Source organism: Lissotriton helveticus, chromosome 1_1 (genome assembly GCF_964261635.1).
Source record: "Lissotriton helveticus chromosome 1_1, aLisHel1.1, whole genome shotgun sequence".
Classification (NCBI taxonomy): Eukaryota; Metazoa; Chordata; class Amphibia; order Caudata; family Salamandridae; genus Lissotriton; species Lissotriton helveticus.
This window is the reverse complement of record NC_136057.1, coordinates 1,599,268,901-1,599,340,989: the sequence shown is the minus strand read 5'-3', so window position 1 is coordinate 1,599,340,989 and position 72,089 is coordinate 1,599,268,901.

The window sequence follows — 72,089 nt, the reverse complement described above, 5'->3', positions numbered from 1 at the left end:
CATCATCCACCACTGGAAGTTAGTTGGAATCTTTACATGTTTTGGAAAATCAAGTAGTTTAGCACAGTTGTTTGCAAAAAGGTTTGTGTTAGCAGGTACCACTATGTTTGCTCTTTTTAAGTTTTTTTTTTATTTTGTTTGTTTATTAATGATGGCCTGGAGTTTATATTAGGTAGGCTAAAGACAGGATCATGTGAGATTAAGTAAAAACTGACATTTTTGGGTAGTGGAGGCCTGGGGTTAGTAAGCTTTCTCACGTTCCTAGTGTTTTTGTGATCCAGATTTGACTTGATACTGTGGTGTACTTAACTTTTTGGGACCTAGTCTCTTGCAGACCTCGGATTTTTTTTAATGCATTTTTCACATTATCACCCTTTGTGTGCTAGAGATATTTTTTCTTATCTTACAGGTTTTCAAGTTATTTTGCACGGGTAATTGTTGCCTTGTGCTGTTTGTGGGCATTTTTAAAGTAGATTTAATCCTGTCTCACTGTTTGGTCCGCTGTTGAATTTATTGTTGCTACTTTGCTTGTGGTATACTGTACCCACAGATAGACCCAGTGACTATATCTATCTATATATATATATATATATATATATATATATATATATATATATATATATATATATATATATATATATATATATATATATATATATATATATATATATATATATATATATATATATATATATATATATATATATATATTATTTCTTTATAAACACAACACCTATGCACTTTCTACGTTGATCATGTAAAAAGAAAGAAGGTCCACGGCTCAGTTTCTTTGCAGCATGTTTATTATTAAAAAAAGTAGCAAAATTAGCCCGATGTATTTCGGAGCTCACGGCTCCTTGGTCACGGGTTAGTTTACGTTTGCTTTCCCAATTCATAAATATACTATGTGATTATTGATTCCACAAATAAAAATAGGACTTTCATATGTCATCAATACACATCAATTGCAGTGGCCATTTTGAAACATATCAGTATTCATTGTGGACCTACGGCACATTGTTGTATTGCATTCATGTACAGATTACGTGAATTGTCATACAAAGCTCTCCGCATTTGTTCCATTTCGTTATGAGTATCAGTTGTAAATTTGGGTAGCGATTGCTATCAAACAACACTGTTAAGTGTACCGCATTATGTTAATGATCCTGGTGTAAACTGACTGAGGTGGCTAATACTACACTGGGGCTGATTTCCCAATCTCACGATGTGATATATAATTCAGCCCAAGTGGGCCTACCGTCCCCAAACCTGATTCTTCAATACTCCTGTTTTAGATACAATTCAAAGTCAATTTCTCTAAAAACTAGCAAACATAACTAACAAAAGATCACAAAAAGAACAGGGAGCGAGGTTTTAAATACATAGAAAAACCAATACCATTCCTTAGCTACAGATTAATCAAGCGGTGATTTACACATTATCTACAGTTATTCGAGATCAACCTAGTTGGACTGCCAGTTCTTCATCCCTGTTCAATCCCCTTGGGTTCACAGTCCGGTATCTGATAATCAGTTTGGGCTCAAACCTTCTTAACTCCTGAATTCTGTTACCCCCTCTTTCTCAGATTGGGATTCTATCTAATACACAACATTTTAAAACGCCAATGTTTTTATCATGTTGTTGTTTGAAATGCCTTGCGATGGGATATTACTTATCTTTTTTGGTGATAGCTCTCATGTGCTCCAGTACTCTTTTTTCACTTTATGAATCGTACTACCTATGTAATACATCTCACACAGGGAGCACAACGCATACATTCAGAAATTCGAATTACAGGTAAAATGTTTAGTGATTATGAAAGGCCGATCGTCTTTTGACAGTTGCACTGTCTTACGGTTCATACTACATTCACAGGCTTTGCACGTGCCACATGTGAAAACGCCTTGTCTGTTAAGAATCTTGCCTACTCAATTAATGTATTTTTAATAAATCAATCTAATCTGCATTTAACCCCCAAATTCGAGAACTCCCTTTGCCTGCACCTTTCAGAGCACATTACGTTTTTTTCCAAATGAAAAATGTTTCACATCTTTAGTCCATTTCATAATTCTTGGAGGCTCTGTAGAGTTCCATTATTATAGGATTATCGATCTTGACACTAAGGAACTAATATAACTTGCATTACCCACGAATATATTGTGACCAGCAATGACACTCGGTGGTCTTACAAATCGAGTCATTTCTTGTAATTTTGAAAATACCTAGTACAAGCACAACCAAATCAATAAACATTCCCAAAAAGCATTGCCGTTTCCAATCTCACTTTGCCCTATTTCATCTGAAACATGTTGTTCACTTCTGTGACATTTTATTTATTCTTCCTGGGTGTAATATAGATGGTAAACACAATATTATATTGAATGAGCCTTACATATAGGCTTAAAGTGATTTTGTGTGTGTCTTCATCTATAATGTCACAAGTGTCTGAATACACTGGATTCCCGAGTACTTAGGACCAGCAACCTTACTTTTCATATTGTTTGGTTTTAGTGAAAATTAATTTGTATACCACCTGACATAGCCCTTGCTAGGGGCTCCTCGGAATTCCTAGAAGAAAGGGCCACATCAGGAGCATTAATTCCTATCACGCAATCAGGGTTAAGTTGTGGGAATGGCTCTGAATACAAATTTGGTTATTCTTTCCTTCTTGATCGAAGCCTCAACAAAGATAAATGCTTCACCACTCTGCACAGCAATTATTGATTATACAACTGCATTTGATCGAGTCGACAAAGTTGGGCTTTTGCAGAAGCTTCATAATTGGGGGATCTCAGTCATCCTTTAAGAGCCGTCATGAGCTTATATAAAGACCTGGGATAAAGTTAAAGTTACATCCAACAGAGTAACATCAAAAAGATCTTGACAAATCAAGGGCTAAAGCAGGGGTGCATTTTGGCACCCTTGCTGTTCATCCAATATTTAGCAGATGTAGATAGTGCCCTAGCCAAAGTAAGACTAAACCGGGAAATTGGGCAACCCAAAAGACCCTTGGAGGCTTGGGTAAGATAAATTCCATGTCAGGAAACAATGCCTGCAATGATTTTTTTTCATTATAGAGAGTTCCAAGTAGTCTTTCCAAAAAATTAATTAGTAAAAGCCCTTCTAATTGGCTTACACATGGATTTCAAAATTAGTTATTCAACTTTAAGACGAGTGTATCGTCGCACTAATGCACAGAAAACAAACAATGTAATACCGTGTGTATACTTTTCGAAATCCAAATGTCAGTTCAGTTTCAGTTTTTAACGTCTTTATTTCGAATTGTTATTCATAAAAGACACACATACAATACAAACAGTACGAATAAATTAACAGAATCATAAAGTATCAGAGCAATACTAACAGTCAAATAAGAAATGACAATAATTAATTAGATAAAAATTCCCAATTAAACATACGTTTATAGACGTCAAAAAGGAAAATAACTAAAGATAAAAAAAATATAAAAAACTTACAAATATACATTTGTATATGAAAGAAAACTGGACATCAGTTCTGATCAGACCATAGTATAATGCAAATGCATGCTATTCAAAATTATTCAAGACGATAAGTTCTGAACTGACTTGATCCTGATTAGCCAAGCCCATCCAAGAAATTTAGCCATTCCAATGGATAGCCATTCAGCAGTATTTGTTCTCAGAATGTACAAAGCTTCGCTACTCACTCGGGTATTAAGTCTGGAGCATACAGGTTTCAACCATTTACATCGTGGTTCACTATAAGCAGTACATACAAATAAAAAGTGACCTAATGTTTCTCTGCATTCAGTACAACAGGGGCAAAGGGATGATTCTGTCTTCTGCCAACCATTAGTAAAAACCCTCAGTGGAAGTGTGCCTACACGGAACTGATGGTATAATTTTCTATCTAATGTTTTAGGAATAACATCCCAGTAGGTCTCTATATGAGGGACTATTTTGTGAAGCAGAAACTGACCTGTCAAGTTCTGTTTCTCCGTAAGAGCAACATGTTCTACTTTTACCGTTGCCCAGAAAAGTAGTTTGAAGTCTTTTTTTGTAGGGAAAGTATTAGAACCCGGCTCAGACCAGAGCAAAGGAAGACCCATTTTGATCAAGGTGATCTTAATTTGCTTGAACCACGGTATGTCACCTGCCCCCTGCTGCATTCTCACATCCTGTAATTCTCGGGCAAACATGGCAAGTTCTGGGGTAGACCATATGCGCCTCCACAGTGCCACCATCCTGTAGAGGGCTTGATGTTTAATAGAATGCAAGCCCATATCCATTAATAATGGTAGGACTGGTGTAGAAGGGGGGAGGCTGACAAGGTTTCGAAGGAATTTGCTCTGTATCCTATCTAGGACAGACAGATCCACACAGCCCCAAATATCGGCCCCATATAAAATGGCTGAACTAATTTTGGCACTATAGATTTTAAGAGCCGGTAAAACTCTTTTAGTAAGAGAACATCGCTGCTCCTTTACTAAACAACCGGACAAGCGAGCAAATTTCAAACTGAGCGCAGCCACTTGTTCTTTCCATCTTAATCTATAGTCTATTGAAACACCAAGGTATGTCATTGCTTCAACCTGCTCCAAGCTAGACCCATTCATGGTAACATGACCCCTCTTCGGTTTATTTTTTGTCAGGACCATGAACTTAGTTTTATTGATGTTAATTTCCAGATCATTCTCATTACAGAAGTCCACAAATTTATTTATAGCAACCTGCAGGCCCTTCTGTGTTTTGGCCAGTATAAGTGTATCGTCTGCAAATATTAAAAGAGGAAATTTAGTCCCACCCAATGAAGGGGCATCAGTCGGAATGTCTGTGAGGAATTTCACCACTTGGTTAATAAAGAGTATAAACAGGGTAGGAGCCAGGACGCAGCCCTGCCTCACTCCACGAGTCACGGGGAAGGTGTCTGTGACCTGACCCTGCCGCCCCCATCTAACTCTGGCAAAATTTCCCTCATGCATCCTAATGGTGAGATCAAGGAGTGCAGCAGGCACACCCATCCTACTCAAGGCTGCCCACATCTTCGCTCTGGGGACCAAATCAAATGCTGATTTGAGGTCCACAAATGCAGCATATATCGTGCCACCTCTCAGGAATACAGTTTTCCAAAAGATCATGACAAATCTTAATATCTGATCAACTGTGCTTGTATATTCCCTAAAACCCGCCTGCATAGGAGACAGAATGTCAACTTCGGACATCCATGAGTGGATTTTTCCTAACAACATTCGAGCTATAACCTTTTGAAGGGCATCAATAAGACTGATGGGTCTATAATTCCCTGCATCAGTTCTATCCCCTTTTTTATACACGGGCAGAATCTCTGCCCCTTTCCACGAAATGGGAATTTCAGTCCCTCTGGCTATTGCATTCGCCAAGACTGTTATATACGGGACCCAATGCAATTGATCATACTTAAAAAGGTCCGCAGGGATGCAGTCCATGCCTGGGGCTTTACCATTCTGCACTTGATTTAGGGCGGTGATCGCTTCTAATTTAGTAAAGACAATGTGATCATGAAATGGCACAGCAAACTGTACACTGGCATCTTCCCTATTGTTATGGGAGATCCGTTCCGCGACACTAAACTGTGCCTCAAAATGCTTGACCCATTGCTCAACTGGAACATAATTAACAGGAACATGCATATCACCCGTCCCACCCCATTTTACAACCTCCCAGAATTTTTGTTGGTTGGATGAGGTGCTTGCCTGATATAAGTCCAACCAACGCTGGTCATCCCATTTGGTTTTTGCCTCTTTAAGTACTTTCTTGTAGTTTACCCTAGCCAACCTTATGTCCCTGGCTATTTTAGATTTAATAGCAGATAACAAAGAGCTATGGGCAGCACGACAAGATTTGTCGTACCACTTTGACTTAGTTTGCACTTTTATCCTTCCTTTGACTGGTTCGATAAAAAAAGATTTAATTTTATTAAAAAGAGACTCGTGAATCATCCCAATTTGATCAGGTGAGATTCCTTCATCAAATAAGGGTACTATCAGGTTTGTAGCAGCTGTGACCTCATCGGCAACTATGTTGATAATAGAGGGGTTGTCTAGTAACCTGGCCCATCTTACCCTTCTGCAATCATTCGTAAGACCAGCATCTGCTGTGACGATGCTGGTTGCAGGATCCAAAAACAAACCCTCCTGCAATAATAATTTTATGGCCAGGGGGTTATGATCACTTTCAGATCTGGTGACCACCACCATATCCTCCAATAATTTCCAGTATTCTAATCTTAACAAGAAATAGTCAATGCGACTCGAATGCAGGGAATTGTCAAATGTAACCATTCCCATTGTGTCTGATTTGGTCCTACCATTTGCTGCACGCAAATTCCATTCAAGGCAAAGACCTAACCACTGCATAGCAGCCTCAGTGACTTTTTTAACTGGTGGAATAGATAAATGAGGAATATTCCATAACTGATCGATCTCCCCATAACCCCCATCAACAAGGTTGGGAAAAGGTTCGAAAGAACAATTAAAATCTCCTGCCACCATAACACATTTATCTCTACTAATACTATTCAATGTAGATTCTAATTCAGCTACCACTCTCGCGGGCTTCCCTCCTGGTTGCCCTCTTGCATAAATATTAATCAGGAAAAAAACCTGTTTGTTTTTGCCACATAGTTTCAGGGCCAGAATATCAATGCTTGAGGTGGGGAGGTCTGTTATTGCGAAAGCTAGAGATTGTTTTATCCAGATAACCAGGCCGCCCGAGGGACGTCCCTTCAATCCTTTGCAGGCTAGTTTATGATAGTTAAGATAGCCAACTCGATAGATGGGCTCTGTTGACCAACTTTCCTGCAAAACAATTATATCGTATAGGTCTATAAAGGAACCCCAATCAGCCTCTGACATTTTCCCCCTCAATCCCGCTATATTCCATGACAAAACTGTCAGAATGTGAGGTGATTTCTCTCCCATAAAAACCGTTGAACTCTTAGTTTCTACTGTATTCAAAGGTCTGGGTGTACAATTAGGATGTATATCCCTATCTGTCTCCCTCTGTACTACATCAATGGACCCTGGAGCAATCTCTTTTCCAGGGGTTTTCAAATTATTTAGGGGGTGGTTTACTACATCTTCAGGTACCCCAATATCTAAAAATTCGACATCTTGTCAATCTACACCTTCCAACCCTGACAATGGTGCAAACCGATTTGCAAGGCGAGGATAAAACATTGGGTAGATCGGAGTTTCGGGTTGAGATCTGCCTCTAAACCTATCCCTTCTTGTGTGGTGGAATGAAGATTGGGGTCTAGTTGCGTATAAAGCAGGGTAAAAATAATGCAGTGATAATGTTTGCACATCTCCAACTCTTCCAAATCTTGCTTCCCTACTAATAAATTCAGTTACCCATGGCTCTCTAAAGCTAATAACCACACAATCACCCTCAAGGTCTTTTTTCTCAAAGCCTACCCAGTCCACCCTCCTTACATTAAGGATTTCGGGTTTTAGATCAGGGGGAAGCGGACGATTTTTATTAAGCCAAAATATGACCTTATTGTAAAGATCCTTGTGTGTTTCTCTCGTGCCACTACTGAGGGGAGCCACACCAGTTAAAATAATAGTATAAGGCACTGATTCTGGGGGGAGATTCACACAATGCTTCCTTGGGATAGATTTGGGATGGTAACTTAAAGCCTTGTTCTGTGTGGAAGTTGGGTTTTTCTGATTCTGCGGATTTTTAGCAGGCTTGAGCCCGGTTGAATTCTCCATGGTGGTTACTTTCTTGGGAACAGGTACTGTTATATGTTGTGCAGGTTTGGGAATGGATAATCCCGCTTTAGAGGTATTTTTGCTATTATTACCGTGATTATTATTGACCCCTATGTTATTAACCATAGTGGTAGGCAACTTAGTGGGAAGGGCAGGGGGGTTCAATCCTTTTGGCACTAAGCTAGCAAGAATTTTATTCGATGATGCTATATTATCTTTCACCAACTTATCTAAGGCATCCATTTTAACGTTTAATAATCTAGTCCTTTCGAAAAGTGGTAAAAGAAGCGATTTAAGTAGTAGCTCAGTCCTGGCCAGGAAAATTTCTTCTGAAATACTAATAGTAGGATTACATTCCCCAGGATGGACAATCAAATTAGTATTAGGTGGCTGCGAGGGGGACAAAGTAAAATTTCCCGCACCCTCGGTTTGAACCTCTGTATCAGGTGAATCTACCCTTTTACGCTTCCCACGGTTATGGAAAGATGTATGTTGTGAACTAGAAGGGGAGTCCATATGTTCAGTACTGACATTAAAATTTGGCGAATCTGAAAGGCCAGATTTCTCACTAACCAGGTCTAGATCAATAGTCCCACCATTCGATAGGTTGCCCTGTGCAGTATTAAATACACTTTCTTGGTTTGTCCCCGCTACCTCCACAGAATGATTCTCGGGAGCAGTTAACAATAATGACTCCACATTAGTATCGTTACTGTTTGTAGTCAACAATGTAAGTGGGACAGGAGAGACAACCGCACTAATTTTACCAAGAGAGGAACGCTTGCCAGTAATAATATCAAGCGAGAGGCGTTTTTCAACTAAGGCTATCTCCTTTTCCAAAATGGCAGTTGAACGTGTAAAAAATTGATCAATAGTCCCAGTAAAAGTGCCATTTGAGGTGGAAACCTGAACATGTCTTTCTTTACCCGACCTTAGGGGCATATTTCAAAGAGAGTGCAAGAATCTAAAATGTCACGGGTCTCAGTAAACAATCAATAAATATACATGATATATACTTCCAAATATAAAATTCCAAATATTAAGACCAAATAAAAACCACAATTAGGAAGGAATAAATGTTAGAAAGGTGGCCCTGCCCGGCCTCCTGCGGCCCCGGACGGCCACAGACGGTCCCGCCCTTGTCCCGGGCTTCTCCCGCGCGCTCTCCCGCGCTGCGGGAGTAGTATTGGATTAATGTAGAAAGAGGTGGAAGGGGTGGGAGGGGTCGGGGAGAGCGGCCCAGGTGTTGGTCCTCCGGGCTGGCAGGCGCTCCTGGGAGTTGAAGTCCCTCCGTGAGCGCACGCCGCTCGCAGCCCCGTCAGTAATCTCCCCCAGCTGACCCTCCAATCTCCAAGCTGCTGCGGTTCACACAGCGCGATGCGGGACCCGCGGAGCGGGTTCCGCGAGCAGTGGGTCGACAGGCAAGACAAGTAGGTCCCAAGCAGAGTGCTCTTTAATCAGCAAAGCGTCCCACTCGCTCACAGGGAAGTGCTGTTTAAAAACGGTCGGTGGAAGGGTGGGAGGGGTCGGGGAGAGCGGCCCAGGTGTTGGTCCTCCGGGCTGGCAGGCGCTCCTGGGAGTTGAAGTCCCTCCGTGAGCGCACGCCGCTCGCAGCCCCGTCAGTAATCTCCCCCAGCTGACCCTCCAATCTCCAAGCTGCTGCGGTTCACACAGCGCGATGCGGGACCCGCGGAGCGGGTTCCGCGAGCAGTGGGTCGACAGGCAAGACAAGTAGGTCCCAAGCAGAGTGCTCTTTAATCAGCAAAGCGTCCCACTCGCTCACAGGGAAGTGCTGTTTAAAAACGGTCGGTGGAAGGGTGGGAGGGGTCGGGGAGAGCGGCCCAGGTGTTGGTCCTCCGGGCTGGCAGGCGCTCCTGGGAGTTGAAGTCCCTCTGTGAGCGCACGCCGCTCGCAGCCCCGTCAGTAATCTCCCCCAGCTGACCCTCCAATCTCCAAGCTGCTGCGGTTCACACAGCGCGATGCGGGACCCGCGGAGCGGGTTCCGCGAGCAGTGGGTCGACAGGCAAGACAAGTAGGTCCCAAGCAGAGTGCTCTTTAATCAGCAAAGCGTCCCACTCGCTCACAGGGAAGTGCTGTTTAAAAACGGTCGGTGGAAGGGTGGGAGGGGTCGGGGAGAGCGGCCCAGGTGTTGGTCCTCCGGGCTGGCAGGCGCTCCTGGGAGTTGAAGTCCCTCCGTGAGCGCACGCCGCTCGCAGCCCCGTCAGTAATCTCCCCCAGCTGACCCTCCAATCTCCAAGCTGCTGCGGTTCACACAGCGCGATGCGGGACCCGCGGAGCGGGTTTCGCGAGCAGTGGGTCGACAGGCAAGACAAGTAGGTCCCAAGCAGAGTGCTCTTTAATCAGCAAAGCTTCAAAAGGGTACAAATGATAATTCACATACAGACAAAAGTGACAGAGATTCCACACTGTAGTTGTTAAGTATCATAGGCACTTTTGCCATAACCCATTTCGAACATTAGAATTAATCATTGATTATATAATGAATAATTCCTGAAACAATAGTAACAATGAAAAATGGGTTAAGTTGTCGACGTTTCGGTCTTTGTTGTGAGGACATCTATATTTCAGAACAGATTTTTCTTATGCGGACATGAAGACCCTCAAAGACTCAGAACATTGTGTGTTCGAGTACATGCAGTTCTTTTTTTTATGTTTGAAAAGCTTTATTTGAATAATAATGATAATAAATGACATCAGGAAGGAGAATACAAAGTATACAGTCGAAAGAAGAATCATAACATTCCTAATGACAAGCTAGAGAACTAAAAGCATTTTATAATAAGCATGCAATTCTATGCAAACACGAAGAAAGAATCATGTGCAGAGAATCGGGTATAACGTGGTGGCACCCTTCTTTTCGTAAGTGCACACTGCGAAACTGTGACATTCATTTAAAGCACGTCCAGAAACAAATAATGTTGCACCAGAGCAGAACGGGAAAGTAAGAATAGTCAGGCGGATCCTTACAACTCCTGACAAATGCATGGGGTTCCCCTGTCGGGCTGTGGATCCAGCAGCAGCACCTGAGATTGTGACTAGAGGTGTGGACTAGCAGTGCGAGAGGAGGCGCAGATGCAATTTTCCAACTGCCTGCTCCTGTTGTGGACGATTGAGCTCAATCACTCCAACCTCCCAGGACGGAGGAGATTGCAAAGAACCTGTGCGGGGCTTTGGGGCCATCTAACCCACTGACTGAACTGCTGCTGATGAGTGCATGGGTGAGCATGCAGCACCATCATAGCTTAGGGGGACCAGAATTTAAAAGCCAAAAACCGGGACTTTTCATAAAAATAGAAGAAGGACTACAATTTTACTTCAAGCGATGAGAGCGCGCCTCAGCAGCGAATTACAGAACAGGCAATAAGAACATACATAGAATACACTTTTTAAGCCCAGTAGCTTGCCTGTTAATTAAATTGCTTTCTTGAAACAACTGCTAAGTAACCCTGCTTTGTAAAACATAAAAAACACCTCCCACCGTTTTCAGTCGACCCTCTCTAAAAACGGGCACATGAGCTAAATTTCTTGAAATTTGCCGGGACAGCTGGTTAAAAACAGGGACCGTCCTGGCAAAACGGGGACGCCTGGTCACCCTATAGCTGGAGGAGGCCGCTGGGACTTCGGTGCAGTGTCTGAAGCAGTGCCCCCGTCCCCGGTGAGCAGTGGCGGGCCCTTGCTTACTTCCTCTCTACTGAGCCTGCAACCGCTTGACTGGGCTGTGCTTTCTGATGGAAATGCACTTTTCTTACAACTGTGCGGCCCGAGGTTACCACAATACCATACCTGCTGGCTGTTGCTCTGAGGCCTGCGGGTGCACACTGCATAGCGGGGGTTCCTCTGCCCTCCCACTGACAACACAGGCACTGCTACCCATTGCTTCCCACTCTTCATGATTAATGCCCTGCCCTGCTGTGCAGGATCCCAAGTGTTTCCGGATCACTGATCACGTTGGATGCACTTGATCACAGTAAACCCTTATACAGAACTGAACTACTTGCACACGCTGGAGGAGGCATGTGGTGGTTGCTTCATGAGGGGTGGACTTGGGGCCATATATCCTGCTTATAGGTACACACATTCATTGCGCTCACCCTTGTCTCCTTGTCGTTTCTTGCCCTGAGTGTCCACTGTGCTTTCAGCTTCCCCAGGGCCTATCATGGGGCCACTGTGTGAGACTCTGATTCAGGCCCTCTCTGGCTCAGTTACTGGATTTGCAACACACGTAGTTGCTCAGGTTGGTGACCGTGGGGCCCTCTGTGTACTCCTGCATGTAGTATTCTGTGGTGCCTGTAGTGTTCTTGTGTGGCTCCCCCTTGAAATCGTCAGGATAGGCAAGACAAATGAATCCCAGACCAAAGTAGAGTTTGACTCACACAATACCCCTAAGTCCCGCAAGGGGGGAAGAGGCCTGTTTAGGATGTTTATTATGAATGGTTGTTAGGCACTGGCAATTCTTGCAATTATTTTATGATACATTTTTACATTTTTGGTTGTGTTTCAATGTGGTACACATATCTTCGATGGCAGATGACATGAGAAGGGCAGCGACTGGCCTGGTGTGCTAGACACTGCTTCGATTTCTTACATGGAATGTCAGGGGTCTAAACGACTGCATAAACATTAGGAGAGTAGTTGCTTATCTTCGGAGGCAAAGAATAAATGTTGCTATATTACAAGAAACTCACTTGCCACCGGGTACCGGTGCGCTGACGCAGTGCAGAATGCAGGGTACTTGCTGCGCAGTGGGTTTTACCACTCATTTCCTTGGTGTCCTGATCTTAGCATGCAGGGGGTCAGGAGTCCGACTTCAAGATACATGTATAGATGCAGGTGGTAGATTTGCGATAGCAAAATGTTACAAGGATGATCTGGCGGTACTGTTGGTCGGGGTCTATGGGCTGCATTATGAAAACCCGCCAGTCTACCACTCGTTGCATGTGAGCTTTCTTCAGTGGGGTGGTTTACCACTACTCTGGGGACGTGATTTTAATTGTGTACTAAACCCCTCTTGAGATTGCTCCAAGGGCACCCCAGGGAACCCTTGGCAGCTGCCCGTGGCCTCGTAGATATAGCTGCTTAAAAAGGCCTAATAGATCCCCACTGCATACATCCACTATTAATGGTGCATGATGTGCATAGGCGCATAGACTATTGGCTCATGTCGAGGGGACTGGTGTATCGGGTCCATGTCTCGAGCCCCTGCCAAGAACAAATTCTGATCACTCACTGATGTTGCTAGAACTCATGCTGGGTCTTCAGAAACTGACCACTTTTTACTGGCACTTTCCACCATATTTGCTGCTAGACGTCATTTTTATTGAAGAGCTGATACAGGCAATGGAGGAGTTCTCTGCATCAATACAGGGTCAATTGACCAATTTGCCACACTTTGGGAGATGTTTAAGGTCTACATGCGAGAGGTCACGATGTCTATACATGCTGGGGTGCTTAGTTCACTGCAAGACAGGTTGGCCCGACTTGAGAGGGAGATCACAGACTTGGAGCTGCAGCATCAAGAGTCTACAGACAACCATATCTTTAGCAATATTAGAACTTGGTTGAATGAATTCCAGGAGATTGCTCAAAGCGAGATGCATCATCTGGGAAAATATGCCACTGCACGTGTATCCGATGAGGGGGAATACACAGACGCCATTCTTGCGGCATTGTTACGCCCCCAGCGAGAGGTTGATGTTATACTTGAGGTGCAAGATGAACAGACTCCAGTACTTCATGACACTAAACATGTCTCCAACCGTTTCCGTTGGTATTATGCATGTCTCTATAGGTCACAAATCCTGTTTGATGATGCAGGAGTGAATGATTATTTTGCGCATATAGTCATGACCTGGCATAGGGAATATTTAATGGCAACTTTACACCCTGAAGATATACTTGTTACACTTATGGATATGTCGCTGGTAAAGCACCAGGTATGGATGGGCTCACAGTGGCCTTTTATAAGGACTATCAGGTACTGCTTATTCCCTATTTGGTTGCGTTAAATGAGGAAAAGGGCAAAACTGGAACTATGCTCCCCTCGATGTGCCAAACCCTGATAGTAACTCTCCTAAAGCCGGGCAAGCTGCCTGATTGCTGCTCATCCTATAGGCCACTATCAATGTTAGATGTCGATACCAACCTCTACGTGAAAGTCTTGGCCAACTGTTTGGCACCGTTACTTTCAGGGGTGATGGGACCGGAGCAGGCAGGCTTCATCCCAGGACAGAATTTGTCCTTTAACCTCAAGACGCTGTTCGGAACCATCCAAAATATCGATCCAGAGACGCGTGCAGGAGCTGTGTTCCTCGATGCACAAAAAGCATTCGACTCCATCTATTATGAATCGGTAAATCTAATTTACCTACATCGGGCCCTTATTCCTGTTTCAAAATATTCAGATATTGCAGCCAAAAGAGGTATTTGATCATCTCCTTTTGTATCCCCTTCTGCTTACCCGTATTTGAACTAATAACATTTCTTTGGTTGTAAAAGGTTTTGATAATATTTTCTGCTCTGCCGCCTGTAATTGTGTTACGTTGGCTCCCCTTAGTCATCCTCTAATTTCTATCTGGTTTGGGGGCCACAGTTTTCTGATATAGTTGTTAACAAAAGGATAGAAAGATTTAAGCTATGTTTTTGGGGTCGGTTTAAAGGTACCCGTTTCCAAGTTTCTGATATGAGTCGTTTGATCAGTAATGTGCTTGGTTTCAATTTTCCAGGCTAGTTTTGTTTTGCTTTGTTATCTTGCTCAAAAATTCGTTGGTACCTAGTTTACTTGCCTAATGTCTCCTTTTGAGTCAATATTTCTTGTAATTTTGCTTTAGTGAGGTTTCATTTAGCTACATTTTATGGTGTTGAATGGTTGGTAGCTAGATGATAAGCTGCTTCCATTGCTGTTCTAATCGTTTCATATTCTCACATTCTTTTTTCTTAGTGAGAATATTCTCTGAAATTACCATTCCTCGTATATAAGCGTTTAAACTTTCCCAAGTAGTGACCGTGGCAGTCGTCCTATTCTTTTTTCAAATAACTCCTTTAATAAACCTTAGATGATTTCTTGTGTCTCTGGGGTCACAATTATAGAATAAATAAATACATCTTTATATTTATAATAAATAAATAATTGTCCAATAAATACTTTGTATGCTTTAGGCTTTGGTGGCCTCTAAACTACTGTTGTAGAAGCATAGCTGTAGTATTTCCATAAAAATGAGTAGAGATGATAAGATTCTTCAGTAAAACAATAAACATTGTTACAATTACAAGTCTAGAGAAAACAAAAGGGGAAATCATGATAACTGAACAGTGGTTGAAGAACTAACCTCCCCTTGGTAGGAATATAATTTATATAAAATTATAAAGGAAGATCTCCGAGCGAATTCTAGGGGACCCCTCACCTTAAAAGAACCTAGAAGTACTGGTTACATCATAAGTTCTGCAAAGCTCTGGTTCATAGAAGGGAATCTTCCGTCTGTTATGAGAAAAATGGTGCGCATTAGTATATTGCAACCATTTCTCAATCATGCCAAAAAGTGTAGCATGTTATGGCTAAGCAATACGGACTGACCACCAGCACTCCATAACAAAGTGGCTTGTTTTTCGACCTTGTACGCAGCGCTCAGACAGTAGAAGTATGAGCTCATGTGGGCTCAAACGCTTCTTACAAACAAGCTAGGAGGTAACGTGTGCAAATATAATAGACTCAAAGCTAAAATGGTTGCACAGCTCAGGCTAACTTAGCGAAGAGACTAGCATGAGCCTAGGGAACCATATAACACTACTAGTGTCTACTCTAGTAGTACCAGATTTGTACTAGTGAAGTCTGTTGGACATGTATGTTTTAACTTTTGTTTCAATCTTGCTAGTGAAAAAGAATAAATAGGTGGATGTTTATGTGGCATCTAAAAAATGTGTAATGTTTTTTCTAGACGTACTACCAACCACCAGTGCTGGGGCCATCGGCGATGGCGACACAGCTATTATGGAGGGGGCAGGAGATGCGGCAGCTGCAGGAGCTGCAGGGGGGTGAGACAGCAGCAGTGGCGGGCAGTGGTAAGTTATCCTTACTTATTGACATTACACTTGCTACAAGGGTGTACACTGTACTGTTGAGACTTAGTACGTAAAAAGTTGTTGTGAACAACGGTTGAAGAAGACACCATTTACTTAGCATTAGCAATCGCATTAGTGGTGGGAGTTGAGTAAACAATGGCCTCTTCTATCTGAACTCAACTCAGCTGAGAAAGTTTTATGGAGAAGACTAAAAGTCAGATCAGATGAGATGACCTTGATGGATGTATTGAACGAAAAGGGAAAGAAGAGTGGAAGGAGGAAGGACAGCCGAGATGTAATATTATTTACGACTGGCAGAAAAGGATACATGGGATACATGGGATTCATGCATAGGTGGCTGATCGGAATCAGATGCATGGGTGGTTAAAGGATGGGTGGAAGGTGAAAGAAAAGATGCCTGCCTGGATGGGGGAAACCGTATGGGTGGATAATAAGAATCCTAAGTGGTGTTTGGGTCAAGCTCAAAGCCAAGGCAAGCGCGGAAGGAAGGACACATGGGTGGTGGTTAATAAAAAAAGAATAAATATTTGTTGTTGGTGAAGCAAACTAAGGTTTGTTGAGAGATTAAGATGAATGATAGACGTTCACTTTGAATGGATGGATGCCTGGATGCCTAGTATTCATCATAGATAGCTTAGGTGGAGGAGACTGTCACTGACTGAAGAGTCTTAGTTTGAAGAGAATGGAAAAGAAACCGTGCCAGAGTAGTAAAGCTGAGGAGAATATAAGTTTTATTTTCACTCAGAATACTCCCTTGACCGACCCACAGAAGTTTGCAAGCACCGCATATATATTGTGAATGTATGTAGTTATCAAGCGCCTTCCTCCGACTCTGAGGACCACTCCCTACCTATGTTAACTTATTTTCAACTGTATCAGTCAGCCTACCATGGGTGGCCTATCGGCTGGTTACACAATCAATCAAAACAAAGAACCTCATGTCGTCTCATATATAAGCAATGAGCATTGGAACAGATTTCATCTGCCTTTTGTAGTAGTCTGGGCAGGGTGAAAGTGAAATTGAGCAGTTGCCCTTGATGTAATAGAGTATGACCAGTACCACCCGTAATAGAAAAATACCAGCTTTCCCACCTGCAGACAGCACTAAATAAAACTAACGTCAGTCTGCATCATGACTCGAGTATTTTTGTCTTGGGCGCAAGCTGACTGAGCTGGCATGCCGGCTACAACAAGGTTACATCATTTTGCTAAACAAGAGAGAAGAAGAAGACTGGTATACTGTGTACTCGAGTCCATAGTGCTGAAACTCCCACAAATGTTAGAGGCCAAGGAAGTGGAAGGATAGATACATACCACAAATGTTATGTCCTGTGCTTGCTAGTGCTACTGTGCCACTATGTGTTGAATTAATTTTGTGTTACTGTTTTGCTAAGAGTATTGGTTTCAATAGTCTTTTTTTCTTTCTTAATATAGCTCCTCCTTCCAAAGCAAAACTAACTAGGAAGAAGTTGGCAGCCATGGCCCGGCGCCGGATGCTGGAGGCCATCTGTACTGAGTATTGGCGGCTGGTGGTTTTGGCGGAGGAGGAGGCGACAGCAGCTGCAGCCTCCTCCAATGCCCCAGGCCCCCACCGGGACCCTACAGTGGTACGGCACCGCGGTCAGGCGGTCGTCCGCCGTCGTTCAACATCCAGCATTGCTGCCCCCCTTGTGGATGCAACTGCAGGGCATATGTGCGCCGCATGCTCCTGTGGAATGCACGTCTAGAGGAGCAGGTAGAGGAGCTACAGAGGAGGATCAAGGTCCTGAAGAAGGACAACATCAGAAGACCCTGCCGACAACATTAAGAGTTTAAGACCCTGTTGGATTGCCCCTTTTTTAATCCTTTTTTTGGTGGGTGGGAATTGGACATTGGGGTATATGGACATTTTGGAAATTGGTTAGACTTTCTCGTTTTGGACATTGGTTGGGGTTAGGGAGAGTGCTGGCTCGGTGTTGTGGGATTTATTTTAACCCAGGGCGTAGTTCGCATTGTAGCGCTACGTGTAGCTATACGAATTACACTTTGCACTACGCGAGCTACGCGAACTGATTAGTGCACTGTGCAAAATGCTGTTCGCATTGATTGCACACAGCCGGATGCTTGTCCGCACTGTGAAATCAGTGCAAACCGCATCTTGCACAGTGCAAGGGGTAATTTTCTGCCGCTCGAGTAGATTTCTACTCGAGCGGCAGCTTTGTCAACGAGAACTGGCAGTATCTCATCACGAGTGGTAGCAAGCATACGCGACCACTCGCAATGAGAAACCTGACCTCCCCGCATTGAGAATCTCGCCGGGAGGTTTATTTTCCACGCTCGCGATCGGCAACTTGATGTTGCTGACCGAGAACGAGGAAAAAGTCTCTCTGGGATGTCCTTTTGCTCGCTCTTGGTCGGCAACTTGACGTTGAGGACCGCGAGCAAGTAAAAAAAGACCGCTACGCTACGCGTGTTTGCACTGTGCTACGTGCAATTTGCGTAGTGCGAAGTAGCGTGAACTACGCGAGCGTAGCGTAGTACTTTGCTCAGGGTTAATTTTTTTACATAGTTTATTTTGTTAGGGAATTAAATTATATTTATACTTAAACATAGCATACGTTGTAAATGTTTTGTTGGGGGGGTTTACAGTTTTACGTCACATGGTTTCCTTGCTGCTGCAGGGCCGCAGCCAGTGTTTGGTTTAAATAATCTGCTGAATTTGTAACACACAAACAGGTAGATGCGGTACCCCTCACTGAGTGACTTGTCCTACTAGTACTGTCAGTCTCGCCTCCTTGTCCATTATTATACCTCTCCCAAACTTCTTATCTTACCTGGGATTGATGTTTAAGTTAGGCACAGCGATGGCTGCATGGCGATGATGGTTTTATGTCCCAAGAGAAAGGAGATGTCATGGTTGTGGTGGTAGTAGGAGACACTGGCAGTAGCATTTGCAAAAAAAGAAAATGAGACAGTCAGTCGCATGAGACTCTGGGAGGAGTAGTAGAACGAAGTAAATAAAACATAATAGTGGCAGAGATAGCCTAGTACAGTGGTTCCCAAACTTTTTCAACCCATGGCTCCCTTGCCTTATTGACCGTTGGCTGCGGCTCCCCAATATGTTACTTTCTTTTGGCAGTGGGGGGATGTAAAACCAGCCTTCCATTTTTCTCCCTGAAAATCATTGGGATGAAGCCAACAAAGGTATTATAATGATTGATGTGAGGCTCACTCTTTGGAACCAAATGGGGAGATGGGCGGGGGATGAAAAAACGTATTCTCATTGGCACCTTTTGCATGATCGCTAGGTGTAAGAGTGCAGCTGCTGCACGAGAGAGGGCTCCCCGGCGCTGTGAATCATTATTTTTCAAGGTGCGTTGTGTGTAAAAGCATGTTGTCTGCAAATGTTTAGTTTCGCTTTGAGGGCCGCAGGACATTTTATTTCCTTCTTAAGCAGTGCTTAATTTGTGCTACTGGTTTCCGGTGCTCAGCACCGGTACTTAATTTATAGGGCTGTAACTATGCATTTTTTCTACTCACTCCAGGAAGCGCAGCATCACCCTGGTGCCAGCTGCTGCATGTGTTGCAGTACTGGCTCTGAGTCGGATGACGGTTACCAGGAGCAGGTTGGGGATTCCATCAGACCGGTGGCTGCGCTAGACTGCCTGCTGGCACGGAGAGGCCTGGCTGCAAGAAAGCACCTGCGTTTGGCCCCCTCGTGCAACTGAAGTGTGCCCCTTCTGCTTCCCATTGTCTGCACAGGGCCTAGTTTTACCTGGCTGAGGAGATGTGAGGTGCCTCTTATAACCTCACAGACCGTCACTCCGTGGTGTACAGTGGTGATCCCTCCCACGTCCCTGCTAAGAGAAGATTCCTGATAATGAAGCTGTGTCAAACTACACGCTCCTGCTGTCTTGTCACTGCAGTCAGTGATCAAGTTTGACGTCATAGTAAACTTATAGTGCAGAGGATGTCCACTCTAGTTTTCACAAGTGCACATTCATATTTCACAGGCTTCTCTCGCAGAAGTTAACAAATGTGCATTCCTGTTGCCTGCCTCGGTGATAGAATACAAATGGGCACAAAACAGTAATGGTAGTGCGAGTGAGCTGGATGCAAATTGTGTCTGCTTAGATATTGCAGCTTTTAGCTTTTAGGTGTTGGTGATAGCTCCCAGTACATATACAATGGTAAAATCAAGGGCGCCACTAATGACGTTTTTGAGCACTGGGACTTAATGTTTTACACATTAACCACTGGTATTAAGGAACACCTCTAACCTAAATCCTGGCAGCCCTGTCTACCAACTTGCTGACCTTGTGTGCCCCACATAGGCCCCAGAAAGGCTCTGCCTGAACTCCTAATCACGCTGCTGCAGTACTTACACGTTTCCGTCCTGAACTCCAGTTTCCCAGCTCCTGAACTGCATTACTGAAAGAATAAACAAAACTGCCACGAAACACAAATCAGTGTCTGAAGCATCCTGCCCTTCACCACAGGTATTACTTTTTTTGTGTATCAGTCAGTGGTTCCCAAACTGTTTGCGGTGCCACTGGCTACTTTTGATGGCGTACCGGGGTGCCGCGGCGCACAAATTAGGAAACACTGGCCTTGTACAACGAGTTACAAACTGTATTTGTCTCGAGTCACTCAACAAGGCCTACACTTGACACAAGCGTAACCTTTAGTGCTGTGTGTAGTAGGATGACATATCCAATCGATGCCGGCAAATAATATTGATGGATTAGGTTCCTTTGGTAAAATAATTACCTTGCAAATATACTGCTCATGGGTGGACAAGCAGAAGAAGATCCTCCCCCTGCCTTGGAATTGAATTAGTGTTGCTTTTGCCACATCCGCCCCAGCAAGCGTGTGATCAATTATTGATGTACATTTAATTTAGTCACACCTCAATAAACCACACAGCCCGGGGAAAGAGGGTTAGTGTTTGATGAATGGTTGGGAAGGGGGGTTTGGGGAAAGGTTTGACAAAGAAAAACAGTAAGCATGGACAAACAACAAAACACAATCTTGGCAGACGACCATATCCATAAATCTGTTAAGGGAGAAAAGGGAAATGCATGCATGACGATGATAACTTGATGGTAAATAATAAGTAGTACTTACTAACTACTACTAGACAATTAGACAGTACAGGGCAGCAGTATATTTTGCAATTTGCCTTGTCTTTCTGCCCTCAGAGAGACGCGAGTTACATACAGCTTCTGTTCTGTTGTACAGGGCTTATTTTTAAAGAAAGCAAAGAAAATTCAAAAATAGCTGTAGGGATGAATTATAAGCAGAAAGCAAACATAATAATAACAACAACAACAACACAGTAGTAATGATTGAAGACAAAAAATGGATCAAATTATTTAAAATCTGATGAAAGTTGTTACTGTTACTGTATGTTATCCTAGTCAAAATGTGACGTTGCATCTCAGCATTCGTCTTGGTCCTCCCTTACATGGACGCTCCGTCCAGCAATCTAGAGTGATCCCACTGCCTACCTGGCAGATGTAGATTCATTGGTAAGGTAAGTGTGAGTTGTTTTTCCCAGTATAGCATAGGGTAAGGGCCGGCCGGCCTGTAATTGTAGATGAAAAACAAAAGGGATATTGAAAAATCAAGTAGGAAAAAATGCATAAATTACGGTGGAGTGCAACAAGAACACTTTCCGAGGCGGCATGGATACATCATGTCTACTCTAGTCTGATTTTAGCATTAACCTACAACAACAACAGTACAGAGCAGTAAGCATGGGCGGATTTTGCGGATTGGCAATCCGCGAACTTGCGTATTTACGGATTCGCAATCCGCGAAGATCCGCGAACTCTAGCGGATTTGCGGATTTTTCCGTTTTTTGTGTTGGCGCGTGTTCGCGCCGATTTTGGGACAAGTTCGCAATTGCGAACTTACTTTTTGGCTTGCAACGGCCGCGACTATGTTGTTTCTACGTCTGGTTTATCATCACAGGTTCACAGCACCCTCTGTTTCACCACTGCCACCCTCTGGGACACCCATGCCACCCTCTAGTACATCCTCACAGGCACCTATTAGGTTTATTTATTACTGTAGATTATGGTGGTTGAAAAAAGCTAGCACACCTGCCCTTCTTCAACTGCCATCAATTAATTTGTGTTTCATTAATGTGTCAGTAATTTTGAAAGTTCCAGTCTGGCTGGCACCTGCTTCCTTCCTTATCTGTAATTTGCTTTTTGTTGCAGTGAAATTTTTTTTTTACAGGACCTTTATGGTGCTATTCTATGAGCCTGCTGTTTGGGTCATAGCAGGGTCATAGAATTGTTGCAAACTCTGGAGGGGCCCATCAGGAAGCACTACCTTGAATGTTACTAATGTTAAGTTTGAACTTTTGCACCTGCTCATTGCTTTCATTTTAGCTAAAATCGTTTTTTTTGCAATTTCGCGCGTTATTTGGGGCGCGAATCCGTGCGAGATCGATTTCGGAAGCCGCGAATACGTGCGAATACAAAATTGTTTTTGTTGCGACGTGTATGTTCGCGTGATCTTGCGCGTGTTCGCGAGGCGCTTCTAGCTATTCGTTTGCCAAGTTACCCTATCGGTCGTACACGGGCGCGGCCATCTTGTTGGCGTGACGTAATTCCGTTTCCGCCCGCTATGTGTAATCTCGCAAAGTGTGCTGCTCGCTAGTACAATTTCGCGCGTACTCGCAAGGAAAATCTCGCGCGAACTTACCCACGCGGTCGTGAACGGGCGCGGCCATCTTGTTTCTCATTCATTGCTATGGTTCTGGGCATGCTTTCTGTATCCTCTCTCAATCTCTGCCATCCTTTGCTTGTTTGAAGTTTTTTTGATCTAATTTTACTTATTATCTAACCCTCTATTTTTCTAGCTCTATATTTTTGTGTTTTCTGCAGCTTTTATTTACTTTTAAACTACTTTTTTAAACTCTTTTCTTTTCTTCTTCACTATTCTATTTCTTCTTTATCATTTAAGTTTATTTCTGCCCAGACCATGGTAAAGGGAGCCGGGAAGCACCCTGAGAAGGGGAAGGGTCCCGCACCCCGTGCCCGGCTCCCGTGCGGGCGTTTAAGGGGGGAGCAAGTGGTCCCGAGGGAGATCTTCAGCGCGGAGGAAGTGGCGGCACTGATCTTCCATGTCCAGCGCCGCCTCCCCAAGACGATCCTGGGAGGCGGCAAGATCGCGACCGGCTATGGCATCCGGGAGCGCCGCCAGCGGTGGGAGAAGGTGTGCCGGGCCATGTACAAGATCTCTGGGGTCCGGCGCACATATAACCAGGCCACCCACCGCTGGACCGATGTCATGGACCGGGAGCGGGACTTGCTGGACGCGCTCGGCGTAGAGGTCCCCGGGCTTGGTGAGTAGTAGTAGTAGTACATTTACTACTCTGTTTTATCCTGCTCTGTTATTTGCAAATCTTTGTTCTTTACCAAGAGCAATAATGCTGCCGATTACATTGAGGTAAATTATATTTCAAAATCTTCTATGCATTTCATTTTCAGGTGCACTGCTCTCCTTCTCAGTAGCCTTGCTTGCTACTATGCTTCTTTGTTTTGTATGTTGTGTTCAGAAGCATTTCATTGGCCTGAGAAATTATGTATGAGTGTACTGTAAAGAAAAGAACTGCGTAATGCTAGACAGTAAGGGTCATATTTTCAATTACCGGCGCATCCCTGCAAAGTAGCAGGGATGCGGCAGTAATTGTGTGCCATGCCACCACCACCCATTGGCCCAAAACGTCACAGAAGCCTTACGCATCTGTGCCGTAAAGGCAGCGCATTGCTGGAGTTGCGTGCCAACGATGGCGCAGCTCCAGCAATGCTCTGGGGTACCCTATCTCCCCAATGCTGCATCAAGCCGTACGTCGGCTTCAAGCGCGCAGGGTTTGAGTCATGCATCATTGTCCTAAAAATGACTGATTGACATCTTGTAGATTTCCCTCAGCCACTTTTAGGATTCGTTCTTGCGCAGGTACGCCCTCCCTTGCGCCGGAACGCCCCCTGATGGCGCAGGGCTTTACAACGTGATGCATCGCCCATATGCCCATATGTGTTTTTTTTTTAATATATACGCCGCACCAACACCATGGCGAGTCTTTTGTTCTGCCGCTGCGTCAGAAAAGGCACGCAACAATGGAGGAAAATCAGCCGCAACTTCCGCAAGGGACTTATAAATCAGCCCCAACAGACTGAAGTCCAGTGTCCTTCCTTTAGACAGTCACATGGCTATCAGAAGAAATAGTGGCGGTGGTGGCGGGTGGATTGATAGTTTGAGTATTCACTGATCTGCAAGCAGGATGGACTTTGTCTGTCACGTGTTGCGCACTACTGCCTGCAGTGCCAGGCCTAGGCAAACCTCTTTAGTAGTCTGTTTATTGAGTTACATAGGAACTTTCTAAGTCAACGTTCCGCAAATCAGGCAATACGAATAACGTAGTATACCACATGAGATAGATCCCGTGGAATAGTTGTCTATCTATTTGCTATTTTTCCAAAATATGTTGTTATTGTTCTTTTGAAATGTTTGATTTGGTTGAAAAATCTCATCCATGTTTTATGGTTTTTCTTTCTTTCATGTTGTACATCAGCTCCCCCCAAGGGCAAGAGGACACAGGAGGAGGGTGCTGAGGATGCAGGCCAGGATCGGGCAGGCGAGGGCTCCTTTGCTGGCCCCAGTAAGTTTACATTTTAATAAACAGTACCTATTTTTTCCTAGCGTTCCTCATTCGATTTTTTCTAAATCGTCTTTGATCTTCTTGTAGACTGGATATAAATTCTTATCCTGCCTCGAATATGACTCCCTGTGGTATTACTAGACTATTCTTATTAGTCTGTCTGTGTAGCTAACTAAGATTGGACATTTGGCAATTCCATTGGACTCCCATTATATTCAGCAATACCTCTATGCACTGTCTCCTTACTGACTAGATAGTGTGGCAGAGTCATTCAGCTCCCGAAGTCACCGATTATAGATCCCCAATGATCTCTAGATTATCGTACGCAGGACAAGAGAGTAGTACGGAGTCACAGCACAGTCAAGAAGTGTCAGAGGCACTCATGCTTGCAAAAATTCCAAAACCTTTAGCTCATCCACTCTAGTCTAGAGGAACAAAAACCACAGAGTCTATTTAAGTGTAAAAGCTTTATTAAAAGTAAACACATTTATTAAAATCTACTTTGTCATAAAACTATTTAACTGTAAACGGAAAAGTGGTTAGTGCTGACGATTAATTGGACACATTTCTTGTGGTCGAGCCGAACTCTCACCTAGTTTGAACTTGATCCTGGTCGTGTTCTTAGGACTCAGGAGTCAAGCTTCTGTCTGTTAGGAGAAAAAGTGGTGCGTGTTAAAAATCAAAAGCAAGCATTCATCAGTTGTGCATAAAAGTGCAGCAAGACAACAGCCTTCCCTGGAAAATGGGACATTTTTACTATGGAGTAGACAGTCACAAATTATTACATTGTATTCTGTTTTTTTAACATTTCTCCTAGACCAAATATTATATAGTAGTGAGTGGTGTATTCTAACTTTCTTAAATGTACTTTGTAGGTGTAACATCTGGTGACGGGGCCAGCGCGGAGGTGGCTGTGTTGGACTTGGACTCGGAGGCCTCTGGGGAGGAGGCGGCGTTAGAAGAGCTGGTGGCCGTTCCTGTGGGGGATGAAACGGTGGTGGCGGAAACAGGTAAGCTATATATTCCTTACTTATTGAGATTGAAGACTGCATAGTGTGCTTTCTGCACGGGTGTATTACAATTACAAATCAACCAGGTAGTAGCCTCCTCGAAATGTACTTCGACTTAGCTGTGAAGTTTTTGGTGAGAAGAATCCCAATAAGTTCTTAGACGAACGTGATGGATGGGATGAACGAAAAGCGAAAGAAGGGTGTAAGTAAGTGGGACGCGAACTTGTATGATGGCTGGCAAAGAAGAACGATATGTGTTTGCTTGGACCCAGAGGTGGCTGGGAAGGAAAGAATATGGTATGGTGCATGGCTGGGTCAATGATGAAGCAAGGATGGGTGGAAGGACAGCAGCCTGGGTGGGTGAAACAGAAACTGTATGTGTGCGTATACTTTGAATGAATGGATGCCTGGAGCATGGTATTCTCTGACTCTTACATAGCAAATGTGTATCTAGAGAGAGTAGATGGTCGCCAGGTGAAGTAAGTGTTACCTTGAAGAGCATGTACCACCGCACCCGCACGTCCGTCCCAGTGCAGGGAAGGCAAGGAAAAGAAATTGTAAATGTGTCCAATACTACCATGAATAGTAGCAGTACTTTGTATTGCGTTTGCATTCACAGCATATATCTGGTTATTACGGTGGACACTCCGTACCTCTCTTAATAACTTTAGTTTACTTGTAGTACGTCATTCATGTGTGGGTGTATCACTGTGTTCACTCAATATTAAGCAAAGCACCTAAAGTCATCTCATCTGTCATTAAATACGTCCCATGTGAAGTGATAGATAATCAAATTAGTTAGCTTCTTCAGTTTCCTTTTCTAGTACTCATTTGCACTGTAGGGTGAAAGGTAAATTAATTAAGCAGTAGCCCTTGTAACAGAGTATTCTCAGTGCCACCCGTAATAGAAAAGTAATAGCTTCACCACCTGCATGTACTGGACCGGTACAGTAACGCAAGTCTGTCTCCATCATCATGGTGTGCAACTTTTTTTCTCGGGTGCAACTTCACTGTGCTGTGTCCATGTCATTCTGCCGGCTTGCATAAGATAACGTACCCATTTCCCTAAACAAGAGAGAAGAAGAAGAATAAGACTGGTGTACTGTCATAGTCGACTGTAATGGAAGTCCATAGTGGTCGTAGAATTAGTTCATTAAACTACCACTACTGTTAGAGCAAGGATGCAGAAGTGGGAGGTTACATAGATACTGTCCTCAATAGTTATGTACTGTGCTTTCAATTTGCTACTTGTACTCTGTGACCCAACTTTCGGCTCAATCACTTTGTGTTATTAATAAGGAGCATTGGTTACAGACTATGTCTTTCTTTCTTCATATAGTTGCTCCTTCCAAATCAACAACAAGGAGGGAGCAGGCTAGATTGGCCCGGCAACGGAGGCTGGAGGCCACAGTCGCCGAGTATCGGCGGCTGGTGGCCCTGGAGGAGGAGGAGGACACGCAGTCGAGCGGGGCAACATCTTCGACTGTGACCACTGCATCCTCCTCCGTGACTAAACCAGCGGGACCGAGCCGGGCTAAGAAAGCCGACCGCCACCGCCAAGCACCCGAAATACCAGCTGCCCCCCACAGGAGCTGCAAGGAACGCCAACGCCGCCTACGAGTCCGCATGTCCAACCTGGAGCAGGAGGTCCTGAGGTATAAGACCTTGGTTAAGGGCCTCCGCTCCGAGCTTGCCACCCTCCGCAAGGAGTATGATGCCCATGCCGCATCATGCACCAGCACCAGCACCCTCCAGTAGTGGAGTGTCCCTTGCCCTTTTTTTATAGACTTTTGGGGGGTGGGATTTGGGAGTTGGGATCGTTTTGGGACGTTTCAGAGACAATCGTTGGGGTTAGGGTGGGTGAGGGAGATTATTTTGTTAGGGATAAATAAATATATTTTTCAACTTTATCTGACCATACCTGTTTTTTACTGCTTTTCAGTCTGGTGGGTGGGGGGCGGGGGTGTAACAGTAACTTTGTTTTCCTGAACAGTCGTAGGACTTTAGTAGTACAACCGTCAATCTCTTGTCTACTCCGAAATAATACTCCATTATACTACCTCCCACCAAACGCTTATCTTACCTGTAATTTGTGTTAGAAATTAGGGCTAGGCCCAGGGCTGGCTCCAGGTGAAATGGGGATTAACGTTGTCATTCCTGGGCGGGTGACATTTCCTCATTGCGGTGTTACTAGTGGTGTGACACAGTGGCAGTTGCATGCCTATGGAAAAAAAGAAAACGAAACCTTGTTTGTACTCCTTACTGTAGCATTACAACGGTTACGGTACGATCGAGAAAATAGCAGGTGACAGTACACTAGAACAGTGCCATAATGTAGCCTAACAAATGGTAAAGTATTGCAAGTATAACTAGTACTTGCGTTGAATTTATTTGACATTGGCTACTACTACTAGAAGATATAGTACTGAAGCTGAGTAAGTCTAGAAGATATCCTCGTATTCCTTCACCAGCCTGTTGCTGCTATCACCTTATCCTCCCCAGCAAGTGTGTGGAATTATTGATGTCATTTTAGTCAGACATCAAGCAAAACAACACAGCCCGGGGGAAGAGGGTTAGGGTTTGTAAAATGGATGGGAATGGGGGTTTCTTTTTGGGTAGGTTTTGTTGAGAGAAGAAAAAAAAAGCAGAGCATGGACAAACAATAATTGAAGATACAGAGTTTACAGACAATCTTTGGTTACAAACTAAAGGTAAGCACATGCAGTCACACTCATAGAATAAAAGACAACAATGGATACTGTATCTGTATTGCGTATGTTGTTGGAGTTGTCCTGTTGAAATTGGTAAGTAAGTTGCATGCAGCAAACAATTCCTCTTATTGGCGGCACTCCTCCATTCCAGCTGACGCTTCGTCCATCAATGTGGTGGTGACCACTGACAGAAGAGACACCCTGTCCACTGCCTGCCTGGCGGATGTTGACTGAAACCCGGCCTGTAATTATTGAACGGAAAACAGGAAGTGCTATTACAATACCACTGATAAATAAATAAAAGGTATGTACGCTGTGTGGTTCAAAAAGTGACACTTTGATTTCCCTAATAGACAGTACAATATTTTTGAAATTGCGTGCTCTGTCTGAGTCACCTTTTTAAGGATCAATAAGTATGGCCAAAATATTATAGCGGATCTTTCCCCTCAAGGTGGGTGTACTACTGTGTTTTAGAACAAAATTTGACCTTCCCAGCAATGCTCCCACCAAGACCCTTACTAAAGCCAGTCGCAAAAATGTAGAAGAACCCAATCATATCTCCAAAAACGATGCCTAGCAGAAAAATGGTTACAAAACGTACTTTGAAAGTAACAGTAGACCCAAATACAGACCGTGGATTGTATTCAAACCACTTGCCTGCAAGCAAAAGTATCCATAGCCAGCATCGCTCCAACAGTGCTCTACAACAACAGAACCGCGTTGCAATCGAACCCCCCTAAACACATGCAATCCTGCTGCTAGGGCTAACCCTAACGAACCCTAACTTACAAAAAGTGCCAAAACTGGTGTTTCCTTATGGATTTTGTCCAACTAACTTCTAGCCGGTATTAGACCTTCCCAGGAATGCCCCAGGCAAGACCCGCCAACCCACCCGCAAAAAAACACCCGACACAACACCACCAAACAGCGAAAAAGCTAAATCTCATACTTACAATGTCTCTCGGCCTTCGGTCCAAACGCGGCGCTGTGCAGCTAGGTCGTCATCATCATCAATCATCATAACTCCTGTTTTCCACCACGGATTTCCTGAAAAGCAAATGCAATCAAGATTAGACTGTCGCAGCAGTGCTTCGACAGAGACCCCGGCCGCAACCCACCCACGAACAGCAGGAAGCCCCCCAAAACGCTACATTGAGCAAGATGTCTGAAGAAATGGCAAAAAAAAGGCTGTTCCTTATGGATTTTGTCCAAAACACTTGTATCCGGTATTAGACCTTCCCAGGAATGCCCCAGGCAAGACCCGCCGGCGCCAACCCACCCGGAAAAAAACACCCGACACAACACCACCAAACAGCGAAAAAGCTAAATCTCATACTTACAATGTCTCTCGGCCTTCGGTCCAAACGCGGCGCTGTGCAGCTAGGTCGTCATCATCATCAATCATCATAACTCCTGTTTTCCACCACGGATTTCCTGAAAAGCAAATGCAATCAAGATTAGACTGTCGCAGCAGTGCTTCGACAGAGACCCCGGCCGCAACCCACCCACGAACAGCAGGAAGCCCCCCAAAACGCTACATTGAGCAAGATGTCTGAAGAAATGGCAAAAAAAAGGCTGTTCCTTATGGATTTTGTCCAAAACACTTGTATCCGGTATTAGACCTTCCCAGGAATGCCCCAGGCAAGACCCGCCGGCGCCAACCCACCCGCAAAAAAACACCCGACACAACACCACCAAACAGCGAAAAAGCTAAATCTCATACTTACAATGTCTCTCGGCCTTCGGTCCAAACGCGGCGCTGTGCAGCTAGGTCGTCATCATCATCAATCATCATAACTCCTGTTTTCCACCACGGATTTCCTGAAAAGCAAATGCAATCAAGATTAGACTGTCGCAGCAGTGCTTCGACAGAGACCCCGGCCGCAACCCACCCACGAACAGCAGGAAGCCCCCCAAAACGCTACATTGAGCAAGATGTCTGAAGAAATGGCAAAAAAAAGGCTGTTCCTTATGGATTTTGTCCAAAACACTTGTATCCGGTATTAGACCTTCCCAGGAATGCCCCAGGCAAGACCCGCCGGCGCCAACCCACCCGCAAAAAAACACCCGACAACACCCCCAAACAGCGAAAAAGCTAAATCTCATACTTACAAGTTACAATATCTCTCGGCCTTCGTTCCAAATGCCGCGCTGTTCAGCTAGGTCATCATCATCAATCATCATAACTCCTGTTTTCCACCACGGATTTCCTGAAAAGCAAATGCAATCAAGATTAGACTGTCGCAGCAGTGCTTCGACAGACACCAAAAATTACACACAAACCCCCGGAACCCCGCCAAAGAGCACCTCAAAGGCAAGCAAGTCAGCAAAAACGGCAAGAAATTTCCACCTCATATTTGGTCCAAAACACTTTTGTCCATTATTAGAGCTTCACAGCAATGGGCCCAAAACCGTCAACTCACCCGCAAAGAAGTACAACACCCCCACAAGTGCTGAGTCTTTCTTCATTGTGCGTAATCCAGCACTCTGCTTGGAGGTAAATCGCAGTCTGGAGGAGGAGGATAGAGGAGCATGTTCTTCAGAACTTGTGAACCTGAGGAATGTAGACTGCGGCACCTTCAAATCAATAAGCAAACAAGTGAAGACAGTTCTGATGATGGTCTTGTTTTTGGGATTAGGTGATTAAAGTTTGAATTAAATTAACTGTGCAAAACAAAGAAAGAGAGACACAAAGCACACAGGAATAAAAGTGAATAAGGACGAAAAAGAAAGTTCTTGATTGATTGTCTCATTTTCAGGGCTCGGTGTCAGGGAATAAGAACAAGATTTCGTCATCATACTCTGCGAATTCAGGCTGGATGAGGTCAGTGGCACCGAACAGAGAAAAAATCCCCTCATCTACGTTGCTGTCCTCCTCGTCTTCATGTGGCGTGCTTTCTCGCACTTTGTAATCTGGTGGTATGAGGTGCTGATTCATCTTGATCATTGTCAGCCGCTCCACATTTTTGGGCGATAGGCGGCTCCGTTTGGGAGTTACAATGCCACCAGCAGCACTGAAAACACGTTCAGAAGACACACTTGCGAGTGGGCAAGACAAATAGTTTATAGCCAGGTTGTAGAGCTGTGGCCACAATTGTTTTTTGCCATGCCAATACTGCAATGGCTCCTCATTAAGAAAGACCACTGTTGAGTCATTCAGATAGTCCTGCACCATCGACTCAAGGTCATCAACTGTTCCTCCACTTTGCTTACTTTTTGCTGTGCCTGTGACATTTTTTCGAGAACCATACCCCATCAAACTTAGCCAATCCTCCTCCCCAGCCACTGTTAGTGTTGTCATTGTGTGTGGTGCAGATGATCCAGTTGCCGGTGTCTTTAACGGCTGAGAGGTCACTTGTGCCCCAGCCACAGGTGCAGAAGTGGATTCTTGTGACTGCGGATGGCCTGCTGATGCTGATGTACTGGCTTCTCCTTCAATAACCTGCCGTTCTTTTTCAAACCTCTTGGCTGACCAGGCTAACCAATGTTTGTACTTTTGAACATCTGCATCAGCGAAAGGAAAGAATGCGTTGTCTGCCAGCGCCTTTTTGTAGCGTGGATCCAGAATAGTAGCACAAATGTAATGCTGATCTGAGTTGATGTTTTTAAGACGTTCATCACCACGTAGGCGATGTAATAATTTCTCAGACAAAATGAAATGGTTTTTTTTTTTTCATCTTTTTCAAACTCAGAAGAAACCGCCATCAGTTGGTGCTCCAGTATGCACAACAATGGGATAGCTTTTCCCAAATTACAGACCTCCTGGCTGACTGCACGCGTGAAGAACTCAAAAGGACGAAGCATGTCTGTCAGGCTTTTAACTATGGCCCATTGCGCCTTACTCATCCGCAGGTCCTCCTTCTGAGATGTAGCCTCTGTCAAGAAATAGTGATCGAGTACCGTATACTGCTCATGCAGACGCTCAAGCATGTAGAAGGTTGAGTTCCAACGTGTTGCCACCTCCTGGATGAGTGCTTTCACTGGCATTCCACGTTGAAGTAGCAGTCTCCGCAGATGCTTCCGGGCCTTAAAAGAATGGCTGAAATGGTTGCACATTTTGCGGCAGGTGGCCATTACCTCGAACGCTGGACTCTCTTTATCACTCAAGAATTTTTGAACTACCAGGTTGATACAGTGCGCCAAACACGGCACTCTAACATGGTCACCCTGTAACATGGCCTTAACTACATTGGCGCCATTATCCGTGGAAACATAACCAATCTTGCGTTTTAGGGGGGATAGCATTGTCAAGACCTTTTTGTTAAACTCTTGCAAAAGGTTTTCTGCTGTGTGACTTTTCTCCAAGCCAAACATGGCTAGTGTTGCATGTTTCCGAGCAGCTTTGAAAACTTGGTCCGGGTCAACACCTGCGTTTAGCTTTGCTATAACACCTGAAAAAGAGACCCAGTGTGCAGTGATGCACATGTAATCATCGCCTGGGCCACTGGTCCACATGTCTGTTGTCAGATGTATTGTGTGAACAGCACTCTTCTGCAAAGCTGCCCCAATCGCCTGCAGCACATCTTCATGTAGTGCTGGAACCGCAACTCTGGCAAAATAGAACCGGCTCGGAACCTTCCATTTAGGGCAGAGCGTTGCAACTAATTCAAGAAAACCTACCGCTTCTACAAAAGAAAAAGGTAGAAGGTCCACAGCTAGCATTTTAGCCAGCTTAGTGTTATACAGACGCGTCAGTGGGTGGTTGCGTTCATATGGCACCTCTGAAGTAAGCATTTTTCTAATGTTGCCCTGGACCAAGCATTTACGGGCTGATAATGACTTCGTTGACCCAATTTTGCTCGCTGGTGAACTTTTGTGCGTTGGTGTCTCACTCGCTCCAACACTCTTAGTGTGCCTCACATTGGGTGTGCTGCTGAGAGGGGTACTGGGTGTAAGGGAAGTGTTTGACACGTCTTCTTCCTGCTCGTCAACATCAGATGAAACATCAACGTTTCCTTGATTTTGGCCTTTCTTGATCGCAGCTAGGTGCGCAAACCATTTGACAGCGTGCTTTCTCTCAAGATGACCACTCTGGCCGCCGGTACCATAGTTGCTACCTGGCTTACCACGACTAACTGCAAGCTTACAAAGGGTACAAATGGCAAACTTTGGATTTTTGGGACAAACAGTAAAGAAGTCCCAAACTGGGGACTTGAAGTGTCTGTGGGACCTGGAGGAGGCGGCAATACTGGTGGTGGTGGTCATGAAGCTAATGCCAGATGAAGTGGAGGATCTGGATTGGCCAACTTTTGTACGTTTTCCACTTTCACCGCCACTAATTAAGGTCGAGGTTGACGCAGGTCTCTTCTTGCCAGAAAGAAATATGGAAGCGGGACGAGTTGGTGTACTACTTAACTCCAATGATTGTGGTGTTTCCACTGCCTCCTCATCGACAACATCATCATCATCATCATCACGCGCAGCAGCTCTTCGGGCTAGGGTCAAAATGTCTGTTTGCTGCATGCCCGCTGGGGCTGCAGTGACCTTTATGATGACTGGGTCGTCGTTGGCAGAGTCTTCATCAGCAGCAGTATCCGCCACTTCTTGTTGAGCCTCATCACACTCCATAAGTCTGAGACTTTGGACGAGCTTCCTTTTACGCTTAAGTACCTTTGTTGGATCATGGTGTGCCTCACTCTCAGACGGCTGTGGTGCTGGTTCCCAAGTTTGATCCGTATCATCAGAAGGAGGTGTGCTTGAAGAAGATGTAGACACCACCCTTGATCTCTTCCTTGCTAGGGGTGTGGAAGACAATGAAGGATCATCAGGAGGAGTGGCTTCCTCAAATGATACCTCGCCTTGATTGTCGATTTCCTGATGTGCCCCTACTTCGGGAGGAACAACTATTGTGGGCACTTGTGACCCTCCATGCACCTCTGCTTGCGCATCTCCTTGCGCTGCCTCTCCTTCCACATGTACTTGGGCTTGTACTTGCACATGTGATTGTTGTTGCGGCTGTGGTTGTTCAACACTCGTCAGATGAGCTACAACAACCTGTGTTGATTGAGGGACATTGCTGCTGCTTTCTTGCGATGAGCCAACATCACTGGTCGATGGTGATTGAAGAACTATACTGGCTGCCTCTGCAGCACTCAAGGGCTTGGACTTAAGTTGGCGTGGTGGTGGTGGTGGCACTGAGCCCAATGGAGCGGGGGTGCTGCTGCCAGCTTGGTCCCCAGCAGATCCCGCTGCTGCTGCAGGCATACTTTTTTTTTTACTCCCAAAAAAAGGGGCGGGCGGCACACCAGTGTCCTTGGTAACTTGCTTCTTCTGCTCCTTACTGGCACCTTTCTTGCTAGAGGAGCTACGGGTTACTTTTTTTGGGGCCATCTTCTTCAGAGCAGGTCAGCAGGCAGCAGTTGCACGAGTTGCAGAGGGTTCTGTGTCCAGACGTGACGTCGCGTGACGTTATGCTGCACACACACACCGCTGCAGGACTTCTTCCTGGCACTGGTGGTTCTCTTGAGTCTTCTTGTGCACCTAAAAGCAATGGAAGACAGAGGAACATCAGTTCAGTTATACACCCCAAAAAATGGACAAAACACAGAAAAATGAGCACAATCCCATGCCATCCATGATGTTTACATTGAAGACACCCCACAGAAAGACTACGGACATGCAAGTATGCAACACTCACTACCCCTGGGCATAATGGATGAAAAGTAGGCAAAATAAGTGCAGGCCTCAGACACTGCCTCTCCTCAAAATGGCCCCTTACACCCCAGGCACATGTTGCCTGTACCAGCCAGCACTCAAGATGGCCACCACCACCACCCACATGACCAGTCCACATCAACAGTACACCCCCAAAAAACAGAAAAACAGCCAGAAATCACCACAATCCAACGCCATCCATGATGTTTACATTAAAGAGAGTGAGACCACACCACAGGCACACTCAGTCCATGCACCACCACCCCTGGGCAAAAGGCCACACCAGCAGCCCCCCAAAAACGACAAAAAACAATACAATAAGCACAATCCCAGCCCATCCATGGCCTCTATTATGTTTAAATTCAAGAAGACACCCCACAGAAAGACTAGGCCCATGCAACACTCACCACCCCTGGGCAAAGGGCCCCACCAGCAGGCCCAAAAAAACGACAAAAAACAATAAAATCAGCACAATCCCAGCCCATCCATGGCCTCAATGGTGTTTAAATTCAAGAAGACACCCCTCAGAAACACTAGGCCCATGCAACACTCACTACCCCTGGGCATAATGGATGAAAAGTAGGCAAAATAAGTGCAGGCCTCAGACACTGCCTCTCCTCAAAATGGCCCCTTACACCCCAGGCACATGTTGCCTGTACCAGCCAGCACTCAAGATGGCCACCACCACCACCCACATGACCAGTCCACATCAACAGTACACCCCCAAAAAACAGAAAAACAGCCAGAAATCACCACAATCCAACGCCATCCATGATGTTTACATTAAAGAGAGTGAGACCACACCACAGGCACACTCAGTCCATGCACCACCACCCCTGGGCAAAAGGCCACACCAGCAGCCCCCCAAAAACGACAAAAAACAATAAAATAAGCACAATCCCAGCCCATCCATGGCCTCTATTATGTTTAAATTCAAGAAGACACCCCACAGAAAGACTAGGCCCATGCAACACTCACCACCCCTGGGCAAAGGGCCCCACCAGCAGGCCCAAAAAAACGACAAAAAACAATAAAATCAGCACAATCCCAGCCCATCCATGGCCTCAATGGTGTTTAAATTCAAGAAGACACCCCTCAGAAACACTAGGCCCATGCAACACTCACTACCCCTGGGCATAATGGATGAAAAGTAGGCAAAATAAGTGCAGGCCTCAGACACTGCCTCTCCTCAAAATGGCCCCTTACACCCCAGGCACATGTTGCCTGTACCAGCCAGCACTCAAGATGGCCACCACCACCACCCACATGACCAGTCCACATCAACAGTACACCCCCAAAAAACAGAAAAACAGCCAGAAATCACCACAATCCAATGCCATCCATGATGTTTACATTAAAGAGAGTGAGACCACACCACAGGCACACTCAGTCCATGCACCACCACCCCTGGGCAAAAGGCCACACCAGCAGCCCCCCAAAAACGACAAAAAACAATAAAATAAGCACAATCCCAGCCCATCCATGGCCTCTATTATGTTTAAATTCAAGAAGACACCCCACAGAAAGACTAGGCCCATGCAACACTCACCACCCCTGGGCAAAGGGCCCCACCAGCAGGCCCAAAAAACGACAAAAAACAATAAAATCAGCACAATCCCAGCCCATCCATGGCCTCAATGGTGTTTAAATTCAAGAAGACACCCCTCAGAAACACTAGGCCCATGCAACACTCACTACCCCTGGGCATAATGGATGAAAAGTAGGCAAAATAAGTGCAGGCCTCAGACACTGCCTCTCCTCAAAATGGCCCCTTACACCCCAAGCACATATTGCCTGTAGCAGCCAGCACTCAAGATGGCCACCACCACCACCCACATGACCAGTCCACATCAACAGTACACCCCCAAAAAACAGAAAAACAGCCAGAAATCACCACAATCCAACGCCATCCATGATGTTTACATTAAAGAGAGTGAGACCACACCACAGGCACACTCAGTCCATGCACCACCCACCACCCCTGGGCAAAAGGCCACACCAGCAGCCCCCCAAAAACGACAAAAAACAATAAAATAAGCACAATCCCAGCCCATCCATGGCCTCTATTATGTTTAAATTCAAGAAGACACCCCACAGAAAGACTAGGCCCATGCAACACTCACCACCCCTGGGCAAAGGGCCCCACCAGCAGGCCCAAAAAAACGACAAAAAACAATAAAATCAGCACAATCCCAGCCCATCCATGGCCTCAATGGTGTTTAAATTCAAGAAGACACCCCTCAGAAACACTAGGCCCATGCAACACTCACTACCCCTGGGCATAATGGATGAAAAGTAGGCAAAATAAGTGCAGGCCTCAGACACTGCCTCTCCTCAAAATGGCCCCTTACACCCCAGGCACATGTTGCCTGTACCAGCCAGCACTCAAGATGGCCACCACCACCACCCACATGACCAGTCCACATCAACAGTACACCCCCAAAAAACAGAAAAACAGCCAGAAATCACCACAATCCAATGCCATCCATGATGTTTACATTAAAGAGAGTGAGACCACACCACAGGCACACTCAGTCCATGCACCACCCACCACCCCTGGGCAAAAGGCCACACCAGCAGCCCCCCAAAAACGACAAAAAACAATAAAATAAGCACAATCCCAGCCCATCCATGGCCTCAATTATGTTTAAATTTAAGAAGACACCCCACAGAAAGACTAGGCCCATGCAACACTCACCACCCCTGGGCAAAGGGCCCCACCAGCAGTCCCAAAAAAAAGACAAAAATCAGCACAATCCCAGCCCATCCATGGCCTCAATGGTGTTTAAATTCAACAAAACAGTTGTATCATGCACCCCTAACCAACCCTGGTCCTACTGGATACTGTGGCTACCCACAATATAATTTATTTAATGTTCTGAAAAAGTTCCAAAATTTTACTTGCAGCAACTGTAATGCCCCAAACAAACTTACTTGTGAAAGTTGATTTCTAATCCAAAAGTGATCCAAAGACAGTCAAAAAGGCCTCAAATCCAAATATCCAGCAGCACCCACAAAAAGTAATCCTTCCAGCTCCAGATCCAAATGAAAGTGACCAGGAGATGGACAAAGCACTGGGAGGAGCCTGCTGGACAGGAACAGGAAGTTGGAGACTGTGGGGCACTTCCTTCCTCCCCCCCCCCCAAAATGGACTCCTTGCAAAAAAAAAAAGCCATGCAAATGTCAACCTGAGGAGTGATTCTGATAAAAATCATAATTTTCTGAAGGTTTATCCTGTTTGCTGGTGATTTTCTTGTGCGAAATTGCAAAATCTCTATTTCGCAAGTGCGAGATTGTTCCTTTCCGCCGCAACTACGTGTTCGCAATTGCGAACTCTCGCGAGGTGTGCTGTGCAAGGTGGCAAGCCGCGAGTACGTATTCGCGGGCGACAAACTCCCGCGGGAACACGCAGCAAGATCTAAAATGGCGCGTCACTCGCAAAGAAAAACAACTCGGCAAACGCTAAAATGACGGAAAGTGAACGCCGTGCACCACGCCGCGCGCCGCAACCAAGCAAAAAATCCGCCGCGAGCGGATTCACGGATTTTCGACAAATTCGCGAGCGTTCGCGGATTGCGGATTTGCCGAAAATCCGAAAAATCCGCGAGCGGAGCGGATTTTACGCCCATGCTTACAGAGCAGGCCCAAAGCGCCGGTGAGCCATCTTCCATTTAGCGTAAATTTTTTTGACAGAGGTAGACAAAGCACATATACAGCAACATAGCATTTTACAAATTAAGTGACTTTATCAAGGCACCGCTGCCAGTCATATACTACAATCGACTCCACCACTACACAGACATGCAGGTCTGCAGTGGTTGTTGTTTATTTGTTGACCTTTTATGCCCTCATGAAACGCCATGACTTATTCCATCAATCATCTCCGATCCTACTGAGTAACTGCAAAGATATTATGTCACTGTGGCCATCATCATGGTGATGTCCAACTCAGTGTGCAGTGTACAGATTGAGTCCCCTTTCCATATTCAAAATGCAATGGATCGGCCTGCAGTAGAAGTACAAATTTGTTATCAAAAAACAAGAAGGGAAACAAACATTGCCTTGAGTTACTTTTAGTGTGTAGATTAGATAATAGTACACAATGAATTAACTTCATGCACAACAAACAACAACACCACAAATCACTCAGTCAGCATCCAAAGCATGGCATCATTCAGTAACTGTTCCTTCTCATCTTCAGTTAATGGGCAATCTCTCTCGGCTCGTAAAGGAGGATAGCTATAGTAGTCATGATCATGTTCCACTTCTTTTGGAGAGACTCAACAAGGCAAGATTTTATTTTTTCTTCTATTATGCTACATCCAATCATTATCTGGCTTGAGGGCAATGGATTTAGGGAGATTCAGGAGGATGGAGGAGCAGGACTCGGAGGAGTGGACTGAAATGCAGACAGCTGAAACTGATTTATGGATTTGTTGTGATTTGAAGTTTTGAACCAGAAAGACAGACACAGAAATAAAAGTAAATAAGGGAGGTAGACAGTAAAAATTGCCAGCCTAGTTGTCAGGGAAGTATAGCACATCCTCAAACTTGGGGGTTCAACCAGAAGTAGGTAATCATCGTCTAAAACACTATTTCCGTCACCAGAACCGCTGTCCTCATCTTCCTGCGTTGATTCATGTATTGTGTAAATCGGTGGTATAAAGTGCTGATTCGTTTTGATCATGATTAACCTCTCCACGTTTTTGGGCGAGGGACTGGTCCTTTTCACTGTTACAATGGAACCAGCAGCACTGAAAACACGTTCAGAATTGACACTTGCGATAGGGCAACACAGATAGTTTATCGCCAGCCTGCTGAGCACTGGCCATTGGTCCCTTTTCCCATACCAATAGCGCAATGGGTTTTGATCAATGTAGACCTCTGTTGGGTCATACAGATAGGCCTGGACCATCTGCTCAATGTACAGGGGTGCTACACTTTGTTCAGCCTCTTTTGTCTTTGCATCAGCACTGGACCTAGCAAGTCCTTGCTGTAAATACCAATCCTTTACCGTTTTTACTGGGGCTGATGATCCGGTTCTTGCTGTTGTCGATAGTGTTGGTGACAGCTGTGAGCCAAACGCACTGACCTCAGGCTCTGAAGTTGAACTTAACGCCGGATGCCCTGCTGCAGTACTTGTTGTGGGTTTGAGCAGCGGGCCTTTAATTACCAGCCGTTCACTTTCCAATTTACTGGCTGCCTCAGCTATCCAAGTTTTGTACCGGGCAACATTCATTTCTGAAAAAGGAAGTAATGTATTACTGTTCAGTGCCAATTTGTACCGTGGATCCAGAATTGTGGCACAAATGTAATGTTCTTGTGACAAAATTTCAGTTTTCACCCTTGTATTTTCAGTTAAGCGACGGAATAAGCTTTCCACCAACTCATATGCTTGTTTTTGTTCCTCCACACCTATGTACGCTTCAGACACCTCCTTCAGCTGTTGCTCTACCATGTGCAACAATGGGATTGATTGGCCCATAGTACAGTCCTCCTTGCTGGCTTCACGTGTGAAGACCTCGAAAGGAATAAGCATCTCTGTCAGGCATTTAACTATGCAACATTGGTCCATCTGAAGGGTCATGCCTTTCACAGTAGCATCCCCTCTTTGCATGGCATATTCATTGATTGGTCTGTACTGCTCAAACAAACGGTCAAGCATGTAATAAGTTGAGTTCCAACGTGTTGCCACCTCCTGGATGAGTGCTTTGACTGGCATTCTATTGTCACGTTGAATGATCCTCAGCAGCTTCCGGGCTTTGAAAGAATGGCTGAAATGAGTGCATATTCTTCGGCAGGTGGTCAGTAAGTTGCTGACTATGGCTTTTTTTACCGAAAGTCTTGAACTATAGTGTTAATGCAATGCGCCAAACACGGGACCCTAAAATAGGCACCATCCTCCATGGCCTTAAGTACATTACTGCCATTATCCGTGGCAACAAAACCAATGTTAAGCCCTCTTGGGTACAGCCATTCAAAGACCTTGCTGTTAAACTCTTCCAAAATGTTTGCAGCCGTATGAGATTTCTCCATATCGAATATGGCTACAGTTGCATGTTGCCGAGTAGCATTAAAAATCTCAGCTGTGTCAACAGCACCAGATAGCTTTTCTCTAACGCCCACAAAACAAACCCAGTGTGCAGTGATGCACATGTAATCAGTGGCTTGGCAACTGGTCCACATGTCTGTTGTCAGGTAGATATTGTGAACCGCACTCTGCTGCAAAGCTTGTCCAAATAAATTCCAGCATATCATGATGTAGTGCTGGAACAGCAACTCTGGTGAAATAGGACCGGCTGGGAATCTCTCATTTAGGGCAGATGGCTGACACAAATTCAAAGAAACCCACCCCTTCAACAAATGAAAAAGGGAGGAGGTCCAGCGCTAACATTTTAGCCAGCTTCGCATTGTACAACCGAGCCATTGGGTGGTTGAATTGGTACTGCACCTCCGACCTCAGCATGCTGTCAATGGTAGGCTGGAATATTTTCCTTTGTGTTGCTGCTATCTTCTTGAACCCAGTTAGGCTCAACGACGCACTGCTTTTCATTGCAGTACTCGGTTGCCTTGGTGTCTCAGTCTGCCTCTCTGTCTCATGCTTCTTACTACGGTGCCACTGAGATGTTGCTGAGGATGTGGGTGGTACCACTACACTGCTGGGGACAGGGCTAGAAATGTCTCCCTCTTGTTGACCTTCCACCGCGATCATATCTTCTTTTACTTCTTGATCCCCACCAACGGCAATAGGTGCAGTTTTACTTTTTTGTAAGAGAAGTAGGTGAGCCTGCCACTGGATGTTGTGTTGTTTTTTGAGATGACTTGTTTGGCCTCCGGCACCATATTTTGTACCAAGCTTACCCCGCCTAACAGCTTGTCGACAAATTGAGCATACAGCAATTTTCTCTTCCTTACTGCTAACCGAAAAGAAGTCCCAAACTGGGGAGCAGAAGTTTCTGGCGCTGCTCGAGGTGCCACTTTCAATACCAAATGAACTGGAGGGTGTGCCTGGAATTCGACTCTGAAATGAAAAAGAAAATTATAAAGCGTGAAACCATTCACCTAAGGCTGTCAAGGCGCTAGCTCATCAAACGAATAGATAGGAAACAGAAAGTACCACATCAAAAATTAAAAAGCCACATTGTTAATGCCTTTCTGAAGGCCAACAGATAAGCCTCTTCTTTTAGCCTTAGCGGAAGTGAGTTCTAGACCAGGTAGTACCGACCAGGAAACTTTTTCCACCCCAGGAAGACTTTTTGTACCTGGGAACTACCAGGTTATGCACATAGGCTGAGCAGAGATGGCGGGTCGGAATACACGGCTGCAGATTTTGTTTAAAAAAGGCAGGTCCGGTGTCGTGAACAGCTTTAAAAGCTATGCAGAGGGCCTTAAATTCAATCCATCTCTTCACCGGCAACCAATGTAGCTCTTTAAGCAACATAGAGACAGATTTGTGTTTAGGAACATTCAACAGCAAACGTGCTGCTGCGTTCTGCACAATTTGCAACTTGGTCAGTCATCCCTTCCGAAGATTGATAAAAAGGCCATTAAAGTAGTCGTAACCTGAAGAAAGGAGTTGTTCCCTTGAGGTTGATATAACAAAAAGCTAGAACATAGCCTCAAAATTCACAAAACAGTCAAAAACTGTTGCAATCACAAGGATATATAGATTATAACATATTTATTATGCATCAAAAAGTTAAAAACAATTAATTACATGTCTACACATAACATGGTACCCTAATCAAATGATTAAAAAAACAGACTGATAATAACATAATCAATTATGTCCTGCACAATTGAAAAGACAGACAAAAATTGTAAAACATAAAACTTGTAAAATACAGTTGGTACATTTAGAGCTGCCAGATATTAACACCTATGTTTTACCACTATTGATCTTGTATATAAACATGGGTGAAGGAGACTTAAATTGTACTATAGTAAAAAGCGTCGACGCGTTTCGGTGGTTCAGTACAAATGAGGTCCACCTTTATCAAGACTTTTCTTTGTAGTCTGTCGTAATGAAGGGTCTGTACACTTTCCCCTTGGGATTGTATCACGGGGGACTGCGGCTTTCTGCTGTGAGTGTGCTAACGCACTTGTAGTTGTGGTAACAAAAACTCGGGGATTCCCAGAAGAGATCCTGTTTCTGATCTCCACCTTCACAAAGGACGGATTTCTTGATAATCATGTTCACCAGTGATCTGTCTTGTGGACTTATGTATAAGCGCTGGTCAAGATCTTCTCCAGCTCTTGCAGGGGCTCGCCGAGGGTCTCACAAGATTTGATTGAAGTGGAGCGGTCAAGCTTCTCTTCTTTCTTTGGATAATGGGCCTGGCAGACTGCTATTGCCGGCGCTCACCGAAAATCTCACAGGATTTAAGAGGGAACTGGAAAGCTTCTCCTCCTTCTTGCAGAAAAAACGCCTGAAAATGAAAAGGCTTCAAATAGTCCTATCCTTAAGCACTATGGCTGGGTTAACTGTGGCTGTCAGTTCAATCAGGACATAATAGCCTCTGAAAGAAAGCCGCTCCCGCTCCCAATGGGGGTTCCGTATCGAGTACTGACAGCCACAGTTAACCCAGCCATAGTGCTTAAGGATAGGACTATTTGAAGCCTTTTCATTTTCAGGCGTTTTTTCTGCAAGAAGGAGGAGAAGCTTTCCAGTTCCCTCTTAAATCCTGTGAGATTTTCGGTGAGCGCCGGCAATAGCAGTCTGCCAAGCCCATTATCCAAAAGAAAGAAGAGAAGCTTGACCGCTCCACTTCAATCAAATCTTGTGAGACCCTCGGCGAGCCCCTGCAAGAGCTGGAGAAGATCTTGACCAGCGCTTATACATAAGTCCACAAGACAGATCACTGGTGAACGTGATTATCAAGAAATCTGTCCCTTTTGAAGGTGGAGATCAGAAACAGGATCTCTTCTGGGAATTCCCGAGTTTTTGTTACCACAACTACAAGTGCGTTAGCACACTCACAGCAGAAAGCCGCAGTCCCCCATGATACAATCCCAAGGGGAAAGTGTACAGACCCTTCATTACGACAGACTACAAAGAAAAGTCTTGATAAAGGTGAACCCCATTTGTACTGAACCACCGAAACGCGTCGACGCTTTTTACTATAGTACAATTTAAGTCTCCTTCACCCATGTTTATATGCAAGATCAATAGTGGTAAAACATAGGTGTTAATATCTGGCAGCTCTAAATGTACCAACTGTATTTTACAATTTTTATGTTTTACAATTTTTGTCTGTCTTTTCAATTGTGCAGGACATAATTGATTATGTTATTATCAGTCTGTTTTTTTAATCATTTGATTAGGGTACCATGTTATGTGTAGACATGTAATTAATTGTTTTTAACTTTTTGATGAATAATAAATATGATATAATCTATATATCCTTGTGATTGCAACCGTTTTTGACTGTTTTGTGAATTTTGAGGCTATGTTCTAGCTTTTTGTTATATCAACCTCAAGGGAACAACTCCTTTCTTCAGGTTAGATAACCTCAATTCCCTTGACTGTTTTAAGGGGTTCCTCTCTCTCTCTTTACATTAAAGTAGTCGGCCTTGGATAGAACAAGAGCAGAGACCGCTAATTTCCGTAGGTTAGCCAGGATAAAAGTAAGAATCCTTCTGAGTAGTTTTAAAGTGTAGAAGGATGTAGAAGTAACCTGGTTCACAAGACCCTCGAATGAGAGCATAGAATCAAATGTGACACCTAAATTCTTTACTTTATTCACTGGGTTTGGTAAAGAGCCCCAACTCCGAAGGCCATAATGCAGGAGACCAGAAGTTTGTGTGACTACCAAAGAGAAGAACTTCAGCCTTACCGGAGTTTAATTTCAGACAGTTCGCTGCCATCCAGTCCCTGACTTGACGAAGACATGCATGGAACTGTGCTGCCCTGTCTGATGGTGAACCTGTCATGAAAACCACAATCTGAGTGTCATCAGCGTAAGAAATAGCTGAGACACCCAGAGAATGGATCAGTCTTGCCAATGGGGCAACATAAACATTAAAAAGAGTGGGGCTTAATGAAGAGCCCTGGGGCACTCCACAGGGCAAAGTGAAATTGGGTGACTTAAAATCTGATAGAGTCACAAACTGTTCTTGGTCTGACGGTAAGGACTTGAGCAAGGCAAAAGCGTTTCCCTTAATGCCAATCCTGTCTAGGACCTCCAATAACTTTTGATGATTCACAGTATCAAAAGCGGCCGAGAGGTCAAGCAGCACAAGTGCTGCACTACCTCCCACATCAACTGTCTGCCTGATCAACTCGGACGCTGAGATCAATGCCAGCTCAATGCTATGATGCTTTCTAAAACCAAACTGAGTGATATACAAAAAAGAAAGTTTTTCAATGTGGTCAAGACAACATTCATGGATTTCTCAACCATTTTTGCAGTTAAGGGGAGTCTTGAGATAGGGCGATAATTACTAGGATCTGCCCCATCAGGGTTTGGATTTTTTTAAGAGGGGAATAACTGATGCTAGTTTCCATTTGGTGGGGAAGATACCAGAGACAAACATTTTATTGAAGATAGATGCCAGATGAGACGCAAAAACTTCTGATAATAGATGAAATATTTTGGGCAGGCATGGATCCAGTGGCGAGCTTGATTTAGTTGACAACAGGACAACAGAAGATTAGTGACCTCTTCCACAGTCAATGGAGGGAATACAGATACTTCTGGGTGGTCACTAATATCTGAGGTAGCTGGTGGCATTTCCCTTATGTCCATAGGATTAGTTATGGTCTCCAAAGGGGATGATGTCACTTGGGCCAACAGTTGGGAAAAGCCACTATAGACTACACTGACTTTGTCTTGAAAAAACGTGGCTAGTGAGTTGCAAAAAGCCTGATTCATTGGTGAGGCTATCACCTCCGGACATTTGGCTAGTTTTTTCACGGTGAGAAAAGTTCCTTAGTAGAGTTTTTTGCAGTGGTTTTCACTATGGTAAAATAGACAGTTTTCTCCTCTTGTACATATTTTTTATAGTCTTTAACAGAGCTTTTTTATAAGTAATTCTGTCATTGACTTCATAACTAACTCTCCACCTCCTTTCGAGGCAACAACATTTTTTTTTTAATTCTGAGACGTTAGGAATACCAGGGTTCCGTGTCTTAATCTGCGATTGACCATAGATTTGATTGGTACCACCTGATCAATTGTACTTTTGAGCCATTTATCAAATGCGACAGAAGCCTCATTTGGGTCCTCTGTAGAGTTTGGTGGATTCTGAGCTCAGGAGCTTTCAAAAGTGTCAATGGCCATTTTGTTCCAAGGCCGAACCCTTCTCGGCGTATTGTTTTTCAATTTTGCTATCTGCTTGTTTTGGAGGGAGAGAAAGGACATAACAGCTCTATGGTCTGACCAAATGAGGGGCAGCGACGGAATACCTTCTAGAGGGATCACTGACATAATATCGTCGACCACAATATCGAGTTGCAAAAATATCGGCGACATAATATCGACTACCATTATATCGACATCCAATACTTAATTAAGAAACTACAAAAATATCGACTACAAAATATCGAATAAAATAATTATCGACATCACTAATATCGAAAGACAAAATATAGAATAAACAAATATCGTCTATTAAAAAATTAAACAGTACACAACAAAAATATCGAAACAAATATATCGATGACACTAATATCGTAAAAAAAGGAATATCGACTCAATAAAAAATACCTAAAACGTTTTTAATCACAATACAACTATATATTTTAAATATATAATACACTCCACAATATATATAATACGAAGAATAAACATTTTTTAAAACACATACAATTAAAATAAAACTTTTTTAACATATATCATCCAAACATTGCAGTGAATGTATAAATAAATTAACATAAATGTACCAAAGATTATTACATACATTTTAAATAGAAGAAAAACAAACTTGGTTTACTGCAAAAGTATTAAGTAAATTGCATTAACACAACACCAAACATAGCAATTAAATAAAAAAAATTCAAACCAACCAATGAAAAGGCCCCATTCTTAAATAATCCAATCAAATGAAGTAACGAATCAAATACACACTATAAAAGGATTATTTTGCTACTGCTATTTCCTGCTTCTAACTCTAAAGAAAGAAGAAGGTGACACTCTGACCAACAGTTTCCTGAGCAGACTACTTTTCCAGACAAGACTCCTACAGAAATAATTAAAGTAAGTTAAAGTAATTTTTAAATAAACCAAAAGTAGTAAGCTAAAAGTGTTACCATTTCTCTAAACAATTTAAATAACATTTATTTTTTACCTTTTACATTTCTTCTACAGACATCTCCAAAACACAGCAATAAAAGTTGAACTGATTACTTACTACAAAATCCTTATTGTAAGTATTTTTTTTACTGTTCTCTAACACACCAACTGCATTTATTAACCCAAATTTCTAATACACATTTTATCTTTATTCTACCTTCTTAACAGAAATTTCGAAGACATCCAAAAAATTACTCCATTAAAGCTAAAGACTACACAAATTAAAAATGTAAGTATATTTTGTGAATTATTTAAAAACCCTAAAATGCTAACTACTAGACAGCTTCCCCCTAGAAACCGCTCAAAATGTAATAAAATAATAGATTATCTAATTATTTTCATTTTCTACCAACAGAAATATAACAAGGAAATACAAGAAAAAGCTTGAACACCTTCTTAACATTTCAAATTACAACAAAGAACAAATGTAAGTATAAACATCGAAATATGAATGCATCATAAACATGTATAGCAGTATTTAAACTTAATATATATTTCTTTCTAACCTTTCCTAGCACTGCAAATAGAAACATGACTGAAGGTGCAGAGTTTGTTATGTCACAGAAAAACAAGCTTTTACTATGTTATATGGGGTACGTCTATACCCAGGAAAAACAGTCAGGACGCAAAGTTTTTGGGAAATGTAGTAAATATTACTCTAATAAATGTTATGGTAGGGCTACAAAAGAAGAATCTAATGTACTATCTACCAAGGAACACAATCACCCCCCTAATATAACTGAAATTGAGGTCAGGGATGCCGTTGAAAGTATAAAAGAAGCAAGTACAGGGAATGACAAACCAACAACCCAAATATTAAAAGAGGAACTCTTAAAAGTTCCTCAACATGCTTCTGGCCAACTCCCCTCAATTGACTCCCTAAAACGCACAATTGCAAGACAAAAAAGAGTCACAACAACTACTCAACCTAACCCCAAAACGTTAGAAGAAGTTGTTATTCCCCCAGAACTGAGTATAACACATAATAAGGAACCATTCTTACTATTTGACAACAAATGCCCTACCAACCGAATTATAATGTTTGGTACTGCTAACAATCTAAGAAAATTACAAGAGTGCCAACATTGGATGATGGATGGGACTTTTAAAACATGTCCTAAACCATTTTACCAACTCTACTGCATACATGGATTGTACCATCATTCTAACATCCCATTTATTTACTGCTTGTTACCCAACAAACAACAAAATACTTACACAGAAGTCCTAAACACAATAAAACAGGAAACAAATAATTATTTTCCACAGAAAATAATTATTGATTTCGAACTAGCTATGATCAATAGTATATTAAAAACTTTTCCTCACACAGCAATACAAGGTTGCTACTATAATTTTAATCAAAGCATTTGGAGACATCTCTAAAAATCTACATTAAGGGGTCGATTCCGATCCGGTAAAAAGCGCTCCGAATTGCCGTTCGGAGCGTTTTTCCCCGTACGATTCGTACCCGTAAGCGTCCCCGTACGAATCAGCAAGTACAATCCCAACAAAAAGCGTCACTACGTACGCCTCGTAAAAAACGCCGTACAAATTGAAAGTCCATACGATTTGCGGTCGGATGACGCTCCACGCTATGTCCGAACATAAATAGACCGCGTCTTCCGAACCAGGAAGTACGATCCGTGTTGAACACACTCCGTACGGCTCTTTTGCTACGAGAGCTCAAAACTACCGTAAAACCAGAGTCCGGCACGAACCGCACCCGGTACGCGACAACCAAGACATGAGCGCCATCGTCCGTGTCATCCCAATCCTGTACGGCCACCACCTCGTACATAGAAACCGACGACGGCGCAGACAGTGAGTACAACGAAGTCCAACATACCTGTACATGGTACCACTCGCGCACCTCTCCATTGCACGACTGTAATGTCTGAGTACGTTGTGCCACACACTCCCGCATATCACCAGTGTAATACGGAGACGTGCCGCACCTACGTCATCGACCTCGGGGTACAGTACGCCACCGCACGTCACCAGTGTAATACGGAGACGTGCCGCACCTACGTCATCGACCTCGGGGTACGGTACGCCACCGCACATCACCAGTGTAATACGGAGATGTGCCGCACCTACGTCATCGACCTCGGGGTACGGTACGCCACCGCACATCACCAGTGTAATACGGAGACGTGCCGCACCCACGTCATCGACCTCGGGGTACGGTACGCCACCGCACATCACCTGTGTAATACGGAGACGTGACGCACCTACGTCAACGACCTCGGGGTACGGTACGTCACCGCACATCACCAGTGTAATACAGAGACGTGCCGCACCTATGTCATCGACTTCGGGGTACGGTACGTCACCGCACATCACCAGTGTAATACGGAGACGTGCCGCACCTATGTCATCGACCTCGGGGTACGGTACGCCACCGCACATCACCAGGGTAATACGGAGACGTGCCACACCTACGTCATCGACCTCGGGGTAAGGTACGTCACCGCACATCACCAGTGTAACAGTGAGACATGTGGGACATACGTCTGCTATGTCAGTGTAAGTGTAAGAGGTGTCTAGAAAACACACCCAGCAGTGCCCAGCAGCATAGGGTGTGTGTGGCTAAGACCCCCAGCAGTGCCCAGCATTATAGAGTGTGTGGCTAAGACCCCCACCAGTGCCCAGCAGTGCCCAGCATTATAGTGTGTGTGTGTCTAAGACCCCCACCAGTGCCCAGCAGTGCCCAGCATTAGAGTGTGTGTGTGGCTAAGACCCCCACCAGTGCCCAGCAGTGCCCAGCATTAGAGTGTGTGTGTGTCTAAGACTCCCACCAGTGCCCAGCAATAGAGTGTGTGTGTGGCTAAGAACCCCACCAGTGCCCAGCAGTGCCCAGCATTAGAGTGTGTGTGGCTAAGACCCCCACCAGTGCCCAGCAGTGCCCAGCATTAGAGTGTGTGTGTGGCTAAGACCCCCACCAGTGCCCAGCATTAGAGTGTGTGTGGCTAAGACCCCCACCACTGCCCAGCAGTGCCCAGCATTAGAGTGTGTGTGTGTGTGTATGACCCCCACCAGTGCCCAGCAGTGCCCAGCATTAGAGTGTGTGTGTGTGGCTAAGAACCCCACCAGTGCCCAGCAGTGCCCAGCATTAGAGTGTGTGTGGCTAAGATACCCACCAGTTCCCAGCAGTGCCCAGCATTAGAGTGTGTGTGTGGCTAAGACCCCCCCCCCCAGTGCCCAGCAGTGCCCAGCATTAGAGTGTGTGTGTGGCTAAGAACCCCACCAGTTATTTACAACAAGGGGTGCTGATGGACAGAGTCTCTGAATTAAGCAGAGTACTCTCACCCAGTCACGAGATCAGGGCTAGATCCAACACCGTTTTTTAGCTCATTGCACCATCCCAGTTTCAGAACCTGGCTGTATGCAAATTAGTCTGTCCCTGGCCCAGTGCATCATGGGAACAGGGCAGACCAGACTACAAAAGCCAATTCTTACACTGGGAAGGAAACAAGCTTCCGGGGACCGGTTTCTGCCATTTCAGGCGTCTTCGGCCCGGCTTGCTTGAATCTCGATGGTGCAATGAGCAAGGGACTCACATCTGAGTATACCCTTCCACGCTTAGGGTGAACAAAATTATTTACAACAAGGGGTGGTGATGGACAGAGTCTCTGAATTAAGCAGAGTACTCTCACCCAGTCAAGAGATCAGGGCTAGATCCAACACCGTTTTTTAGCTCATTGCACCATCCCAGTTTCAGAACCTGGCTGTATGCAAATTAGTCTGTCCCTGGCCCAGTGCATCATGGGAACAGGGCAGACCAGACTACAAAAGCCAATTCTTACACTGGGAAGGAAACAAGCTTCCGGGGACCGGTTTCTGCCATTTCAGGCGTCTTCGGCCCGGCTTGCTTGAATCCTGATGGTGCAATGAGCAAGGGACTCACATCTGAGTATACCCTTCCACGCTTAGGGTGGACAAAATTATTTACAACAAGGGGTGGTGATGGACAGAGTCTCTGAATTAAGCAGAGTACTCTCACCCAGTCAAGAGATCAGGGCTAGATCCAACACCGTTTTTTAGCTCATTGCACCATCCCAGTTTCAGAACCTGGCTGTATGCAAATTAGTCTGTCCCTGGCCCAGTGCATCATGGGAACAGGGCAGACCAGACTACAAAAGCCAATTCTTACACTGGGAAGGAAACAAGCTTCCGGGGACCGGTTTCTGCCATTTCAGGCGTCTTCGGCCCGGAAGCTTGTTTCCTTTCCAGTAAAGAATTGGCTTGGTAGTTTGGTCTGCCCTGTTCCCATGATGCACTGGGCCAGGGACAGACTAATTTGCATGTAGCCAGGTTCTGAACTGGGTTGGTGCAGTGAGCTAAAAAACGGTGATGGATCAAGCCCTGATCTGTTGACTGGGTAGGAGTGTTCTGATTAACTCAGATACTCTGTCCATCACCACCCCCTTTTTTGAAATTATTTTGGCCACCATAAGTGTGGAAGGGTATGCTCAGACATGAGTCCCTTGCTCACTGCACCATCAGGATTCAAGCAAGCCGGGCCGAAGACGGCTGTAATGCCAGAAACCGGTCCCCGGAAGCTTGTTTCCTTTCCAGTAAAGAATTGGCTTGGTAGTTTGGTCTGCCCTGTTCCCATGATGCACTGGGCCAGGGACAGACTAATTTGCATGTAGCCAGGTTCTGAACTGGGTTGGTGCAGTGAGCTAAAAAACGGTGATGGATCAAGCCCTGATCTGTTGACTGGGTAGGAGTGTTCTGATTAACTCAGATACTCTGTCCATCACCACCCCCTTTTTTGAAATTATTTTGGCCACCATAAGTGTGGAAGGGTATGCTCAGACATGAGTCCCTTGCTCACTGCACCATCAGGATTCAAGCAAGCCGGGCCGAAGACGGCTGTAATGCCAGAAACCGGTCCCCGGAAGCTTGTTTCCTTTCCAGTAAAGAATTGGCTTGGTAGTTTGGTCTGCCCTGTTCCCATGATGCACTGGGCCAGGGACAGACTAATTTGCATGTAGCCAGGTTCTGAACTGGGTTGGTGCAGTGAGCTAAAAAACGGTGATGGATCAAGCCCTGATCTGTTGATTGGGTAGGAGTGTTCTGATTAACTCAGATACTCTGTCCATCACCACCCCCTTTTTTGAAATTAAGAACCCCACCAGTGCCCTGCAGTGCCCAGCATTAGAGTGTGTGTGGCTAAGACCCCCACCAGTGCCCAGCAGCATAGGGTGTGTGTGGCTAACACCCCCACCAGTGCCCAGCATTAGAGTGTGTGTGGCTAAGACCCCCACCAGTGCCCAGCAGCGCCCAGCATTAGAGTGTGTGTGTGGCTAAGACCCCCACCAGTGCCCAGCAGTGCCCAGCATTAGAGTGTGTGTGTGTGTGTATGACCCCCACCAGTGCAAAGCAGTGCCCAGCAGTTAAAGCAAAAACACACCATTGGTAATCTCATTACCATCAGGAAATAGACACATGTTACTATACCCAAATTTGAATATCACACCAGCTCCCAGGCACACAGCAGTCAAAGACATTATCAGACAAACTAAAGTACAGAAACTGAAATAAATAGCTTTATTCAGCTGGTTCAAAATTGAAAACGCAAATAAGAGTCCTTGCTCATAAAAGGCCAATGGCCAGTCCAAACAAGTCAGAAAAACAGTTTGTGCCTTCATGGATGTTCTCACACCCAAACTTGCCTGCACATGGAGTTCAATCCGCAGTGGAAACTTTGGGGGCAAAATCTGTGGAATCCTCCGGCACCGCATGGACAGGAGAGGGAAGGACAGGTGGAGTGGGTGCAGGTGTTGTGGATTCATCCACACTGGCCGGTGCATCGCAGAAAGTAGCAAGAAAAACTTGGCTGCACACTTCAGGCAGTTCGGAAAAACTACCACCTGAACCCGGGAACACATTGGGGGTGGAGGTAGAGGGCTGTGAGTCTGTTGTCCTGGGTCTGTGGATGCGTGTGTGAGGTGTGTCCCCTCTCCCTGTGGGTGTGCCTACATCCCCTTGAGATTGGGTGCGTGGAGATTTGTGCTTTTTCTGCCGTGTGGGTGTGCTGGGTGTGTCTGTTGTTGTGTCTGACCTGTGGCGTCTGCGTGTATGTTGGGTAGGTATGGGAGAGGCTGAGGTGGATGGGTCTGAAGGATGGGGGACACAGATGCTGCTGGGTGTACAGAGCTGCCATCAGTGTTGACTCTATGGCAGCCACACTCCGACGTAGATCAGACATGGCAGATGACATGCCCTCCATGAACGACAACAACTGTGTAATGAGTCGTGTATGTCCATGGAGGACAGTCAACATGGATGTCTGACCTACTACAATCTGCCGGAGTAGGTCCACAGACTCAGCACTGAGGGCAGCAGGGGACACAGGGGCAGGGGCTGCGGTGCCGGGAACAAAGGAGACACGGGGGCTAGCACGGACCCTAGGGACCCTAACAACTGGAAGGGTGGAGATGGTACTGGCGGAGGAGAGGCCAGCCAAAGATGAAGAAGAGACCATTGCTGCATATTCCCCCTCCTCCTGAGAGTCTGATTCAGAGCCGTCCGCATGGTAGGATGTGTCAGTCACATGGTGTCCGGCCTGCAGACTCTCCTCACCCTCTGTGCCACTGCCTCCCTCTGACTCCTCAAAGCAGGTGGCACTGTCGCTGGGTCCCTCTGCCTGGTCAGGCCCTGTGTCTCCTCCAGATTCTGTTGATGATGCTGTTGGCAAGGAGAATAAGAAAAACATATCAGTCACCTGTACACATCAGACATATCAGCTACAAATCATTTGGGCACATTTCTAAACATGGCATGCATCATGAGTCACATGCCACTGAACTCTGCACAATGCTAAGCCTAGTCTTGGGCAATTGTAAGAGACACAACGCTCAATGTATAGTAGGATACAAGTAACAGGCAAGGCAAAAACTTGTATGAGAGACACAATGATGAGCCACTGCCTGACAACAGGATAGCTGATGATGAATCACAGTTCATTTGCCAACCCTGCCACCCAAATCCAGACCTGGTCATGTTTGATTTGCTTTGACCTTGTGCCACATGGGGAAAGTCCTGCCTGAACTGCCATGTGATGCCATCCTGGGACCTGAACCAAGTGTTCCATCACCTCACACTGGCATCACAGCTTTCTACACCCAAAGTCAAATTGTGTGGCTGACCATCAATATTATTTACAAACAACATGCAACATATTTTGAGAATATGCACGCACGCACTGCCCAGTGTGAGTATGCACAAGCCAAAATTAGTGCAGATGTACAGTGTGCACCTGTAGCTAACGCATGACAATTAGAAAGTGTACCATGGACAAAGGCCACTGAGGCTGACTCGTGCAGAAAACACATGTTGAGACTCAAGATCAGTGCCAAAATATGAAGAAGGGCAGACACAATGCATATGTGGTGCTACATGTAAGGTACCAACAGGTGTCACAGACCCCCCACCAACATGATGATTTGCAAAGGAAGATGCATACTAAGACATTGCACCATAGGAGTACATGTGAAAAACAATCATTAGCCAAAGCGCTGGTCAAATGTGGAGTAGGGCAAGGCATGCAGCTGCTGAAACTGGGCCCCCCCTCACTCCTGACAGCCCTGGCGATGGCCAGCCAGATTTCACCCTTCTCATAGGCAGATACCTGTCACGAATGTAAAGTTAAAGAACATCAGTACACCTGGTCCATGTTCCAAAGACACACATATGTGCACAAAATACTAGAGGACAACAGGGCATCGGATGCTCCACACATTTGCATCATTGTCCAGGATTATGTGGCCTGTGAGCAAACAGAACTGCACTACATGCCATTTAAAGGCTACAGATGACATAAGGGGTGCAAACCACTCTTTGAGCATGGCACTCACTGAGCAATATATGCTACATCTGGGTGCACTGCAGCACGTGACATGCTGTCACACCCGCCACTACAACAAAGAACCCTCTTCAAACAACACTGTACACCCTGGCACTCACTCCCAACAACATAGCATCTATCCACCTTACATACACAGTGGCTATAGTGTCACACACACAACAGGTGCACACTCCAAGGTAGTGCACACATCACTCACCTGCTCCTCTGGTCTCCCATACAGCTTGCTGTAGTTAGGCAGGAGGGCATCCAGCAGGGCCTTGTTCTCACCATCACTGAATGCAGGTGCCCTCTCCATGCTCAGCTAATCAGAGTCCAGAGGATACAGAGACAGCAGCTGTGTTTTCCACTCCAATGTTGTGCAGGCAAGTGCCCTCCCACAGCCACATGCTACCTTATATTTGTGCTGCAGAGTCCAAGGAGTAGTGTGTGATAGGCCACCATAGTTTGCATCCTATGTTTCATCCAATCTCATCACACATAAGGCCATGACACCCATATGCATGGTTTGAAAACTGAGCCAGAGCTGAACAACAACTTTTGCAACATTGTATACTTTTGCCCAACTGAATTTTCTAGAACACCTGTAGGAGGCTCTAAACTCTCTGTATCCAGGACAACCTGGCTGCATTCTGATCATTCCACTGTTTCCCCTAGATGTTCCCTATGTATTTATTTGAATACCCACACAAGTACGGTGCGATTGCCGTTGTAAATGCAACCCATTCAATGGTGAAACGAGGCGTACACACGCACGTACCATTGGGGTACGCTGTGCTGCGTATGGCTGAATGCAATAGGGAAATGAGGCGTACAAACGCACGTACCATTGGGGTACGCTGTGCTGCGTATGGCTACAATGCAATAGGGAAATGAGGCGTACACACGCACGTACCATTGGGGTACGCTGTGATCGCGTATGGCTGCAATGCAATAGGGAAACGAGGCGTACACACGCACGTACCATTGGGGTACGCTGTGCTGCGTATGGCTACAATGCAATAGGGAAATGAGGCGTACACACGCACGTACCTTTGGGGTACGCTGTGCTGCGTATGGCTACAATGCAATAGGGAAACGAGGTGTACACACGCATGTCCCATTGGGGTACAGTGCGTCAGACATGCTCAAGTGAACGCTTGTGTAGGCTGCGTTCCTGACCGCCTTCATGTCACCATTGGGAGAGTGACCCCAGGAAATCACATTGCAGGGATATAGTCTAGACTCATGTTGACGATGTGGATGCATACATCAGCATGGTATCCTTACATCAGCAGGCCCCAGGTGTGGCAGACATTGAAGAAGCACAGGGACTGTGACCTTGTGGCTCAGTTGATGTGTGAAGAGCTGTTGAGACATGTCATTAATCATTGTGCACATGTGTATCACATACAGTCAACACTTCGCACACCTGAGTAATGTCTGCAACATGTTGTGATGCACATCAACACTGGAATGGCACACCATTCAGTACAGGGAACTGTCACATGATGACAGCAACATGCCCACTGTCACAGATGTCGAATTGACGCACAGCATGACCCTGTGTGACCACGTCATGTGTGTGCCATGTTCGACATTGTGCATGCTGTTTGCATATGAAAGAAACAGGTCAGTATTATATTCCTCACCTTAGAATATCCCCAAGCGTCAGACTGGATCTGCCAATTTAGGCTTAGCAGTACCCTTGTGTGTCGGTAGGCATCGTCTGTGGCTCCGCGTGTGTCGCTGGCGTTGTGTGCGCCGTGATGACATTGTCTGAGTACTTATACGTCTGCTCCGCGTGCTGACATCAGGTCCTCTTTTTTCACGCCAGAAGCGCAGTTCCTGTATAAGTGTAACCTTACTCATATTGTTTCAAATCATAGTACGATCACTTCTGATCATTTAACTTGGATTGTCCGACTCAGGGCGGTGCCAATAGGGATGGCCGTTTCCAAACCTGTGAGGATTGCGACCGACTGATGTCGGTGTCTGACCCTCACCGTCGGTGTCTCCACTGTTTCGACGTCAAGCACGGCAACAAGAGCTGCTCCGACTGCCTGGCCCAGACATATGAAGCTAGTTGGGAGTGGTCCCGCAAGCGGCTCGAACTTCAGCAGTTGGCCCTGCACCACAATAGCTCATGGTCTGGACGTAGGTCGAGTGCCCGGACGTCGGGTTTGAGCCTTCAGAGCCCCGGGAATTGACATCACTCCTCCAGGGCAAAGTCGTCAGGTAACCACAAGAAGTCAAAGAGACGTCATCGCACTTCAAACTCACCACAATGCACGTGCAATGCTGCACGGGATTTGGGTGACACCGCCCACGCGGCTCCGTCAGATTTGCAGCCGCCGTAGCCTGCACCACGACCTCCGGTCCCTGGCCAGCATATGACGCAGGAGGAGTTAGTGCGCTTCCTCATGGCCATGATGTCCCTCACTCCACCGACGGGCTATACCGCGGCTTAGGGCCCAGCGGACCCGTCTGGGGGCACTAGCGGGTCTGGTGCTTTCGCCCCGACGCCATCTCTTGCTTTGGCTCTGACGCTGGCGGCGCCTTCGTCCCGGCACCGCTGGGCCACACTGGATGCGATTGGTGATCCTCGTCCTCGCTGGTTCACCTCACGACCTCACCAGCAACAGTCCCCCAGGTGTCACGCTCGGCGCCGTCCTCGGGTGGTGATGTCCCCGATACCACACACTATACGGCTCCGGCGTGGGAACGGCGCGGCAGAACGCCGCTTTTAATGCTGCATGGGGAGTTTAACTTCAAAAAGCCGGGCACATCTTTTGACAACCCTGATTATCAGAGAATGGGTGATAAGGAGTATTGGGAGGGTCCTGAAGACCCACTGACACGTGAGTGTCAGTCCCAAGACGACTGGACAGGTGGACTGGGGGATGCGAGTGGTCTGGACACCTCGCCAGACCCTGGTAATGTCTCTAATCCAACTGTGTCTTTGGAGGAGCGGGCAACGTCCAGTGTTGTGTTTACGTGTGCGGCCAAAGCCTTGCCCCTTCATCTCCCCGTTGCGCCCGTGAGGACCAACCTCCTCACTGAGGTCCTTAAACTCCAGTCAAGCTCGGCTGACCCTCTGCAGCCATTTCATGAGGCATTGACTGACGCTATTTTGGCCACTATGTCTATGCCCGCTGCAGGTTTGGCTGTAGATAGGCACGTTGCCAGACGCCCACACCCGTCCCCGGACGACCCATGTCTCCTGTCCTCCCACCCCACCCCAGAGAGCATGGGCATCCAGGCCTCCAAATCACAGACCGCATTCCCATTTGCTCCGCTGGACAGGGTATCCAAGAGGTATGAGCAGTACGGAAAGATGGTATCATCCTCCCTGAGTCTGGGACTGAGGTCTTCCAACATCACATGCCTCTTTGTCCGCTACACACACTCTCTGTGGGACACGGTTGTGGAACTGCTGCCAGAGTGCGCATTGTAGGTACGGGCATTACTTGGCCAAGCCCTTGTAAAATGCCAATGCGGCACGGTATTCGATCCGGTGTGGGCTGGATAGCACCGATTCACTGGGCAGAGCGATGGCATCCACGGAGGCGATTTGTTGCAAAGCCTGGTATGTATTCCAAGGTAGGAATATGGTACTAACTACTGTTCCTTACAGAAATTTCATTACAAAAGGTAAGTAACTTGTTCATACTGTTCAGTATATCTGCAGTAGGAGCATCTATGATGGGTCCTTGCCGTGATGACAGGGTTTCACATGTACGCACACCATGCCACTTGTGCAAATGAACCGCTCATATGTGTGATGGCATCACAGACCATTTGTCACAAATCAAACATTTCTGCTGTCTGATGATGTCCATGTATTAGTTTTGGAAATATCACACCGCAATAGGAATATGTCAGATCTGTGCAAATGATGGCACATGTGATGTGGGTGTGTGTATTGCTGTCAGCTGTCTGGATGTGCAGACAACCTCCTAATGCAATTCACGTGACGTGTGTCACTGACGTGATACATTGTCATGCTCACGCAGACCTTCCCGTCAGATCATTTGTATGCATGTCATATCCATTCCACAGACCACAGGTCTTTTACTTTTCACGGAGAGTGTCTGGCAGCTGGCACGTTTCCTCAGTGTGTATCCCACGCCACACTCAAAATTGTCTAGATTTGTTGAAGCAGTGTTGCTTGTGCCATGTACATTGTTATTGTCTTTGTCTGACAGTTGTACACTTTTTCTACTAAATATGGTTTGCAGGGCACCCCCTCTGGAGAGGCTGTTGCCAGACTTGGAAGCCAGGAGGGAACGTAATTGCATACGGCGTTACCGCTTCGGCAGACAGTTGATCAAGGACCTGACGGACAGGCTGGAACAACACCTGCAAACACGACACAGGTATCCAACTGCGCTGACACCCAAGGTAAAGGTGATGGCAACCCTACATTTCTTTGCCACAGGTACGTTCCAATTTACCATAGCTGATGTGGGAGGGATGTCTCAGACAATGTTAAGCATATTAAGCGATGCATTGGCAGTTATGTTGCTGCACATAGATGAATTCATTACATTCCCTACTCCAGAAGGGAAACATCCTTTACAACGCAACTTTTACCACGCAGTGCCTTTACGACGCAACTTTTACAGCGCAAACCATTACAACGCATTGCGCTGGGGGGGCGCTCTAGGATAGGGAATACGTTTAATTTACTGTCCAACACCTTTCCTAGTGTCCACGGGGACTGGAGTTGGAATAGTAAATTAAACTATTCACTATCCAGCACCCCCAAGCGCTATGCGTTGTAAAGGTATGCGATGTAAAAACCGCGTTGTAAAGGCATGCGATGTAAAAGTATGCGTTGTAACGTCATACATCCACTCCAGAACAGTTGACACATGTCAAGGGGGAATTCTATGGCCTGGGACGCATGCCACATGTAATTGGTGCAATTGATGGTACATATGTTACTCTGGTGCCACCACAGGCTCAGGAGCAAGCGTACCGCAACAGGAAACACTACCACTCGATAAATGCCCTGGTGGTGTGTCTTGCCAACATGCTTATCTCACATGTTTGTGCACGTTTTCCAGGATCATGATACGATGCATTCATCATGAGGCATAGCAGGGTACCACAGATGATGCTGCAGCTGTACAACCATCGGGCATGTCTTGTTGGTGGGTAAACTCTGTTAGCCATGTATGTCAGTATGTCAAACCTTCATGAACTGCATCATATTACACACTTATTTCCATGATGTCAATTTGCAGGAGACGCAGGATATCCAAACATGCCGTGGCTAATGACTCCGCTACGCAACCCCAGGACAGCTGCAGACCAGCGGGACAACAATGCTCATGGGAAGACCAGGTGGGTGATCGAGCGAACATTTGGACTCCTGAAGAGCCGGTTCAGGTGCCTGGACAAGACAGGCGGAGCCCTCCAATACACCCCACTCAAGGTGTGTGACATCTTCACCGTGTGCTGCATGCTACACAACATGGCAGTGGAGAAGGCCGTGCCACTCATCCTTGATCCTGATGAGCTGGAACATCCGCCCGTTGAGGATGAAGGCCTTGCCCAGGATGCCAGTGACGAGGAAGATGAATATGATATCCGGAGTCACCTCATCCGCAACTTCTTTTCATAATGGTGAGCCATAGGTGCTTTTTGGTAAAACATGTGACTGTCCTGTCCTGCACAGAAGCGGTCGCTCCCCGCAATTCCTCCTGGTATCGTAGCGCTTTTTCTTCCACGCTGCCTGGGCTTTGCTTGCATTCAATTGGTTTCGCATTTCATCTCGCCACATTTCATAGCGCCGCATTGTGCCTCGTGATTAGACGCTACTTGTGCTTTGTAACTTCATTTGATTTCGCCACATTTGTTAGAGCCGCATTGTGCCTGTGATTAGACGCTACTTGTGCTGTTACTGCATTTCATTTTGCCACATTTCATAGCGCTGCACTCTGCTTTAACGCGCTATAACTATAGCGCTGCTGTGTGTTTTATTATTGTGCTCACTGCTCGTCCCAACCTCTCCCTGATCACTGTTGTTTACTGCTGCTGCCATTTTGTTGTTTGTGCAGTCCCAGCCCGTCCCTCCAATCACGCTCCCGCCTCCCTGCTGACCCTCCCTCGCCCCTCCCCCTCCACTATCTACATATGTCAGTACAGACGACGCGCAGCGTCCACGCGCAGCGGTCGTGCCCCATGCGCGCCGAAGGTGTGCCAAAGGTAAGCCCGTCTACGCCCGTCCGCGCCTGGACCGCGCCTAGTGCCAGACCCCCTGGTCCCCGCCGCTCCCAACCCTCTAGAGTCACATATGATGCCGCTACTCTCCTCGCCCTCAACCCCGGACGTACACCACTATGCTGCGAAGCTACTCCAGGACATACCCACGGCCCATTCGCCTGCCTCTCCTGCAAGTTCAACTGCTTCAGGACCCTCACCAAACCCACTTCCTCCACACACAGCTCCGAACCCAACCGCCTGAAATGCATCCTACTGAACACCCGCTCGGTCCACAGACATGCAACAGAACTCTGGGACCTAATCGACACTGCGTCACCTGACATCGCCTTCCTTACTGAAACATGGATGAACACATCTTCCGCTCCCGAAATCGCCATAGCCATACCGGACGCTTACAAGATTATTCGAAAAGACCGCACCAATCAAACAGGAGGAGGCATCGCCATCGTCCACAGAAACACCATCAAAATCACAACCGGCTCCGACGACAATCTTACAACCGCCGAACATCTCCACTTTCAGATCCACACCGACCCCAGGACCACCCTCAGAGGCACCCTCATTTACAGGCCACCAGGCACCTGCACTCAATTCAGCGATGACATCACAGACTTCGTCAGCCCGCACGCCCTCGCCTCCGAGAACTACATTCTTCTAGGAGACCTCAACTACCACCTTGAAAATATACTCGACAGCAACACCACCACCCTTCTGGACAACCTGGCCAATCTCGGACTCAAACAACTTGTTAACACCCCCACTCACATAGCCGGACACACGCTCGACCCTATCTTCACCTCCAGCAAGCACATCTCCTTCGATCGCACTACAGCTCTCCACTGGACGGATCACAGCTGTGTTCACTTCAGCTACAAAACCACCCTGACCCACAACCGTCCACAACCTATTCCTCGGAGAAACTGGAACAAAATCACCACTGACCAACTCCTCACATCACTCAACCAAAACCCTCCCACCCTCTCAATGGACCCAGACCAAGCGGCCACCAACCTCAGGCAATGGATTACCCACAGTGCGGACGAATTAGCACCCCTGAAAAAGCACCAGTTGAAATCAGCCAGCAAAAAGGCTCCCTGGTTCAATGATGAACTTAAAAAATCCAAGAAGCTATGCCGCACCATGGAGAAGAATTGGAGAAAAAACCCAACCTCGGACAACATGGCCTCCCTCAAGACAGCCACCCGCAAACACCACCAACTGATTCGATCCGCCAAGAAATCAGCATTCAAGGATCGTCTCGACAACAACACTCATAACAGCAAGGAACTCTTCAATATCGTCAAAGAATTCACTAACCCCACCGCAGCATCCAACGACATCACTCCCTCCCAAAACCTCTGCAATGCGCTATCCTCCTTCTTCTACAACAAAATTGCCGACATCCACAACAGCTTCAAGAATTCTCCCAGCGATCAACCCGCCCCACCCCCTTCAGATCCCACTCCTCCAACTAACAACCTAAATGCCTGGAACCCAATCACCACTGAAGACACCATTCGCCTCATGAACTCAATCCACTCTGGCTCGCCTTCTGACCCCTGTCCCCACCACATCTTCAACAAAGCTGACTCCATCATCGCACCCCAACTCCGCGATGTCATCAACTGCTCTTTCAACTCTGCCACCTTTCCAGTAAGCTGGAAACACGCCGAACTCAGCGCCCTTCTGAAAAAACCCACAGCAGACCCCTCAGAACTGAAAAACTACCGACCCATTTCCCTCCTCCCTTTCCCGGCCAAAGTCATCGAGAAAGCCGTCAACAACCAGCTCGCCGCCTTCCTTGAATCCAACAACTCCCTTGATCCATCTCAATCCGGGTTTCGAGCCAAACACAGCACCGAAACCGCCCTCATTGCAGCAACCGACGACATCCAAGCACTCCTGGACAACGGAGAAACAGTGGCCCTCATCCTACTTGACCTTTCCGCCGCTTTCGACACAGTCTGACACAGCACCCTTATACATCGCCTCAGCAACATCGGCATACAAGGAAAAGCCTTGGACTGGATCATCTCATTCCTCGCTGGGAGAACTCAAAGAGTCCGACTTCCCCCATTCTACTCAGAGGCCACCAAAGTCATCTGCGGCGTACCTCAAGGATCCTCACTCAGTCCCACCCTCTTCAACGTCTACATGAGTCCTCTCGCCTCCATTGCACGTCAACACAACCTCAACATCATCTCTTACGCCGACGACACCCAGCTAATCCTTTACCTCACCAAAGACCCCAACACCGCCAAAACCAATCTTCACGAAGGCATGAAAGAAGTAGCTGAATGGATGAAACAGAGCCGCCTAAAACTCAACTCAGACAAAACGGAGGTGCTCATCCTAGGATCTTCCCCCTCAGCTTGGGACGACTCTTGGTGGCCTTCCGCTCTGGGCACAGCACCCACACCCACAGACCATGCACGTAACCTTGGCTTCATTCTAGACTCCTCTCTCTCGATGTCCAGACAAGTCAACGCCATCTCGTCCTCCTGCTTCAACGTCCTTTGCATTCTCAAAAAGATCTTCCGCTGGATCCCCCCCGAGACAAGAAAGACTGTCACCCATGCACTGGTCACGAGTCGACTGGATTATGGTAACACACTTTACGCCGGAATCACAACAAAATTACAGAAAAAACTCCAGCGCATCCAAAACGCGTCAGCGAGACTCATATTAGACATCCCGCGCCAAGATCACATCATCGGACATCTAAAAGACCTCCACTGGCTTCCCGTCAACAAAAGAATTACTTTCCGCCTTCTCACCCACGCACACAAGGCCCTCTACAATCTAGGACCCGAATGCCTCAACACTCGACTGTCCTTCTACAAACCCACCCGCCAACTAAGATCGTCCAATCAAGCCCTCGCCGCAGTCCCGCGCATCCGGAAATCAACCATGGGTGGCAGATCCTTCTCCTTCCTGGCTGCCAAGACCTGGAACTCACTCCCCACCCACCTCCGCCTTACTCAGAACCACATCTCCTTCAGAAAAGAACTAAAAACCTGGCTATTCGACAAATAATGAACCCCTTCCTCTAGCGCCTTGAGACCCTCTGGGTGAGTAGTGCGCTATATAAATGCCCGAACTTGAACTTGAACTATAGAGTTGCATGGGTAGCATTCTGTGTATGCAACTGACTGTATGCAATGTCACTTGGATGTTTGTTGTGCAGTGTCACACAGGTGCAGATGTAATGCAACACACATATGTGCTATGTGTGTACTTGGAATGTACAGGTGTACTACAACATCAGGCTATTCAACAGGACAATGTCAGAATGACATTATACGGAACTTGACCCCTTGTGTGCCTCTCATCCCCAGCTCGCCCTGCCTGTTGTCCGTTGGTGTCATCGTGGTCAGCCTGCTATTGCTCATTATGATTGCAACGTCAGCCGATTCAACGGAGCATGCATGGACATGTGGAAAAGTCAATTTGGGTAAGGACTCATATGGGGCTGTTTAGCGTTGGTATGGTTTCAATTGTGTGGTACATGTTCATGCGCATGTTGGTAGACCATGCATACATGCAACAACATCATGTTTCTTATTACATGTAGGCCCACTCCCTGACAGGATAGTCACCCCATCTGACAGTCATCTGTCGTAGTTTTAGACTCTGGTGAATGCATCAATGTGTGTAGACATTGACACTGCAACATTGCATATACCATGGCTTGACATTGTGTTAGAGGTCACAACCACGGACTCTGTGGGGGATTGCAGCCTCACTGTGTGCATTAGAATGTGTCTGGATCCTCACCTCAAACTTGTGGGCCAGTCCTGTTTGTTTACCAAAAAACCATGTCGTGTAGGTGTGGCCCAGTGTATGTTTCACATGTTAAGACAACTGTCCTGTGATTCTGTTCACATGGATGCATTGCCCCTTGTTGCAGTATGCCATGTCACTGTCATGTCGTTACCTCAGTGCAGGTTGAGAATACTGCTACGCCAACCTTCACAGTGAGTAGCAGTTCTGTTTTCATTCACATGATGCCATGTATGTTTTGCAGTAGACATGACAATGGTGGGATGATGCATATGTGAATTATTGCGTTGCACCAGTGGAGTGCGGTCATTCACATGATTCTCTTGTCCTGTGCAGCATTTCTGTGCGATGGTAGGGTTCATTATGTGGCTTGGATCAACATCACTTGCTTTTGAGTTATTTTCAACCTGCTTGTCATGTTTAGCATAGTGATGCAAAGTTGATAGAGCAAAAGACTGGCTACAGAGTGCCTTCATTGCATGTAGGTCATTAGCTTCCTCATCATATGTGATTCTTACAGCTGTTGTGGGTGATGTCAAGTTTGCCTACATGGCCCTTACGGGTACACATAAACAAATACAGATATTACACTTTGCGTAAGTAGCATTGCCATATATTAATATTTGTTTGTAGGGTCCACATCATCAGACACTGTGAATAAGTTTTTGTCCACAAAGATCTCATTGCATGGTAGCTGACTTGTGAGCGTTACACAAGACTCAAATAGATGACAGACTGTCCTAGGTTTTATGTGTCCGTGTTACAGCATCGGATCTTATGTGATAGCATAATGAGTGATCTCAAATTGGCTACAGTTGTTACACTTCACAGGTGTGACTGGTACAGTGGATCTCATGAGGTATTTGTAGTGTCAGTGACATGAGAAAGTACTCCTAATGGATTTTTGCCTCTGTTTCAGGTCTCCCTCCCTGCAGTTTCCATCCTCTCCTTCCCTCGCCTGATCACCCTTTTGTGTCTGTCATTTGTACTCAGACCAAGGGGCTATTTGGAGGTGGAAACCTTTGAGCATCACACCACTCTGATGAAGAAAGGTACGGCCAGTCCCTGGCAGGTTTGTAGCGAATCATTCTGCTGCATTACAGCTGATATCCTTCATAGACTTTTTTTGGCTTCTTGCCAATGCCAATGACCATGTATGTTTGATAATGCTCCATGGCCTCCCAAGGTAAATCATCATGTTGTGCATGACATGTGATTTCAACTGAATATTGTGCCTCCTTGATGTCAACGCACATGTCCTTCTAATATGCATGTATACTATATGGCATGAAGTAAGCTTATTCTTGTTATGTGTTGACGTGTACAGTGACAACATGCATGGTGTTGGTTAAGGCTAAAGTACTATATTGTGTGTGAGGTAGATGGCTGTGTAGCTGCTGTTTAGCTTGGAACACACTACCTGTAGACTACACCTGCTGACGCTGTGTGTCCTGTGCCCCACTTGTCCCTAAGGGGCCTGATCCTGTGACCGTGATCTTTGGTGATTACTGTGCCATTTTATTTGCAGTGACCCTGAGTGAAGCAGACACTCCTGCATTCACATACGCATGTCACTTTGTGGCTTGCCAATGCCCTTGTGGTATGTGCTTGTTTTGCAAGTTGTCACACCCCTCCTGCCGTCATGTCTTCACTCATACCTGCTGCTGCATACACAGCCACAATGCAGCGCACACTATCCAGGACCACACACGCCTACAGGATACCCCTCCTTCCATCCATTTATAGAGCATGCTCCTGCCGCCCTACACACAGAGAACACCAGACAATCATCCTCCTGGTATCACGATGCCTCAAACTCACCCATTACAGCTTCTATGCATGTGTGCAACACATACTGGCAAGACTATGCTGAGCCACATGACAGTGTGTCTACGTACCACCAGGTCATGTGCCTTGTACAGCACACACACACCTTCCATAGGCACAATATTGTACAGTGTTACCTTGTCAACACCACAGCAGCAAAACTCGCCTTCCTTACAGTCAGTGGCAGTACATGACCTGGTCACACCACTTCAACATAGCCGTCACGATCAGTCAAGTAGCCACAGGGGACACACACCATGACCACGTCTCTTGGGTGTGGTGTGATTTGGCCGTTCTGGTGTAGATATTTGTCAGACGTGGCTAGTTGTTCTGGATGAGTTGCATCCATCACAGGAGTTTAGTACTTGTAGCTCCATAGGGGGAGGTCACGTAATCAGGTGAGCTTGGGTAGAGTGCTATAGCCCATTGCCCACAGTCTGTCCTGCCACCCTTGTTCTGTGATCCATTCATCACATCTACAGTACAGCAGCATGCTGATGATAGTTCACATACCTGAGGACACAGATGTAGGTACTCCCTACGTGGACAACTAGCTTTTTAACACTGATCTATACACGTCCAAGTGACTCTCCTGTGCCTGTCTGTAATTGCAGTTTTGTGATCAACCCCCCTCCAGCATTTACTATCCATCACAGGTGTGTGTTTACATCCATGTATCTAGTTGTTAGAAATTTGTGACCTATGTGTGTCCTCACCCGGACTCAGATCCAAGTGTGTGGATGGCTGGAGTTTTTTTTAATACTCTTGCATTTCATACATTTGTACACACATATTCTTTTATACTGTGGGTACAAGATAACTCAACAAATGCGTATGATGTTTGTTATATTTATTGGGTGATCTTGTGCAGGAAACGTGAGTAGGTGCTGTACAGAAAGGGGGGGAATCCGAAGTTCATTGCTGGAGATGAGATGCCTTACAGTTTGAGTCAACAGAGTCCAGGCCACAGTGCTTGGCATCATTGGGCAGACTGTGACCAGCAAGTCCATGTGGGAGAGTCTCATAGGTGAGGCTGTTGCACCCAAGGGCAATATGCCAGGTCAGGTGTCCTGGGAGTTGTGCATGGCCCACTGCCTCTCAACGTCTTAGCCGTGGACGACCCTTCTTACTTGGGGGACCCTCACGTGCAGGCATGGACGATGCATGGGACGCTACGTCAGCCAGTTCCTCCTCCTCCTCCTCCCTCCCTGTGGCTGGTGTTGCACTTTGCCTTGATGTACCTGGCCTGGTGACACAGGGAGGGTGCTGCATGTTGGCAGCAATCTGACGTAGTGATTGGCTCATTTCCCGATGCACCGTCAAGAGCTCAGCCAGACTTGCCTCCACCCGTCCATAATGTTGTTCTTGCCTGGCATTTTGCTCAGCCTGCTGTTCTTTCACCTGGTTGAGGGCCTCCGCTACCTGGCTTACCTCCCTGGTGTCCCGCCGGTATGCCTCCAGGATGTTAGTCAATTCAGGCATACCGGGCCCTGCAGCTGACTGGCCAGAATCTCGCCTCCGCCTTGCGCCACTCCCACCACCCTGACCCACACGAGCACGGGCTGCGCTTGTGGGCACATCCAATCGACGGCCCCCCCGAGTGCTGGCAGGGTGGATGTTATCTGCCACCTCAGGGGTGCCCGACAAAGAGTGTCCCTCATTTTCAGACAGGCTCTCTGGTGGATCATGGGCAGGGCTCTGACCTGTCTGCTGGGATTTGGTGGGAATGGTTCCGGTGATTGGCACAGATGTAGCTGGTACAGTTGCTGCAGGTGTTTGGGATCCAGAGGAGCCAGGTTGGTTGGGGTCATCGACAGTGTGTTGAGTGGCGTCGCTGTCGGTGGGGTCAGGGTCCTGCTGATCCTGGGACTGGGATCCTTCTCCCCCCTGGTTGGGGGTGGTCTCTACACGTTGCCCTGTGTGTGGGAGAGACAGACACTCTTAATGCACTATCAAGTGACATCTTAATTTGTTAACCATTATCAGCATCACAGTTCCAGCAGCTTTACATTGTTGTCATTGTTCAGTTGTGTATGTAGTGGTAGCAAATTGACATGTACTCTGCGGTATTTTCCTTCTTCCATTCTCTTGACAATGACTGACACAGCCATTGCTGTGTCTTGTCTTGCCGGCACAACACATATACAGCAGTGCTCTGGTTCACGCAACATCCAGGATACAGTGTAAAGCCTTATGCCAGTGTAAAAAATGCACAGAGTTTAGATGCAGCATGTTCATGTAAGAGACAGAGCATTATTTAGTAGGATAAATTAATCTACTTTGGATAGCTGTTGCTGTTCTGTGATGGCCAACCAATGGCAACACCCCAGGACCTTTACACCCACTTCTAGATCATGGCTTTAGAACGTGGCACATCTCCAAGATGCATCACCTTGCCAATACCCATGTCCATGTTGGTACTTAAGTTCATCCACAACGTTCACGAGATGGAGCACGTGCATTGTGTGAGAGGCACAATGGACTGGAGCATCTGCAATGTGCATGTAAAAGTTGTATGCGTATTCATATGAGTGAGTGTTTAGTTGTGGTACATGACAATTGTGACAGTGTTGCACTCCATTGCCTGTCCCCAGGGGATGAGTTTCTGTAAGGGGGGTGTATGAGAGGCCATGCTAGTAGTTTGCTTGTGATTTGCAAGTGTCCATCCTTCATGATTTGGCTGTTCCCTCATGTAGCATGCTGGCATAATCGTGGTTGTGGCTTCCTGCACAGGATTACCAGCTGCTCCGCGCCCTGTCTTGGCGCAGCTCGTGGGGGTAGGTTCACATGGCCTGGACCGCGCGCCGCCGTAGGTAGCATACCTATTTTTGCCGGTCCCACGGGAGCAGTCTGCAGGGCACCTTAGGGCAATCCCCAGGGTCGCATTACCTAAGCAGGACCCTTTGGCCTGCATATCCACAGACCTACCAAGTAAGGTTGTATACCATATTGTGTAATTTTCTCTTTTTTTGTGTAGTACTGAACTCTTAGGTCCTGAAGAATTGCCATTAAGGCAAGAAACATGTTGACCTGACTTGAGGGTTGTAGATATTTTGCTTTAACTTCTCCTAGCATATAGCTCCCCTCCCACCCTTTTAATCAAGGGAGCCATCCACGCTAATAAAGTACATTGTGGACTGACTCACCTTTTTTAATTCGCCTACACCTCACGACTACACTTCCCCTGCCCTCTCACACGCATGCATCATATGGCTGGAACAAAAGATCTCCGATAAAGAGCCCCGGTTTCGGGAGCCCGTCAGACATTGCAGCGCCAGTCTGACGAGGAGCAAAACCCACATGATGAAGCATGACACCTAGTTTACTGGGTGTGTGAGGGTTTTAGTTCCAACCAGGGAATTCCCCCTTCTCGCTCTTCCTAGTACACTCACACGGTTTTTCTTATCTCTTCTCCCGGGGAACTTTATACCCTTCTTGTGTTACTTCCTGCACAGGATGTCTGACCTTGTCCTGGTGTTTGTGTTTGCAGTGATCACAGGAAGGACTTGTGCTGCCTACACCTGGGCCCATTGTGTACTACAGAGCTTTCCAAACTGTGTGTCCTGACACAGTACTGTGTCGCCTGCAAATGGTGGGTGTGTCGCAAGCACTTAGTACATGACTGCTGGTAATTAGGAGACATCCCTAGACACTCTGCTCTATGGTCTTTATAAGGCCTGTGCAGTGCTCGGGTGCAACTGTGTGTGTGCCCAGGAAGCTGTGGTGAGGTGACAGAGGGAGGAAAACTGGAGGATGGATACAGAGGGTGGGACGGAGACAGAGGGAGGGAGACAGAGGGAGGCAGACAGAGGGAGAGGGAGACAGAGAGAGAGGGAGACAGAGGGAGAGGGAGACAGAGGGAGAGGGAGACAGAGAGAGAGGGCGACGGGGACGGAGGGAGTCAGAGGGAGGGAGGGAGACAGAGGGAGAGGGAGACAGAGGGAGGGAGAGGGAGACAGAGGGAGAGGGAGACAGAGAGAGAGGCCGACAGGGATGGAGGGAGTCAGAGGGAGGGAGGGAGACAGAGGGAGGGAGACAGAGGGAGAGGGAGACAGAGGGAGACAGAGGGAGAGGGAGACAGAGGGAGAGGGAGACAGAGAGAGAGGCCGACAGGGATGGAGGGAGTCAGAGGGAGGGAGGGAGACAGAGGGAGACAGACAGAGGGAGGAGGGCAACAGAGGGATGGACACAGGTTGTTTGTGCTCGCTCGCTTGCTACCCTGCCTTACTGTGTCACAAAATGATGCCTCTCAGGAAGGTGTGTCAGCAACATGAAATTGTTTAGCAGCTGTGGTCTACCATCTTGTGTGATATTTCCGTATCCCTGTGCATTGGGCATGGTGCTTGGGTGTGTCCCTGGGACATATGGGATGAGGAACTAATGCAGTGCCGCCCCCTGGCTAGGGGGAAGCGTCTCAAAGCACAACGTGGGGTGACCAGATTAGGTCTTATTCCATAAACCAAGTTAGTCCAAACACCGTAGTGTAGTTCAAGGTTTCACGTTTTATTAAACGTATTCCCGATTCAATAATCAAACTTCAACAAACATTGAGTGCTTCATGTTTGAATGCAAGGTAGGTTACACAGTTATAATGATTCCCGATGCATTTCGGGCTCCGCCCTTCTTCAGGGGATAACTGTAAGTGTAACGATACGCAGACTCCGAGGAGTTCCAAATGGTTACCAATGCATCACTCAATGTTTGTTGAAGTTTGATTATTGAATTGGGAATACGTTTAATAAAACGTGAAACCTTGAACTACACTACGGTGTTTGGACTAACTTGGTTTATGGAATAAGACCTAATCTGGTCACCCCACGTTGTGCTTTGAGACGCTTCCCCCTAGCCAGGGGGCGGCACTGCATTAGTTCCTGTTGAATTGTCGCTGTCAGGCCAGACAGCGATTTTCTCAGAGCACACTACAGAATATCACCTGTACAACCTTTTTTGATTTACTTATCAGCTGTGCGAGTTCCACCACTTATTAGTCTTCACATATGGGATGAGAGCAGCCTCCTACCCTACACCTTCCACCCTTTGTGCCTCCCCCTTGCAACTACCCCAATTCTGTTGTGTACTGCTGGGACTCATGGCCACCCACCCCATGCTGCTGGGCACTGTTGTAAGTCCACCCATGTGTTTTTTGTACACTCACCAGACTCAACGGCTCCTTCAATTCCATGTACTCCCACCGGTGGCAGCAGGGCCATGACTTTCTCCTCCCAGGGATGGTA